The sequence below is a fragment of the Mirounga leonina genome, unplaced genomic scaffold, assembly GCF_011800145.1.
Source record: "Mirounga leonina isolate KUSES-001 unplaced genomic scaffold, KU_Mleo_1.0 Mir_177, whole genome shotgun sequence".
NCBI lineage: Eukaryota > Metazoa > Chordata > Mammalia > Carnivora > Phocidae > Mirounga > Mirounga leonina.
The window spans coordinates 4,165,646-4,228,482 of NW_023270459.1; the positions used below are offsets into that span (position 1 = coordinate 4,165,646).

General features: G+C 55.5%; 10 protein-coding genes across 17 annotated transcripts in view; 6 read left to right on the forward strand and 4 right to left on the reverse strand.

Annotated features, from left to right (window-relative positions):
- The first annotated feature begins 2,980 nt into the window (after window positions 1-2,980).
- On the forward strand, window positions 2,981-13,562 carry PRODH2 (proline dehydrogenase 2). Its single transcript, XM_035023753.1, has 10 exons — window positions 2,981-3,249; window positions 3,325-3,521; window positions 3,610-3,748; window positions 3,832-3,918; window positions 6,506-6,586; window positions 6,664-6,819; window positions 6,897-7,063; window positions 10,902-11,012; window positions 11,451-11,536; window positions 12,466-13,562. The coding sequence occupies exons 1-10, from the start codon at window positions 3,073-3,075 to the stop codon at window positions 12,633-12,635; spliced, it is 1,371 nt and encodes a 456-aa protein (XP_034879644.1). The 5' UTR covers window positions 2,981-3,072; the 3' UTR covers window positions 12,636-13,562.
- Window positions 13,563-14,876: 1,314 nt separating this feature from the next.
- On the forward strand, window positions 14,877-19,050 carry LOC118022779 (inactive serine/threonine-protein kinase TEX14-like). Its single transcript, XM_035023580.1, has 7 exons — window positions 14,877-15,026; window positions 17,372-17,486; window positions 17,884-18,049; window positions 18,129-18,283; window positions 18,365-18,425; window positions 18,502-18,626; window positions 18,762-19,050. The coding sequence occupies exons 1-7, from the start codon at window positions 14,894-14,896 to the stop codon at window positions 19,048-19,050; spliced, it is 1,044 nt and encodes a 347-aa protein (XP_034879471.1). The 5' UTR covers window positions 14,877-14,893.
- Window positions 18,774-21,642, forward strand: LOC118022841 (inactive serine/threonine-protein kinase TEX14-like). Of its 2 annotated transcripts, XR_004682577.1 has the most exons (10): window positions 18,774-18,854; window positions 19,195-19,628; window positions 19,713-19,870; window positions 19,947-20,140; window positions 20,223-20,295; window positions 20,379-20,467; window positions 20,606-20,779; window positions 20,953-21,182; window positions 21,303-21,352; window positions 21,447-21,642. XR_004682577.1 is itself a non-coding variant. In XM_035023778.1 (9 exons), the coding sequence occupies exons 2-9, from the start codon at window positions 19,324-19,326 to the stop codon at window positions 21,538-21,540; spliced, it is 1,137 nt and encodes a 378-aa protein (XP_034879669.1). In that variant the 5' UTR covers window positions 18,774-18,854; window positions 19,195-19,323; the 3' UTR covers window positions 21,541-21,642. The 2 variants fall into 2 exon arrangements, 1 of the variants encoding a protein (XP_034879669.1); XM_035023778.1 differs by lacking the exon at window positions 20,953-21,182.
- Window positions 21,643-21,731: 89 nt separating this feature from the next.
- ARHGAP33 (Rho GTPase activating protein 33) lies at window positions 21,732-34,622 on the reverse strand. The gene is made up of 23 exons (XM_035023854.1): window positions 34,550-34,622; window positions 33,716-33,821; window positions 32,623-32,720; window positions 32,459-32,543; window positions 32,032-32,112; window positions 31,790-31,927; window positions 31,047-31,139; window positions 30,374-30,496; window positions 30,208-30,285; window positions 30,058-30,124; window positions 29,914-29,973; window positions 29,666-29,818; window positions 29,480-29,582; window positions 28,202-28,346; window positions 28,040-28,122; window positions 27,848-27,955; window positions 26,364-26,509; window positions 25,571-25,724; window positions 25,341-25,486; window positions 25,183-25,257; window positions 23,454-24,128; window positions 22,970-23,361; window positions 21,732-22,871 (listed from the first exon to the last, which is right to left on the reverse strand). Exons 2-23 carry the CDS (start codon window positions 33,740-33,742, stop codon window positions 22,086-22,088), a joined length of 3,816 nt encoding a protein of 1,271 aa, XP_034879745.1. The 5' UTR covers window positions 33,743-33,821; window positions 34,550-34,622; the 3' UTR covers window positions 21,732-22,085.
- Window positions 34,623-38,418: 3,796 nt separating this feature from the next.
- Window positions 38,419-47,421, reverse strand: PROSER3 (proline and serine rich 3). Of its 3 annotated transcripts, XM_035023600.1 has the most exons (11): window positions 47,338-47,421; window positions 46,589-46,653; window positions 45,428-45,524; window positions 44,918-45,120; window positions 43,918-44,045; window positions 43,705-43,814; window positions 42,991-43,073; window positions 42,748-42,887; window positions 38,883-40,124; window positions 38,713-38,794; window positions 38,419-38,604 (listed from the first exon to the last, which is right to left on the reverse strand). In XM_035023600.1, the coding sequence occupies exons 2-11, from the start codon at window positions 46,609-46,611 to the stop codon at window positions 38,571-38,573; spliced, it is 2,142 nt and encodes a 713-aa protein (XP_034879491.1). In that variant the 5' UTR covers window positions 46,612-46,653; window positions 47,338-47,421; the 3' UTR covers window positions 38,419-38,570. The 3 variants fall into 3 exon arrangements, with proteins under 3 accessions (XP_034879491.1, XP_034879490.1, XP_034879492.1); XM_035023599.1 differs by lacking the exons at window positions 46,589-46,653; window positions 47,338-47,421 and adding an exon at window positions 46,365-46,581 and having other exon boundaries at window positions 38,419-40,124; XM_035023601.1 differs by lacking the exons at window positions 45,428-45,524; window positions 46,589-46,653; window positions 47,338-47,421 and adding an exon at window positions 46,365-46,581 and having other exon boundaries at window positions 38,419-40,124.
- Window positions 47,422-47,552: 131 nt separating this feature from the next.
- On the forward strand, window positions 47,553-50,068 carry HSPB6 (heat shock protein family B (small) member 6). Of its 2 annotated transcripts, none has more exons than XM_035023823.1 (3): window positions 47,553-47,798; window positions 48,770-48,904; window positions 49,002-50,067. In XM_035023823.1, the coding sequence occupies exons 1-3, from the start codon at window positions 47,616-47,618 to the stop codon at window positions 49,170-49,172; spliced, it is 489 nt and encodes a 162-aa protein (XP_034879714.1). In that variant the 5' UTR covers window positions 47,553-47,615; the 3' UTR covers window positions 49,173-50,067. The 2 variants fall into 2 exon arrangements, with proteins under 2 accessions (XP_034879714.1, XP_034879715.1); XM_035023824.1 differs by having other exon boundaries at window positions 47,554-47,798; window positions 48,770-48,892; window positions 49,002-50,068.
- Window positions 50,069-50,124: 56 nt separating this feature from the next.
- On the reverse strand, window positions 50,125-55,450 carry LIN37 (lin-37 DREAM MuvB core complex component). 2 transcript variants are annotated; one of them, XM_035023781.1, is made up of 9 exons: window positions 54,793-55,450; window positions 52,182-52,257; window positions 51,942-52,031; window positions 51,615-51,644; window positions 51,448-51,533; window positions 51,196-51,362; window positions 50,508-50,648; window positions 50,347-50,420; window positions 50,125-50,261 (listed from the first exon to the last, which is right to left on the reverse strand). In XM_035023781.1, exons 1-9 carry the CDS (start codon window positions 55,094-55,096, stop codon window positions 50,180-50,182), a joined length of 1,050 nt encoding a protein of 349 aa, XP_034879672.1. In that variant the 5' UTR covers window positions 55,097-55,450; the 3' UTR covers window positions 50,125-50,179. The 2 variants fall into 2 exon arrangements, with proteins under 2 accessions (XP_034879672.1, XP_034879674.1); XM_035023783.1 differs by having other exon boundaries at window positions 51,942-51,992; window positions 54,793-55,448.
- A 638-nt stretch (window positions 55,451-56,088) lies between these two features.
- Window positions 56,089-57,460, reverse strand: PSENEN (presenilin enhancer, gamma-secretase subunit). The gene is made up of 4 exons (XM_035023845.1): window positions 57,369-57,460; window positions 57,080-57,236; window positions 56,545-56,649; window positions 56,089-56,371 (listed from the first exon to the last, which is right to left on the reverse strand). The coding sequence occupies exons 2-4, from the start codon at window positions 57,138-57,140 to the stop codon at window positions 56,232-56,234; spliced, it is 306 nt and encodes a 101-aa protein (XP_034879736.1). The 5' UTR covers window positions 57,141-57,236; window positions 57,369-57,460; the 3' UTR covers window positions 56,089-56,231.
- U2AF1L4 (U2 small nuclear RNA auxiliary factor 1 like 4) lies at window positions 56,610-59,841 on the forward strand. Of its 2 annotated transcripts, XM_035023807.1 has the most exons (9): window positions 56,610-56,677; window positions 57,345-57,437; window positions 57,864-57,951; window positions 58,334-58,400; window positions 58,481-58,530; window positions 58,606-58,704; window positions 58,882-59,015; window positions 59,121-59,216; window positions 59,570-59,841. In XM_035023807.1, exons 1-9 carry the CDS (start codon window positions 56,610-56,612, stop codon window positions 59,652-59,654), a joined length of 780 nt encoding a protein of 259 aa, XP_034879698.1. In that variant the 3' UTR covers window positions 59,655-59,841. The 2 variants fall into 2 exon arrangements, with proteins under 2 accessions (XP_034879698.1, XP_034879699.1); XM_035023808.1 differs by lacking the exons at window positions 56,610-56,677; window positions 57,345-57,437 and adding an exon at window positions 57,520-57,717.
- A 109-nt stretch (window positions 59,842-59,950) lies between these two features.
- IGFLR1 (IGF like family receptor 1) overlaps window positions 59,951-62,837 on the forward strand; it is a 3,034-nt gene continuing 147 nt past the window's right edge. The window contains exons 1-4 of one of the 2 annotated variants that reach the window (XM_035023860.1): window positions 59,951-60,788; window positions 61,266-61,465; window positions 61,789-62,161; window positions 62,245-62,837. The exon at window positions 62,245-62,837 is cut by the window's right edge and continues 147 nt beyond it. In XM_035023860.1, the coding sequence (XP_034879751.1) occupies window positions 60,521-60,788; window positions 61,266-61,465; window positions 61,789-62,161; window positions 62,245-62,552 (1,149 nt within the window). In that variant the 5' untranslated portion in view covers window positions 59,951-60,520 and the 3' untranslated portion in view covers window positions 62,553-62,837. The remainder of the gene's footprint in view (window positions 60,789-61,265; window positions 61,466-61,788; window positions 62,162-62,244) is intronic. The other variant, XM_035023859.1, reaches the window with a different exon arrangement.

Below are 62,837 nucleotides of genomic sequence, written 5' to 3' on the forward strand. Positions count from 1 at the left end.
TGGGTGTGTAGGAGGATGTTCTTTTTATTAAGATTTATTTTAGAGAGGGCGCCTGGGTGGCTCAGTTGGTTAAGTGACTGCCTTCAGCTCAGGTCATGATCCCAGGGTCCTGGGATCGAGTCCCGCATCAGGCTCCCTGCTCTGCGGGGAGCCTGCTTCTCCCTCTCCCACTCCCCCTGCTTGTGTTCCCTCTCTCGCTGTGTCTCTCTCTGTCAAATAAATAAATAAAATCTTTAAAAAAAAAAAAGATTTATTTTAGAGAGAGAGAATGAGTAGGGGAAGGGACAGAGGGAGAGGGAGACAATCTCAAGGAGACTCCCTGCTGAGCAAGGAGCCCGACACGGGACTCACCTCAAAACCCCAAGATCATGACCTGAGCCGAAATCAAAAGCCAGATGCTCAACCGACTGAGCCACCCATGCACTCCTGTTCTTACTTTTTTAAAAAATTTATTTATTTATTTATTTATTTTTAAAAAGATTTTATTTATTTATTTGAGAGAGAGAGAATGAGAGACAGAGAGCACGAGAGGGAAGAGGGCAGAGGGAGAAGCAGACCCCCTGCTGAGCAGGGAGCCCGATGTGGGACTCGATCCCAGGACTCCAGGATCATGACCTGAGCCGAAGGCAGTCGCTTAACCAACTGAGCCACCCAGGCGCCCTCCTGTTCTTACTCTTAAAACATGCATGCTGAGATGCCAAAAGGTCTATAACTTACTTTCAAATGATATGGGACACTTGTTTATATTAAGAGATAAGGAAAGAGGAGAGAAAAAGCAAAGATAGCAAGTTGTTGGATCTAGGTGGAAAGTGTATAAGTGGTCTGTGGTCATTCTTTAAACTGTGTTTGCAAATTTTTATGCTAAGTGTCAGAGAAAATGAAATCATCAATGATGAGAGTCCATACAACAGAACAATCTGCAAACGTTAAAAATGAGACAGATCAGCGAACCATAGATAAAATTAACAAAGCCCAAATTGGCTGTTTGAAAAGATAAACGAGACTGATAAAATCCCTAGCTAGATGGATGAAGAGGAAAAAGAGAACAGAAATTACCAATATCAAGAGTGAAAAAGAGGTTATCTCTACAAATTCTGCAGTTAGATTTGACAATTTAGATGAAGTGACGATTCCTTGAATAACACAAGGAATGAAAGCTTGTGAAATAGAACACAGGAAGAGCCCTATATTTATTAAAGAAATTGAATTCATTATTTAAAAAAACTTCCCATAAGATAAATAAACAAAATCTTAAAAAAAAAAAAAAAAGCAAGCAAACTTCCCACAAAGACAACTGGCCCAAATGACTTTACTGGTGGATTCTATCAAAGATTAAAGAAGGGGGCACCTGGGTGGCTCAGTCATTAAGCGTCTGCCTTCGGCTTGGGTCATGATCCCAGGTTCCTGGGATCGAGCCCCGCACTGGGCTCCCTGCTCAGTGGGAAGCCTGCTCTCCCTCTCCCACTCCCCTCTGCTTGCGTTCCTGCTCTCACTCTCTCTCTCTGTCAAATAAATAAATAAAATCTTAAAAAAAAAAAAGATTAAAGGAAGAAACAACATAGAGCTTTTCAAATTTGAGACAACTATATGTGCTGAGATGGGAATGATCTTTCAAAATAGATTCAGTTAAAAAAAATCAGTGTGCAAAGGAATGAATAGTAGCCTCTCATTATGTAATAAATAAAAGAGATATATAGGTGCATTTTCTGTCTTTGCAAGGATAGCCCACTGCCTTACAGGGACCAAATTGAGGGGCTGAAATTCAGGAGTGGGAGAAAGACTGATTTTTCACTCTGCCTCCTTCTGTATTGTTTTAATTTTTAAATATGAACTGTGCATGGAATTAAAAAAAAAAAAAACAGCTTAAAACTTTAGCTCAAGCTTTGCTGGATTTACAGTCTGACTCTAGTCACATGTTCTGTGAATTGGGTACTGATAAAAGACTGCAGGGGGCGCCTGGGTGGCTCAGTCATTAAGCGTCTGCCTTCGGCTCAGGTCACAATCCCAGGGTCCTGATGGAGCCCCTGCATCAGGTTCCCTGCTCAGTGGGGAGCCTGCTTCTCCCTCTGCGCCTCCCCCACTTGTGCTCTCTCTCTCTGTCTCAAATAAATAAATAAAATCTTTAAAAAAAATACTTAGAATGTGAACAACTGTATCATCAGGTTAAGAAATAAGGACAGGGAAGCCCCAGGAGCCCCTACCCAGCTACAGCCCCTCCCATCGCCCGAGGTAACCACCTCTGACTTTTGAGATAATCATTTCCTTTTTTGTCTTTTCTGTATGGGTCAGCCACTGTGTACATATTCCTAACACTACTGTTTCATTTCCCCTGCTTTCAAGTGTATTGAATGGAATAATGCAGCGTGTCCTGTTCAGTGTCTGCTTCTTTCACTCACTACTATGCACGTGAGATTTAACCATGGGGTTGGACACATAAGTAGTCTGTTCCGTTTTCATTGCCATATAGTATTCCATATAGTATGCCATTGTAGACCACAGTATATCTCTACCCGTTCTGCGGTTGATGGAAATTTGGGTGCTTTGTGGCCGTGACAAACAGTGCAGCTGTGAATGTTCCTCCCTCTACATGTTTCCCGACGGTCACGTCCCAGTTCTCTAAGATGTATGCTCAGCCTGGAACAGCTGGGTTACAGGTTATGTGCATTTTCAAATTGATTCAGTAACACTGCCATCTTTCCCGTTTGAAAATGTAGTAATTGCAATAAGCGAGGTTAAGTAACTTTCCCAAGATCACAAAACCGAATGGCCTTGAACCTGGAGATCCTTATTCCAGAGCCCATGCTTTCCCTTAACACAACAATTGTGAGCTCTTCTGCTGGGGGTTGTTGGGGGCTATTTTTGGGGGTTTCCATTCCTGTCCCCATTATTATGAACTCTGTCCCCATCAGTTAATAATTAACTGCCCCCCAAGGAGCCTATGATCCTAAAAGATTTGCCTTGCCCTGGCTACTGCCTGGTTAATCAGTCACTGCCCCTGGCCGGGCAAGGGGCATTTGGTAGACCTCCTGCCTCCAAAGCCCCTTTACTTGCTCTAGAAGTGGCTAGGGATTCATGATGCTGCGGACCTGTCGTGTGCTCTGTTCCCAAGCTGGACCCTCCGCTGGGGGCTGGCAGCCCTTGAGCTTTGATGGTGGGGCTTTTCACCTCAAAGGCACAGGAGAACTGACACGAGCTTTGTTGGTGCTGCGGCTGTGTGCCTGGCCCCCTCTGGTCACACATGGCCTGGCGGTGAGCAGGGACCCTGGGGACTGGCCTTGGGCATCCCCGGACTGGGCTCTGAGCCCTTGCTCTCTGTCACTCCAGCTCCAGGCCTGGTCTCAGCGACTCCTGGGCTCCCGGCTCTCAGGCGCACTTCTCCGAGCATCTATCTATGGGCAGTTTGTGGCTGGTGAGACAGCAGAGGAGGTGAAGGGCTGTGTCCAACAGCTCCAGACCCTAGGCCTTCGGCCCCTGCTGGCAGTACCCACTGAGGAGGAGCCAGACTCAGCTGTCAAGACTGGGTGAGTAGGGGCCAGGCCCAGGGAGGCTGGGAGGTTGGCAGGAAGGGGACTGGTGGGCTCCAGAAGCTAATGCCCGCTGGCTGGGCAGTGAAGCCTGGTATGAGGGGAACTTCAGTGCTATGCTTCGGTGTGTGGACCTGTCACGAGGCCTGCTGGAGACCCCTGGCCCGACTGGGAACATCCTTATGCAGCTGAAGGTGACGGCGCTGACCAGTGTTCGGCTCTGTGTAAGGGATGGGCAAGATGGGGGAGGGAGGGTATGGCTGCCTACCAGGTCCCCCTCACCACTCCACCCACCACCCCATTCCAGAAGGAGCTAACCTCATGGATCAGAAAACCAGGGGCTTCCTTGGAGCTGAGCCCCGAGAGGCTGGCTGAAGCCATGGACTCTGGGCGGGTAAGGGTCTCAGGCTGGTAGAGAATGGGTGGTCGGTGAGGAAGTGGGAGGGAGCAGAGCTCTCTATACTTGGATGTAGCAGGCACCTGCCTGTAAGCAGGATGTTCGAACTATGTAACTACTGCTACTCCCCAGGCTTGGAACAACCAGAAATAAATGTGGCTCTAGCCCTGGGGTGTGGCTGGAATGGATGGAATACATGGGTCATCTGGGGGTCCTAGGCGAGGGCCTGGGGGCTGGGAGTTCTCAGAAGACGTAGTGAGACAGTAGCTCTTTCCCAACTCAAAAAGAGTAATTAGTATTTGGTCAATCAACTCAGCTCTGTTGTGCTGACTGGAAGTTATGATTAGGCCAGTGGGGTTTTGGTTTGGTCATTCATTCATTCACTCATTCATTTCTGTTTATTTCCATAAACTATTGCTACCTGCCCTGCCGTTGGCATCCCTAATACAAACACCTGGTTTTCCTTTTCCATCTCTGCCAGCTCATTCTCAATCCTTGTTAGGTTCTTCTCTGCCTGTCTCTTCAATATGGTGCTTCCCCAAGTCTAGGTCCTGGCTCCCACCTCCTCACTCCTTACTCCCCTCGATGGGGGCTTCTTATCCACCCTGCAGCCTCAGTTTCCCCACTGGGTACTCATGGGGCCCATGTTTGTCTCCATCCCCAGCCTTTCGCCTGAGCCCCTGGACATCCTCCAGACCCCTCACACCTACCAGGCTTCAGTGTCTCCCCAAACATGCCCCCCTTCCTGTCCCCATCTCAGAGACAGCCCTCCCATCCCCTGTCTCAGTCCCTACCCCACAGGGAGGTGAAGATTGAGTGAGTTAAATATTTGGTGAGGTACCCAAAATAGCACCAGGCACCAAGTAGGCCCTCTCTGAGGGTGGCCATCATACGTAGGGAGTATCACCAGCTACTAACTCCTCAGAACTCTCCCAAGACTCTGCCCCCAGCCAGAGGGAGACAATTCTCTGACTGAGGACAAGATAACTGGGCAGGTACCCCAGCTCTTCCCTCCTGCTGGAGAGTTTTATCCACTAAGCCGAGGGGGGGTTGCCACAGCCTGATCCTGGGGCGTTCCACTAGCAGACCTAGGCCTGTGTCTCCATCTGGACTCTGTTGGATCTGGTAGAACTAAGTCCCACCTGTTCCTCCTTCTTGAACCCCCCAACTTCTTTGAACCCAGCTGGACTCCTTGAGTCGCCAGGCCCTCATATTCACCTTTGGAATGTCCATAACAAGAACATAAGTTAGGGGCAATTATTATTTCCACCGTGCTTCCCCAGGGATGTACGAAATGATGACCAAGACAAACTCCCAGTCCTTGAGGCACTCACTTGCTAGTCAGGGAGGGGCAAGAGACACTCAATGACTAAAACCAAAGCCACTAAGTAACAAGTATAAATAAGCATTGTAGAGACAAATAAGGCTGACGAAGGAGAAGGGAAAGCCCCAAAAAGTGAGTTGCAAATGTGAACCAGGGAAAACCTCACTGAGAAGGTGACATTGAGAAAAACACCTGGAGAAGAGGTAAGAGTGAAGTAAGTGGACATTGAGGGGAAGAGTGTTCCAAGCAGAAGGAACAGCCAGAGCAAAGGCCCTGAGGCACAAAGGTACCAGGCATGCTGAAAGACTAGCAGGGAGGCCAGCATGGCTGGAGGACTGCAAGCTCGAGCTCGGGAGAGCTGAGGAGATGAGAGCAGAGGGGCCAGATGGGTGGAGCCTCGTGGGTTGCAATGAGGCTCTGGCCTTACATGAGGATATGGAGGTCCTAAGAGACCTAATACCAGATGACAATTCTGGCACCTCCTATGAGCTGGCTACTCTTCTATGCACTTCCTATGTATTAATTCCTAGTCTTCTCACTCACTGAGCTTCAGTCTCCTCACTGGACAAGGAAGCTTGGAGTAACTGTCTACCGTGATCATTGTGAAGATTATATAAATAAGATAGCATATGAAGTCACTTATTATTATAACAACAACATATATCAGGGCCCTGGGTGGCTCAGTCGTTAAGCGTCTGCCTTCGGCTCAGGTCATGATCCCAGGGTCCTGGGATCAAGCCCCGCATTGGGCTCCCTGCTCTGCAGAAGGCCTGCCTCTCCCTCTCCCACTCCCCCTGCTTGTGTTCCCTCTCTCGCCGCGTCTCTCTCTGTCAAATAAATAAATAAAACCTTTTAAAAAATTTTAAAAAAAATAACAACATATATCGAGTGCTTATCATGTGCTGGCTCCATCCCATTCTTATGTCCAGGCACGTCTTACAGGTCCACACAGCAACTCCATGAAGGAGATGCCATTATCCTCTAATTGTTGAAAAAACAGACAAAAATTGAGGCCCAGAGAGGTTATATGACTTGTCCAAGGCCACACAGTAAGTGGTGGAGTCTGGATTCAAACCCAAATCCTGGGCTCCTAACCATTTTATTCACCTCAATAAATAGTATCTATGTGATACAGCTACGTTTCCTATTTCTAAAAATTTCTAAACTTTTCTCCCTTCTGGGTGGTGGGGGAGAGGAGACACAGGCCCTGGAAGGATCCGGTCACCTGAGCCATTCTTGCCTCCCCTGCTGCTCCTCCAGGATCTCCAGGTCTCCCACCTCAATGCCGAGCAAAACCAGCATCTCCGGGCCTCTCTGAGCCGCTTGCACCGGGTAGTCAAGGTAACACCTGCCGTGGCCTGGCTCCACCACGCGTGCTGGGAACCCTGAGGCCTGACCGCGGCCCCTCTCACCCTCAGCATGCCCGAGCCCAGCATGTGAGGCTCCTGGTGGACGCTGAGTACACCTTCCTGAACCCGGCTCTCTCTCTGCTGGTGGATGCCCTGGCCATGCGCTGGAACGGCCCCGGGGAAGGCGGGCCCTGGGTGTGGAACACTTACCAGGCCTATCTGAAGGTGTGTGGTGAACTGTGGGGGACCGCGGGCTGGGGTCCTGGGGGCCCTGACCCGAAGCTGCCGGGGTGCCCCGCCAGGACACACACGAGCGGCTGAGGCGGGCCGCGGAGGCCGCTGACAGGGCTGGCCTGGCCTTCGGAGTCAAGTTGGTACGAGGGGCATATCTAGACAAGGAGAGAGAGGTGGCTCGGCACCATGGGACAGAAGACCCCACTCAGCCGGACTATGAGGCTACCAGTCAGAGGTAGGACTGGGCCAGACAGGCCTCGGAGATAAATAACATCTAACCTTTCATCCCGGCACACTGCCCATGATGCTAAGCATCCTGTGTATGTCCACATATCATTTCCTCTCCCTGGTCCAGGACATCGTCACTTCCTGCCTCCTCTTTGGGCTCCCTGCTCCCTCCTTTGTCCACCACCCCAATTTGTACCCCACAGGCAGCCAGAGGGAGCCTGTTAATATCTAAGTCAAATCCTGTCCCTCTTCAAAACCCTTCCTTCGCTCCCACTGCCCCTTAATAAGCCCAAAATCCTTACAGCAGCCCCCCATCTCCACATAATCTGGTCTTCCGTCCACTCTGTTCCTCCACACAGTCCTCCTTGATGATCCCCAGGGCCTTTGCACTTCCTGTTCCCACTGCTTAGAACGTTCTCCCTCCAGACAGCTGCTTGGCTCAATCCCTCACCTCCTTGTTGGTACCTCCTCAGGGGACCTTCCTTGCCCTTCCTATCAAAAACTAGAACACTCACACTACTCTTTTCCTAAATTTACTTTTCCTCTTTAGCACTTACACAGCATCTGAGGTTCTATACACTTTCGTATTCAATTGCACACTGTCTGTCTCCTGCTCTAGAGCGTGGGCCCAGGAGGGCAGGGGTTTCTGATTTGTTCATTGTTGAGCATCCAGTGCTTAGAATTGTGCCTGCTATGAGGTAGGTGCTCAGTACAGATCTGCTGAACACATAAACAACCCCCAAGCAGTAGGTACTATCATCATCACCCCCTGCCCAATTTCACAGAGGAAGGAACCCAGGCACAGAGAGGCAGAACCACTTACCCAAGGTCACATAGTTAGTAAGTGGCACGGCCAAGTTCTGAACCCAGCAGACTGACTCTAGAACCTGCATTCTTACCCACCTCAAATCACCCTGTGCTGGGAGCAAAATATGGGTGAGCTGCTTGGGCCCCCATCCCATGACCCTGGGAAGAAGGAAACTGTTCCTTTACCACATATTTTCTGATCACCTGATTTAGATCAGGACCTCGGCTGGACCCTGGTCCCACTCCCAACAGAAGGTGGTAACCAGGCCCTGTCCCCATAGAGCTTAAAAATCTACCTCCAGGGGCACCTGGGTGGCTCAGTCATTAAACATCTGCCTTCAGCTCAGGTCATGATCCCAGGCTCCTGGGATTGAGCCCCGCATCCGGCTCCCTACTCAGCGGGAAGCCTGCTTCTCCCTCTCCCACTCCCCCTGCTTGTGTTCCTGCTCTCGCTCTCTGTCAAATAAATAAATAAAATCTTAAAAAAAAAAATCTACCTCCATTTCACACTGGATCCAGGAGAGGTTTGTAGAGCCACAGGGACTGACCCAAGCTCACAGGGCAATGGGCCACACCATAGCCAGAAGCTAGGCTTGCATCCAAGGCCCATGAGGGCTCCTACATATGTTTGTGCCCCACAGGCTTAATCACTGGCACCGTTATTATTATTTTTTATTACGATATAATTCACATACCATAAAATTCACCATTTCAAAGGGTACAATTCAGTGGATTTTAGTATATTCACAAGGCTGTGCAACCATCACCACTAATTCCAGAACATTCCATCACCCCCCAAAAGAAACCATGTCCATTAGCAGTCATTCCCCATTTGCCTCCCCTCAGGCCCTATAGCAGGCTCTAATCTATTTTCTGTCCTATGGATTTGTCTCTTCTGGACATTTCATATCAACGGAGTCATATAATGTATGGCCTTTTGTGTCTGGCCTGTTTCACTTAGCATAATGTTCTCAGGGTTCAACCACGTTGTCAGATGAATCAGTACTTCAGTCCCTTACGTCTAAATAATATTCCACTGTATGGATGTACCACTCATCAGCTGATGGATATTTGGATCACTTCCACTTTTGGCTATTATGACTAGGGCTGCTATGAACATTCGTGTGCATATTCTTCTGTAAATATGCATTTTCAATTCTCTTGAAAGCTCAACTCTCTACGAGTGGAAATGCTGGGTTATACAGTAACTCCGTTTAACGTTTTGAGGAATTGTCAGATGATTTTCCAAAGCTGCTACACCATTTTGCATTCATACATTACACATTCTGAATAAATACTAAGTTTATGTGATTAAAAATCAAAATGAGGGGCATGTGGGTGGCTCAGTCAGTTGAGCATCTGACTCTTGGTTTCAGCTCAGGTCCTGACCTCAGAGTCATGGGATCGATCCCTGAGTTGGGCTCTGTGCTCAGAGCAGAGTCTGCTTGGGAGTCTCTCTCTCCCTCTGCCCCTCCCCCTGCTTGTGGGCATGCTCTCTCTCTCTTTCTAAAAATGAATAAATAAATCTTTAAAAGAAAATCAAAATGATATGCAGTACCTGGATGGCTGTTGGTTAAGTGTCCAACTCTTACTTTCAGCTCAGGTCATGAACTCAGGGTCATGAGATCGAGCTCTGAGTAGAGCTCTGTGCTGGGTGTAGAGCCTGCTTGGGATTCTCTCTCTCCCTCTGCCTCTCTCCCCCACTCGCTCGCTCTCTCTAAAAACATAAAAAATAAAAATGATATGAAATGAATACACTGACATATCTCACTTCCACCCAAATCCCCCTCTCATTTTGGAGTCTCCTTGCTCTCCACAGGTGACTACTTTTGTTAGTTTCTTACACATCTCCTAAGCTCCTTTATCCAAAAACAGGCGAACACAGAGATTTGTGTGTGTATATGTGCAAAAGGCATCGTGCCTACACACTGCTCCTTGCTTTTCCACTCAGTTGCATATTTTAAAGGCAGAATAGTCTAATGATAATAAACCCAGGCTCTGGAGCATCAGACAGCCTAGGTTCATATCCCAGCCCAGCCACTTTTAGCTGTGTGACCTGGGGACAAGCTTCAGTCTTCCCCTCTGTAAAATGGGGATAACCAGGACATCTACCTCATGGAGCTGACTTGAGTGAATGTATGTGGGTCAGGCAGAACCCTGGAAGAAAGAGAATTCCAAGCAAAGGGGTTTAACTAAAGGAAATGCAGTAAAATGCTCTCTCTATAGAGTGTGGGCAAGGTTAGGGGAACCCCTGAGAGCATGAAGCTCTTACGACCACTGTTCCAGAGCTGAGGAAGGGGGGCCACCCTAAAGAAAGTGTCACCATGCACAAGACAGTCAGCATGGGCCAGAGAGAGGGCTGGGGGCGAAATACCCCAAGCTCCCTCTCCTCCCCTCTTCTGATCTCCTGCTCATTCCTCCATGGGTGATATAGGACATAAAAGTCAGCTTCCTGAGGGGCAGAGAAGGTCAGAGAACAGATCTGGGGGGCAATGGAGAATAACCAGTGACGTCCTTAGGATGGCACTTGGCCGGCAGCAAGCTGGGAAAGCATTTGCCAGTCAGTTTACCTTTCCATATCAGTGCCCCAGAGTGTCCTCACCCTTCTTTAGTGCCTGGCACTCCACTATCCTTTGTGTGCCGTCATTCATTTGAGCCAGGCCCCACCGACAGACAACTGCATTACTGCTCCTCATGTTCCGTGGCCAATGCTGCAGTGAATGACCTTGGTAAATGTCATCTCATGCACGGAATGTGGCCCTTTGCTGTGAGACGGCCATTGAGCCAGGGGCTTTATGACACCCTCATCTCACTCCATCCTCAACAGTGCTGTTAGCTGAACTTGCATCGTTAAAAGAGAGGAAACAGGCTCAGAGAAGGGCTATCCCTTGCGCCTGGTGCAGGTGAAATGGGGGTACTGTCTGACTCCAGAGTACTCGCCCTTAAGCACCCCACCTCCCAAGGACAGGAATCCCGAGTCCCTGGGGCCTGACCTTAATCACCAGGTGCCATAAGCTGAACAGAACATCTCCCTTAAGTTACAGCCGCTGTCTGGAGCTGATGTTGACCCAGGTGTCCCACCGTGGCCCCATGTGCCATCTCATGGTGGCTTCCCACAATGAGGAATCTGTTCACCAGGCGACCAAGCGGTACGTAGAGGGATGAGAAATGGGTACCCACAAGAAGGCCCCCTCCCTTCCTCTCCCTTGCTCACATGCCAGGGATAGGCAGAGGGTGGTGGATATGGAACAGGGGGAGAGATGGTGAGGGGCCAGTAGGTTCACAGGGATTCAGGGGGGCCTATCCAAAATATTTAACCCCCGCTAAACCTGTAGGTCCTGTAGGTCCCAGCTAAACAAGACATTGCTCCCTACTTGCTGAGGCACAGGGAGGTCTGAGGGTTCCAGGGAAGGAGCTGGGACTCACTGGGGAGTTTTCAGGGACCTGAGGGCAGTGTTTATTTATTGCTGAGTTTGGAAGTACTTCAAAATTTTAAATAACTGGAACAGCCATATGAGTGCATAATGGCTGACAGTCAGCTCTGGGTCCAGCCACTGTCTGGACTGATGATGTGGCCTTTTCTATAGCATGTGGGAGCTGGGCATTCCTCTGGACGGACCTGTCTGTTTTGGACAACTTCTAGGGATGTGCGACCACGTCTCCTTGGCACTGGGTATGTGAATGGCTCATTCTCCCCATACTCCACCACCATGACCCACCCAGCCCTTGGCCTCATCCCCTCCCAGCCAAATCCCTCCTTCCACTCCCAACCAGTTCCTGCCCAGGCTCCCCTCCAGAGGGGAGCAGCTGGCCCAGCCACCAGACTCTTCCAGATAGATCTGTTGCTCCCGTATCTGAAGGCCTTGCACACCTGTCTTTGAGCCTGCTGTCTGTTGCTTTTGCTGGTTCTTGATCATGGGGTCTTGTTTCATGCTTTGTTATCTTGACCGTGTTGCTTCCCGGGGTCCGAGACCAGAAGATTTATGTTTTCTTCTTCCAGGTACTAAGGGGTACAGAATTACTTTACCCTAAATTCAGAGCCTGAGGTTTCCTGAGGCATCTCCATGATGCAAATCTGAGCTACAAATATATGAGGCTAATCCATGGCCTCGATCTCTCAGAGATGGGTTTCTGTTTTCTTCTCTGCTCCACTTATGGTCAAGGCCACCATTCCCTGTGAGTTGGGGAAGGTGGGTGGGTGGACTTCTGGTTAACTCTGACACTGAGGGTGCAGCTTAATTTGAGGAAGTGCTCCATTACAACTAACCCTGGTCAGGCTCTGGGCCTCGATTCTGCACCCCCTCAACTCTGTGAGGTCATCAAATTTTGCCTTCAGGGTGGAAGTGCTTCCTTGCATCCTTCCCTCTTTGGGTTCTCACTTTCTCTTAATGCTTGGATTACTAAATTCCTTACTCTTTTGGCCGTATTTTAATAACTTTAGGAAGATTTTTCTAAATGTTTACTGCAGGATTTTATGTTTTTTCAGTGGGAAATTTTGTCCAACTCACCTAGTCTGTCATGTCCTCAGACATGAAAGTCTCTGTTCCAGATGGGGCCTCTCCCCAAACATGAGTTCACACCATGCCAACACTCTCCCCACAGGGCAGGCTGGCTATGCTGTGTATAAGTCCATCCCTTATGGTTCCCTGGAGGAGGTGATCCCCTACCTGATCCGGAGGGCCCAGGAGAACTGGAGCGTGCTGCAGGGTGCCCGCAGGGAACAGAAGCTGCTCAGCCAAGAACTTCGACGGAGAGTGCTGGGCGGGGCCTGAGGGTACCCCATTAGCATCCCCAGGGGTCATGTGGTTAATAAAGATCCTGAGCTATGGCCCAGGCTGCTGTCCTGCACTGAAGCTCCTCCTTGGGGAAGGGCTAGTCTCCACCTCAGCGAGCCCAAGCTAGAGGCTCTGCAGCTCAAGAGAGACCACTAGCTGATCCTAGAGCATGGCAAGGGCATTGATCAAAGACTAATGATGCCTCCCCTTAACCCTGAGGCAGACTGTCCTGCAATGGGCCTGGGATCAGCTCTACTCAGCCAGTCAATGACTCATGTGGGAGCTTTCTTCACTCCAGGGGATGCCCAGATGAACAGCAGACACTGAGGCACTGAAACCAAGAGGCTGGGAGGGACAGAGGGAAGAGGCAAATCACTTTTTCATTTAATAAGCATTTACTGAGGCTCCTTCTGGGCTCCTCTGAGATGAACAATGCTGGGGACTCAACAGTGACAAAGACAACTGCAGGCCCTGCCTCACAGGGCTTAGTCCAGTAGGGGTAGACAGACCTATCTTCAGACAGTGACAGCCTGGTGGATCAAGGCGAGACACCTGGTGATCAAGAGGGCTTTCCAGGGAATTCATAAGGATAACCAAAGGAATACTGAAAAGAGCATTCAAAGGCAAGGGCGTGCGCATAGACACAAAAGTTTGCAACAGACTAGGGAGTGGGAAGACAGGGATGAAGGGTAGGCAGGCCAGACAATGCCATCTTTGATGCCAGATTTAAGGGCCTGGACTCTGTCCCAAGGGCCCTGGGGAGCCAGGAGAGTTTCAAGCAAGGGAGGAACAGAGTCAGGTTTGGCTTTAGTAAAGACTCCCCTGGCTACCATGCAGTGAGTGTACCAGAGTGGGGAGACAGGCTGGGAGCCCAAGGGAAGATGAAGTAAGAAATCCCTGCAGGTAGCTGGAGCATGGCAGGGCTATAACAAACGGAGGAGGAGGCTGGTGGGAAGGACAATCTAGAGGCTGAGTGGATGGGCCCTCGGGCTGAGAGGTTGGATGGGAGGGAGACACTGAAGGGCGAGGCCCAGGGCTCTGGCTTGAAGAGGGGGTACCCTGAGATGGTGATTGGGAGGAAATGCAGTTTTGGGGAGATACTACAAGTGTGGGACCCAGTGGCTGGGAGGGTCTCAGAGGATTTCCAGGGCGAGGTGTCCAGGACACTGTGGGGCCCCAGGTTTGGGGCAAAGAGATGAGGTTGGGGTTAGGGAAAAGAGACAGCCCGTGGTGGTGGTAAGAAGCGTGGGAAGAAGACAGCCAAGGACAGGGATCAGGAAGGGCCCACCACCTCAAACAAGTCCTGGGGCAGGCGTAACAGGGGGATAACACGTACCTCTAGGGTGGATATGGCTTGCTCTTCTTTTGCATCACCTCAGGGCTGTAAGAGCGCCTCTCAGAGGAGGGAAGCTACTGCGCAAGCGCAAGCCACTGATGCGCATGCGCCCCTGATTCCCGCTCAGACGCCGGCGTGCGTGCCTGGGTCACGTGGCAGTCACGTGGTGATCACTGTGGGAGCGCAACGGTAGGTGCAAGGACCCCCTGGGCTGGGGCCTAGGCCCCAGAATCTTCCTAGAGCTTACTGGACCCTCAGGCTAGACCCCGCCCCCAGACCGCCCCCTTCCCTCATACTCCTCCCTCCTTCCCACCCCTGGTGGCCCGCAGACCCTACCCCTTATCAGACTCCGGCTCCCAGCCCACAGACACTGCCCTCCGACCCCCTCCTTCCTCAGTCTCTTCCAGTAGCCCACAGACCCCACCCCAGCACCCAGAGGCTTCCCTCAACCTCAGTCCGTGTCCCCAACCCTCACACCCTGTCTCAGCCCCTGCCCTGACTGTCCTCCTCCCTTCCACCCCATCGCCCAACCTGGAGACTCTACCCCTTCTCAGGCCAACCCTCAGGCCCCTCTTCCACCAGACCCTTTTCCTAAACCACTAGCCTCCTTTCCTCAGCTCAGATCCTATCCCTGGAGCCCTTACACCCCCTCCCCCAGAGAGAATGCCCTGCCCTCAGACTCCCGTAGACCCCAGACCTGCCGGGCTGTAGCTCTCCCAGATCCCACCCTTTTTCTCATTCAAACACCTAACACCGGAGAGGATTCCTCCTGAGTCCCCTCCCTTTCTCACTCGGCTCTCCAGGACTCCCAGCCAGCTGTTTTTATTACCCCCAGAGGTCCTCTGTTTACTTCCTCCTCCCTCATGAGACACCCCTAGGTGATCCCTGCGCAGGATCTGAGCGAGGCCGGAGCTCACAGATGCCCTCCCTGCGCTCTCGCTTCCCCGTGGAGCTGGGCTCTGTTAGGGATCCAGAAGCCCAGGTGGGACGACTGCATCGCCTGGCTGTGGCCGGGGGCCCAGGCTGGGGCCTCACCCGGCTCCTGCGGAGAGGTGAGGGTTCAGCTCCTGCAGCTTCCTGTGGGGACCAGCTCAAGAGGCCGTGTAGAAGGTGGGACTTCTACACGCTCAACAGTTGTGTACCAGGCACCTATGGTGTGCCAGCCTCTGTCGTCTATGATGGGGATTTAGGGACGACCTTCTGGGTCATTGTGAATGAAATCTATCGTGAGAATTTAAGAGAGTGGTGAAGATGAAGTAGCTACACCAAGAAGCGTGGCTTTATAAGAGCCGGTCATGCAAACCACACCCCCACCCCAGGGTGACAGAGCCACTGCAAAGGCCTTGAAGTCAAACTGTTAAGTAGCAGCAGTGGGGGAGGGGGACTCAGGGAGAGGGCTGAAGCTTAAGAGGCACCAGCTCCGTCCAGACAGGAAAGGGCCTCTGAAGTAGTGGGTGAATTCTGTTATATTTTGTTCTGTGTGGGATGGGAAGCCATTGGAGTTGTAGGCAGGAAATTAACATCTAATATACAATTTCCATTTTTCATCGATTTTTCTAAGTCGATTGTGTTTCTGGCCACTTTCTGAATTTAATAGTTGTAGTTTTTGATTCTTTTACAGTTTTTGTTACCCACAGATGGTGACAGTTTGGTCTCAGCCCTTTCAACTCTTAATTCTTTTTTTTCTCGTGTATGGTGTTGGCCAGAACCCCCAAACCCCCAAACCCCCAAACCTTGTTGTCGATGGACATCTCTTAACTTGTTCTTGATATTAAAGGGAATTAATCTGTATTTTTGCATTAAGTATTGTGGGTGCTCTTGGGTTTTGGTATATAATTTTTATAAAGTGAGGAAGTTCCTGTTTATTCTTAGTTTTTTGAGGTATTTGCCTCCCTCAGTCATAAGTAAGTATTGAATTTTATTTTTGTTTATTTAATTTAGTCTTTCATCACTTACATATACCACCCAGTGCTCATCATAACAAGTGCCCTCCTTAATACCCATCTCCCATTTAGCCCATCCCCCACCCACCTCCCTCCATCAACCCTCTGTTCTCTGTTGTTAAGAGTCTCTTATGGAAGTTTTGAATTTTATCAGGTTCTTTTTCTGTATCTACTGAGCCAAATGTGATTTTTGTTCTTTAATCCATGAATGTGTTTTCCTACATTGATTGATTTTCTTATGTTGAATCGTCCTTGATTTCTGGGAATAAATCAATTGGATAATCCCTTTTAGTCTATTTAGGAGGTTAGCATATATGATCATTAATGGAATTGAAATATTTCATTTTTGGTTCTGGAAACTTACCAGGCTTTGGAATTAAGGTCATACTAGCCTCATAAAAGGAGCCTTGCCCTCTCTCTCTCTCTCTTTTTTTTTTTTTTTTTTTGCTTTTGGAACAACTTGTATAAGATTATTTATACATGAAATGAAGTGATCACCATTGTAATGATTATCTATATCATGCAGTGATTTGTGTTTTAAGAAGATCCTTCTGCAGGGCAAAACAAATGCAGAAAATCATTTAGGATGCCATTGCAAAAGACAGTGGGCTACTGGATAAAATAGGATGCAGTAATTGTGATATTCAGATGTTCCTAAAGGACCACATTTGGAGAGATTTTGTGACAGAGACCAAGCTGGGTTGGGCCAAGCACATGATTGATTTTAGCCATGTCTGCCTAAGACATAGGAGTGCAAGAACAAAGACACCATGCATTTGCCCTCAGTAGGGAGATAGGCCAGGGCCTAGAGGAAGAAGAATTCAGGATAATGGGTATGGAGAGGAGGGGATAGGAAGGGGATCTGAGCAGAATGAGGAGGGGGGAAGAGATTGGCATAAGTGGAGGTGCAGAGGAGATTGCTACTTGGATTCGGCTCTTAGAAGCAGTATGCAAAAATAAACCTGAGAGATTTCCTGATAAAATCCAAAGAGTTTGCTTTTCTTGAAGAATTGGATGCTGGCCACATGGGATCTGTATAGACACACTGAAGGAGAGCTGGGTGGAGGCTGCCTGCCTTGGACAGTGCACAAGGCTCCTGTCAGCTGAGGTCCCTGAGAAGGCCACTTCCCCCCGGCCCCTGGGTACCTTTGTGTGATTTTGACACTTCTGGGGTGGCAGATGGGTGGCAGCATAGCAGGTGGATGTCACCCCTTGTTGCAACTCTGTAGACTTATTAATGGTGAGCACTGTGTTGAGACAGATTCTGAGCAGAGTCCCCAGTGGTTGGAGGGTGGGGGTTCCAGGACATACAGATAGAATCTGGAGTTGAGGGTCACCCAGGCAAGGAGGGACTGCGGGGACTGGGAATTGGCTGAGGCGTTGCATAGCAGCCCCCAGGACTGCTGCCTCTGGAGTAAAGGGCAGGGATAGTCCTAAGCCTTGCTGCCCCTCAGTTGTCCAGGTGGATGGTGAGAACTCTGCTGGGCAGACGGGGCTCTTCCTCTCGGCGCTGCTGGGCCACAGCTCTGCCGTGCAGCTCTTGCTGACCTTTGGCGCCAACCCCAACCAGTGAGTGGACCGATGGTGGTGCCCCCATGTTCCCAGGGGTATGGGTCAGAACCCCAGAGAGCCTGAGAGCCAGGGCTTTCCTCCCCAGAGACCACTCCCTCATGACACCTTTCCATCCTGATGACCCTTCCGTGCCCAGTGAGCTTCCGCCTTGTTCTCTGCATTAACCCCTCCTTGTCCTCCAGGAACTATTCCCATTCTCCTGGTTACTCTCATGCTCACAATGAGACTCTCACCTCTCAAAGACCCCACTGTGTCCCCAAGTGACCCCTCCTGTCCCGATGTCCACCTCCCATGTTCACCGTGACTCTCATCCCTCAGTGCTCCCATCCTGCCACCCCTTGTCCCTGTTCCGCCCCTTTCCTAATACCTTTCTGTCCTCATTGTTCCGATGCAGCCGCTGCCTCGATGGCAGCACACCTGTGCACGCAGGCGCCTTCTCGGGCCGCAGCCTGGTGATGCTGCACCTGCTACAGGCGGGGGGTGACCTGCGTTTGCATGACCAGCAGGGTCGCACGCCTCGGGACTGGGCAGAGCAGGGTGGTGCCAAGCAGAGCTGGGAGGTGAGCGGTGGCCCAGGTGGGGTGGGGGCATATAGAGCCGGCACCCCCACCTGCCTCACTGCACACGTCCCCCGTCCAGGTGCTGGAGCTGTTAGAGCTATGCCGAGCCCACATATCAGTACTAGTGCATGGCGGTGAGTTGGCAGCCAATGCATCCCTGGGCCAGTTGCAGGCCAGCTCTAGACACAGCCCGTGTGGCTCTCTGTCCTTGCCGCGGCTGGTGCATGCGGACAGGTAACTACCCACATCCCGAAGCCCAGTCACCCACCACCCCCAGCTGCCCTAGACTTACCCCTGGCCTTCCCTTTGATCCAGGGCGCCGAGGCCGGAGCACATCAGAAGACCCTCCCAAATCCCAGCCTTGGGGTTTGGCCAGGTAAGCGGGAGAGGTTGGGGGAGCAGGGAACACCCCTGTCCGCTTTGTGCCTCATAGTCCCACTCCCCATCCCCAGCTGAGCAGCCTGTGGCCACTGGGGCTGGTAACAGGCATACCCCTCGCGGACCCCAAGGAGCTGCTGCCAGCCCAGGGCGAGCCCGACCGCACCTACGAGAACAGCTCCCACACCCTCATGGCCAAGTGAGAGAGAGCCCCTCCCACACCCCCTGCCTAGCTGTCCAGCAGAGTCTGGGAGGTGTCCAGCTCTCCTCCTTCCCTCATAGGAAGACCCCCCCCATTTCAGACCTGTGCTCTTTCCCCCTCCCCGTTCTCTAGCCTCCTGTGGAGGGGCCACCGCGTGACAGCTCGGCAGCTGAAGGCACCCGGAACTCAGCCAGATGTGCTGTTGGCTGACCTTCAGCACTGCAGGTACACCACCCCCAGCCTGGCCCCCAGGCTGGCCCAGTCCCACAGACCAGTCTCCCGCCTGCCCTCTGGACTCAAGTGTCTCATAAACAGGAGGCCAGGGAGTTTGGCAGTGGCCACGGTGACGGTCTTCACCTGTGGGCCAGCACCTGGCATGGAGCCCTCTTACTGGAGTGACCACCCCTCCCCACTGCTGTAAAGTGGGTCCCAGGGCTGTGTGCTGTGTATTACAGGCCACAGAGGGGTGGCTGGCGTAGAGAGGGGTACCCCAGGTGGGGTACGAATTGGATGCTGGCCCTGTGAGCCAGGTCTCAGTTTCTCCTCTGTCTGGTGGCTGGTGCAGATCGTCAACCCCTGGCACGTGCTGATCTGTGCCCAGGAGCAGCCCCCACCAAGCAGGTAGGGGCCTCCTTGTGAGTGGCCTGCTCTCCTCCCGCCCAGCACCCTGCACCACCCCAACCTGTTGCTGCTGATGGCACTGAGCCCCTCGGCCGACCTGTCGGGGCTGTGCCTTCTCTTCGAACCCGTGTGGCTGGGCTCCCTGCATGTGGTGCTGCACCCACGCGGGCCGAGGCCGGCAGGGCCCTGCACTGTGCCGGGCCTGCTGCCCGGCCACCTGCTGCTGCAGGTGCTGGAGGCCCTGCTGTTCCTGCAGGCCCGCTGGTGCGCTCATGGCGGCCTTAGCTCTCATGCGGTGCAGCTGGTGCGGCCAGGCCTGGCCAAGGTGGGCAGCCTGGAGCACGGCCGCCCCCTGCACCGACGCTGGCTGCAGCCCAGGTGAGTGCCCGCCTCCCCTGCTGCCCCTGCATCCCTGCCCAGTGGCCGCTGGCTCACCAGCGCCCCCTTCCCCGGCCTCCATAGGCCACAGCAGGGCTGCTCCCGGGGAGGCCCAGGCCCGGGGCTGCCCCCGCCTCCTGAACTGTACCCATGGCTGCCACTTGAGCTCATCTGCGGGGACATGCCTGCTGCCACCTCAGATCTCTACAGCTTTTGCATCCTGGCCCAGGAGGTGTTCACCGGTCAGTGAGTGATCCTACACCCTGCCCCACTGAGGTCGCCCTTCGGGTTGGGTCCGCCAATCATGCTTCCTTACAGGAGAGCTGCCCTGGGCTGGGAGAAAGGGGCCTGAGGTGAAGGCTAAATTGGAGGCAGGTGAGAGCCCGGCCCTGGATCCCCTGGTGCCTGCCCCCTACCAGGCCCTGGTTCAGGCTGGGCTGGGTCTAGGGCCCGCCGACCGCTGGGGCAGCCTGCAGAACACTCGATACCTGCTGCGGGAGGCCATGGCCCAGGTATGGGACGGGTTGGCCGGGTGGCGGTAGCCATGGAGCCTTAGGCAGGACCCATGTCACACACTCAGCCTCCTTTCCACAGGACCCAGCTCCTGAGGTGAGCTCCCCGATGCACTGGAGTGCACAGTGCCCCGTGTCTCAGGGTTTCCTACCAGGTTAGAGGGCACGGAGGGGGTTGTAGCCAGTGCTAAGTGCAGCTCTCCTCCCCCCATTCCAACCAACTGGTCTGTCCCCCCAGAGACACTGTACTGTGAGGTGGCTCCCAGAGCCAAGTCTGCACCCAGGCCTGTGCCCCCTGTGATGTCCCTAGGCCCCTCCCCATGCCAGGTAGGAGCCAGAGCAGGGACATGGAGGACCAAGGGAGCTGCGGGCCACCGGAGGGACAGGAGTGGGGATGGCAGGAGCCAGAGCAGGGATCTGGGGGACCAAGGGAGCCCATGCCACCTCCTGCCATTGTGTCTGCAGGCCCTGAAGACTCTCAGGGTCACAGGCCGCAGCAGAGTCCAGAGGGCCACAGCCTGGGACTCCGGCAGCAGCTTGACTCTAGGCAGCAGACCGAGTCCCGGCCCCAGCCTCTACCCAGGCTCCAGCCCCGCAGACCGGGTCGGCCTGCACCGCTGCCTGGAGCCCAGCTCGACAGTATGGATCCCCCCAGGGCCCTGCGCGACCGGACCGTCCGTTCGTTAAACTGTGACCCCTCACCCCAGTTGTCACCAACCCCAGTCTCCCTGGCTGCCTCTCCTTTGACCAGGGACCCCCCCCAACTGTCCTCTCACTGACCCGTGCCCCCTGGCCAACCCGACTTCCCCCAGGGCCCTGCCCTGCACAACAGGCTTCAGGACTCAGCCTCCCTGCTGGGGATCCAGGGTTCTGTGGAGCAGGTGGAGAGGAACCCCGCCAAGATGCCAGCCCTGCAGGGGCTGCAGCAGCACGCACAGGGCCGCCCTGCTGGGCCCCCCACCCTCTGAGCCCACCCCCTGCCTGCTGACCCACAGCGAGGCCTCTCACACCCTGGAGGCTGCTGGCAGGGAAGGCCACGAGGGTGGGTGAAACAGAGGACCCCGAGCCTATCTCCTGCCCCCCCCCCCCCCCCCCCCCGCTCCCAGGCCCATCCCGAGCTCCATGGCTACTGGCTGGCAGCTCCAGCCTTTTTCCCCTACAGGAGCCCAGTCCCGAGCTGATCAGAGGAGGTCTCTTCTCCAGCCTGCAGAAGTAAGAAATGGGCCCTGCTGCCCACCCCCCCACCCCCATCCCTTCCTCATCCCTGCAGTGACCCTGGCTCCACCCCTATTCCACTACTCCCCAGGATGGACCTGCTGGAGGAGATCATAGCAGAGCTGCAAGGTGGACAACTCGGAGACAAGTCCAGCCTCGACGCAGCTCCTGACACCGATCCTTAGAGTACCCGTGACTGCCTCTCTGCAGACACCGCCCCTCAGAGCCTCCCAGCAGTGACTTCCCACGCAGCACTTGCTGAAATGATAAAGTGATAAAGTATCCCATCTGTCTCTGCCTCTTTGTTCCCTGAGTCTGGCCCCAGCATGATACTAGCACCTGTGTTTTCACCGTTTTTATTCATTAATTTTGTCAGATGGTTTAGTGGGGGGTGTGGGGGGAGATGGGCACGAGCTGTTCCCCAACCCCCTGTGCACAGGTCAGGACAAGCTGGGGGCTCCTGGAGGGAGAGGGAAGACAGGGTGTCAGCCTAGCCCTCAGATTTGTGCGAGAGCCCCCGGGATGGGAGGATGGTGGGGGGATGGGTGTGCCCTTCGGCCCAGGGTAGGGAAGCCATAACAGGTTAGGGACCCACATCAGAAACAAGTTACAAAGTTAGAAACCTGGGGTAGGGATCAGGAGCTCAAGAAAATACAAAACAAGGGATTAGATGGGGCCAAGATCAGTGAGGGCAAAGGGAAGGGAGGAAGGTCTCTCTCCCAGCTGTGGCTCAGCAGTAGCTTCGGGTCTGACCCTCAGAGTGGAGGGACCAGCTGGGAGTGGGGTAGGGGGGTGGGGGACCAGCCCCCTCCCTTCCTTGCCCCCCATTCCTGTACAAGGACCCTCGGTGGTGCTCGCCCCCCCTCCCGTAGGCCGGTGGGGCTGCCCTGTACAGCAGGAGAGGCTCTGGAGGGCCCCAGGGCGTAGGCACCCTGTGAGGGGTGTGGGGGCCCCAGGGGGCCCGCTGTTTCTGGGGTAGGCGGGGGGCTGGGGGGCCAGGATCTGAACGGCTCCGGGGGTGAGCAGGAGGGGAGGAGGAGCTGGAAGAGGCAGGTGAGGGGCCCCGGGGCCCCAGAGCTAGATTAACATAGAGGGGCTCGGGCCGGGTAGGGCGCCTGGCGGGATGCTGGGGGGCTGAGTAGCCAAGGTGGTCATGGGGAAAGCAAGAAGGGGGTGGTGGGTAGCTGAGCAGGAAGTCGGGGGACCTGTGGAGTGGTGGCGATTGGCCAAGCAGGCCATATGAGGCATTGAGCCTATCTGGGGGCATAGAGCGAAAGGGACTCCAGGACCTAGTGGGGCCAGAGTAAGGGGTTCCCTCACCTGTCTCGATTTCATAGTACAGGTTCTCTCCCCTGTCAAGTGGTGCAGGGGGACCTAAGGGGCTCCTCCAGACTGGGGCTGGGGAGCTGGGCTGGAAGGATGGGGAACCCAGGGGGTACAAGCCTGGTTTGGGGACCCCAAGGAAGGGTGGCAGGCACTCCCGAGGGGCTGAAGAGAAGAAGCCGGGAGTAGGAACCTGTGGGGGGACAGAATACAGGAACTGAGCTGCCATCTCTGGCTCATCCCCACACCCCCTGAACCCCCCCCCCCACCTCTCCTGAGCTGGGCACTGACCTGGGCAGGGCCTCTGAGTCCCCTCCTTGAGGTCCCTGGGGGCCGCTGGCTCCTCACCAGGCTCCCGTCACTTTGTTGCCTTGGCAGGGAGGGTGGGGGTCCAGGAACCCAGGCACCTGGGTGGCCTAGGGAGTTGGGGGCCGGCCCAACCCCTGAGGTCCCTGGGGGCTCACCGCTCACCTCCAGCGACAGTGAGCGGTGGAAAGGGGAGTGGGGAGCAGAAGGGGTGCTCCCATGCTCCTGTTGGTTCTGTCTCTGGGCCACCTGCTGAGCCCGCTCAGCCAGGGCCAGGGCCATGAGGCGTGCTGGGTTCTTGGGGGGTGGGGGTGGGGCCCCCCCAGGGCGCAGGAGGGACAGGGGTGGGGGCAGCAGCGGTGAATCCATACCAGGACCTACAGAGAGAGGAATGGGAAGAGGAGTCAGCCAGGTCTTGGGTGCAGCTTCAGGGTCTATAAGGGCATGGGGTAGGCTGAGCAGGACTCACCAGGCTGGCCTTGGGCTCCCCGGGGAACAGGCAGCGCCAGCTTGCTGCAGATCTCCTGTTGGCAGGTGTCACTCAGCTGGACCTCGGCTCCACGCAGCAGCAAGGGGATGAGATGGGGCCGTAGGCCCGGGCTGGGGCTGAGGGCCGGCGTTGGGGTGACTGAGGCAGGCGTTCCCCCGGCCCCCAGCAGCTCCAGGACAGCAGGTGGCACTGATACAGCCAGGGGCTCTGAGATGTCCAGGGCAGTGGGCGAGGCAGGGCTGGCGGCCCCTCGGGGTGAGAGGGCCTGGGGGGTCACCCTGGGTGGGAAGGCGGAGGCAGGGGCTGGGGGTGCCGGGCTGGCGGGGGGTGCCGGGTCCCCTGGTGTGGGGCTGCTGCAGCGAAATGTAAGGGGATCGAAGTCGAGCCCCCGGAGCCCCTCCAGGCAGCGGGGTGGGCTGAAGTCCAGCTCGTCACCATCATCTAGCCAGGCTGAGGTTCGGTGTGAGGGGGAACCAGAGAGTGCCCCCAGCCCAGCTGCTGAGGATCCAGAGGACGAGGACTCCGAAGAGGAGGAGGATTCGGAGGAGGAGGAGGACGAGGACAGGCTCTCGCAGGAGCCAGCGGGTGCTGGGCCCACAGGGAAAGCGTCACTGCTGGAGTGGGGTCGCCGGAGCCTATGCAGCCTCTGGAGGCCTGGAAGGCGGGGCAGTTAGGCGTGAGGGGCCGGAACTTTACATACGCATACAGCAGTAAGGGTGGGTTAGGCTAGGCAAGGTTACACGAAGAGGCACTTCTCTGGATAGGGTCACAGTGGCTGTAAATCCAGGGATTTGCTGTTCAGACTCACAGTGAGAAAGGAAAGATGAGAATCATTCTACACCCAAAGGCAAGACTGACGTCTAACAACCACACGGCTGGTGAGCAGGAGACCAGCGGGACCTCCCAGGCTCTCACTATTGGGAGTGCAGATTAGGGCGACAGTTTTTTGGAAAGCGACCCGGCCTTGTCACGTAAGGTTGACCGTGAGCATGGCCTACAGCGCGCCCCTCGGCTCCGGGGTGCTTGGAGCGCTCTCCAGAGTGTGGGCGCGCAGGGAGTGCTCACCAGAGCCCCCAAGCCCCTCGGGGGTAGGACAGACAAGTGACTCTGGATGGGAGAGCCACACATGGATACCAGAGAGCAGCCAAGAGGAACGAGCCTGAGCTACTCTCAGCCGCGTGGGTGGCAGTGAGCGGAAAGTCAGGTTCCACATCCAGCACCACCCGCCACCCTTTCTTAGGAGACCTTTAAAGTTTCAAAATAGCTAGGACTGTGCCATATGTTATTTATGCAGAGGCCTGTAGGTGGTAAACCTTAGAGCAAGGGGATGCTGCCCGTCAACTCTAGGGGACTCCTCTGGTGGGCAGGCAGCAGACACGGAGAGGGGAGGAGCTTGCAGGAAGGGAGTGGGGTCTTTTAGTTCTGGCCAGTGGGTTCACGGATGTTCGTTTTATTATTTAGATTTCTTTTCGAAAGGAACGAATAAAAGCCTGAAAGGACCCTGCCTGGACCAATGATCACAGTACATCATGAACCAAGGGTGATGCTTTATCTAACACATCGATGGTACCTTGTGTCCAGATTAGGAACTAAAAAACAAAACAAACAACCCCAACCCCGCAAATCTGAAATACATTTAGAGGCCACCTCAGGGCCGCCAGCCCTCCCAGCCGCACCGGGGCCCAGGCAGGAGCCACCCAGCGCTCACCAGCCCCGCTGGCCTGTGATGACAGAGACTCCTCACTTTTGGCAGATCTCAGTGTGACTGTGTCAGGTCGGCCGCCTGCGGGGAGAGGCGGAATGGTCAAGGGCACTCCAAAGTGCCTCCCCCCCCAGCCCCAGCCCCCACTCCCTGCCGCCTCTGACCTGAAGGTGGCGGTGGGGCACGGGTGCCCCCCAGCCAGGGTAGAGGCTTCTTCCGGGGGATGCTGGGGCCCCGGCCCAGTGCAAAGAACGTCTTCCAACTGCTTCCCCCTGGCTTTCGCTGTTTCTCGCCTCTCTCCCCTTTCCTCCTGGGGTTTGCGTGAGACACAGGAGGCAGTCTGAGGATCTGGGGCCTCCAGGCTGGCCCTGTGCTCCCCCAGCATCCCACTCACCTTTCCACAGGGGAAGCCGGGGCCTTGGGAGTGGTGGGCTCGGTGGGAGTCCCCAGCCGGCCCTGGGTCCGAGCCTGGGCTTCCTCCAGCGTCAGCAGGCGAGTGGAGGGGCCGCTGCCCGCAAGGGACTTGGGCCTGGGGAGGAGGCAGCGGCCTAGGGAGTTGGGAAAGGGGGCAGCTGTCAGCTCGGGGGGGCCGCTCAAGGCCACAGGCAAAGCCAAGCGCTACAGCCCAAGCCCCGGCCCCGCAGCGTGCCCACCCGGGCTGGCAAGGCAGGGGGCCAGGGCGGATCAGGCGGGAATGGGTGGGCAGCAGGCAGGTGAGGAGGAGGAGTGAGGCAGAACGAGCTGATGAGGAGGCAGCTCCCGGCAGCCAGCGAGGGCAGCGGCTCTGGCTTCAGTTACCTCGGGCCAGAGGGCCCTCCGACGTGCTGAATCCTGATTGGGCTGGGGTCCGGGGTAGGGCGGGGAGTCTGGGTGGGGCCGGGGCGGGGTCAAGTCTGGGGACCTCCCACCTCCTCCCTGGTGGACCCATGGCCCCAAGAGCCCCCAGGAGCTACAAGGGGTGAAGGAAGAACGATGTCCGGGCCAAGAAGTGGGGATCCTGAGCGTAGGAGCTGAAATGAGAAGGGGGGGGAGGGGTGGGAGAGGCCGGGGCGGGGTCCTCAAGGAGCCAGGAGGGAGGTCCAGCTTCAGTGGGGTAGGGATAGGGCTGGGAGCCCACCTGCCCTCCCACTGCAGCCCTAACAATGAGGGGGCAGTAGCCAGGATATCAGGGGGTGGGATGGGCATACCTGCAGGGTCGAGGCCAGCAGAAGTGAAGGTGTCGCTAAACAGGACATCCACGTGGGTGAGCAGGAATTCCACCACCACGGACTGCACCCGTACCTCCCTGAAGGCTGCTGCCCCACCCAGCCCCACAGACTCCAGTTCCATGGACCTGGATGGGAGGAGGGGGAGGGAGGCCAGGTGCTTTGAGCCCCAGCTGGTGTGTTCCAGCTAGGCACGATGGGGAACACCTTTGACCTTACCAAAGTGATCACATCCAGAATTGGGTTCTCAACCTTTCCCCAAGCCCCCTCCCTCCCTGCCTTCCCCATCTCAGTCAATGCTCAGGCCAGACACCTCCAGGTGTTGCTCCTGACCCCTCTCTTTCCCTCACACCTAAATCCTGTCTCTCAGCAATCCCCGCCTGCTCCACCCACAAAAATCTCTCCAGATTCTAAACTCTTCTCCCCCACTGTCCCCACCGTGGCGCAGCCTCCATCCTCCCACTCAGAGACATCACAGCAGCTCCTCCCTGGGCTCCCTGTCTGTCCTGCCCCCTGCAGTCTGCTCCCGGCCACAACCAGATGGAGTCTGTGATGCCCGGTCAGGGCCCTGCTGGCTCAGAGCCCTCCCCTGGCTGCACCTCTCTCCTGGCAGAAGCGAAGTCCTCACCATGACCCACGACCTGTAAGTCACTCCTCTGGCTGGTCCCCTGTCACCTCTCTGACGTCATCATCGCCTCCCCCTCAACCGCTCACCCACTTGCTCACTCGCTCCAGCCACGCCAGCCTCCCTGCTGGTCCTCCAGCACAGCAGGCGCCTTTCCAGCCTCCAGACACTGGCACTTGGCGTTCCCTCGGCCTGGTCTGCTCCTCCCCAGATATCCACATGGGTCCCCCCCTCACCTCCTGCACATCTTGACTCAAATGTTACCTCCTCAATGGAGTCTTCCCCACCCACTTTCTTTAAAATTGTCAGCTTCTTTCTCTCTCTCTTTTTTTTTCTTTGTCCTAATAGTTCTTATATCCCCCATCTCATGGACCACCTATTTTATTTAGGACAGAGAGCTGTCCGGTCTCGGTCACCATCAAATCCTCTGGGGCTCACGCTGCTACTGGCCTTAGGAAGACTTCCTATGGAAGCCTCCCCTGCCGCTCTAAAAATTTCAAAATGCCATGACCCCGTGCATCTCCCTTCCCTGCTTTGTAGTCTTTCTCCCTAGTACTCATCACCATCAGACCGTAGTCTCTCTTTTTCTTGTCGATAGCTCATTGTCCCTCTCCCCCATGAAAATGTGAGCCTGGCAGCACAGGATCCTGCTCATTACCGGGTCCCGGTGCTGAGAACAAGAGCTGGCACCCAGGGGGTCCTTAAGAAATATGTGTTGAATGAAATGAATCAGAGAACAAAAGTTGGGTGGGTGGGCTCTGGGTGGGAGGTGTGGGGCAGACTTGAGGCCCAGCCTGAGGAAGGGAGCTGAGGGCGGCAGGCCGGCGAGCCGCCAGCTTACCGGAGCAGGTTGGGCGCCCAGACAATGGCCAGGTTGCGGGCATGCATGCTGGTGTTGGCACTGTGTCTCGCCATGCGGGCCAGGTGCCTCAGCAGGTACTCCAGGGTCCTGAGGGTGGGAGAGGAGGAGGACACCTGAGCCTCAGCTCCCTTGGGACCCCACCACAGGCCTGCCCCGCCCCTTCTGGCTTACCTGTAGTGAGGCGGGGGCAGCTGCTGGATGACGTCGTGGACTCGCACCAGGCGCTCCTCCTCCCCGGGCACCGACATGGCTTCCTGAGATGATGCACAGGTGTGACAGGGGCCGGGCCGAGGCATCCCGGCTCCCTCCGACCTTGCCAGCTCCCTTACTCACACTGAACTTCCCATAGAGCTGGTACGTGAGCAAGGGATTCGGCAGCTCCCGGAAGTAGAGCTTGCAGAGGGAGGACACGCTGTGGATGTCCTGCAGGAAGGCGGGGCCGGACAGTTCAGGGATCCTCTCGCTGTCGAACTCATGCCTGAGGCCACCAGGTCAAGGAGAAGAAAGATCAGGTCAGAGCTGACCCACCTGGCCATGTTCTTCCTCCACTTCCCAAAGCGTCCACACACGGATGCAACCCTCTTCCCGTGCTGGGCTCTTCAGAGGCAGAACCTTACGGAACCCCCCAACAACTCTGTGTGCCCCAATGAGCATGCCCCATTTTACAGGGGAGGACACTGAGGCTCAGGTGGGAGATGCTCCTGCTTGCGGCTACCCGAGGCCATCTGAATACAGAGCATGACCACACACGTTCCTTCTACGAAGGTGTCATTCTGGCCTCAAGAGGTCACTGGAAGATGTGGCCAAAATCCCAGCAGCCCCTGCTCAGAACTCTCTGATGCTGTCCCCCTGCTCTCGTGTGACCTCGTGCCTTGTCTCTCAGAGCCCCAGGCTCCACACTGTCACCTCACACCTGTTAGCCCCAGTGCTCATGCCTCACTGCTCCCCACCTTAGACTGTTCTTCATGCTGTGCCTCCTCAGCTCAGACCCTCCCGTGGTTACCCCCTTACTCTGAGTAAAAGGAAAATCCTAACAGTATCTGAAAGGCCCGTTTGCTTCTGGGACATGAACTCCTGCTGCCTTCCCCTTGCACTAACTGTCCCACCATGGTGAAAGCTCATCCCAGGATGTCCACACAGCCGGCAGCCTCACCTCCTCCAGAGCAGGCTCTCCCCCAGGCGGCCTTCCCTGCCCACCTTATTTAAAACTGCAATTCCCTCCCCAACTTATTATGATCCTCCTTACCCCATTCTATAGTTCTCCATAGCACTTGTCACCTACTGGTACTCTCTCATTTCCTTGTTTGTCTCTTCTTCCAGCATGTGAGCCCCATGAGGGCAGGAATCTCTGTGTTCCCAGTGCCTAGTGCGTGGCATGTGGCTGGTGCTCAATGAAGGTTGATCTCTTTGCTTCCAATGCTTATTCTGCTCTGGCCTTTCAGGCCTCAGCTTGGGTGTCACTTCCTCAAAAAAACCGTCCCTGCCCCCAGCCCCGCCTAACTGCCGCCCCCACCCAGATAACTCTGTCCCCCGCACATGGCACAGGGCCTGGGATAGAGATGATGCTCAGTAAGTCTTTGCGGAAGGAAGGGCTTGATGGAGGGCCCTCACCGTAGCCTCTGGATGTTGGATGACACTCCTGAGAGCCGGTAGATTCCATCCACCACCCCGTGGGCCTCAATAAACTCAGAGCAGCAGCGAAGTACCTGGGGCACTGGGAGAAAGCAGGGGCTCAGGTCTGGGCAGGCTGCAAGAGGGTGGGAGGAGTGGGCGGGGCAGGTGGACATGAGGCCTCACCATCCTGGCCTGAATTGCTGAGGTGCTCTCCAAGGTCACAGCCAAACACCCTCTGCCGTAGGATGCCCCGCTGCCGCAGCCGCTGCCGAGAAGGGCGGGAACGCATGAAGGTTCGGAGGAGGCCAGCCAGCTTCCCACGTGGCCGGGGCACAGCTGGGGGAGTAAAGGCAAGCCATAGAAGATCAGTGCAGCCACTGGTCTTATGGGGGGGTGGGGTGGGCAGGGGCCTGGTCTCTTGTTCCCATTACCTGAGGTCAGAGAGGAGACACCCTGGGGCGTTGGGACACCGCATGGGGGACCATCGGCATCTGTGGCATGAACAATGGGTGGAAAGAATGGATGACAGGCAAAGGATGCAGGGAGGCCTCCCCATTTTGCCCCCTGGCACTTACCCCCCTTTAGTCCTGGACCAGGCCGCTCTGTGAACAGTTCCACACACTCACTGGGGAAGAAACCGACCTGAGGAGGGTTTGGGGTCAGTGAGTGGGCCACCCTAGCTGGCACGATGCCCTGGCCTGCCCATCCACCCAAGCAAGGTTCACCTGGAAGCCTCGTTTGCCCCGCCACCAGCTCCGATCCTCAGTGGGTGGCATGTCGATCACGGAGACAATGTCTCCCACCTGGGAGCAGGAAGGTAATTGGAGGGAGGGTCAGAAGGGACAGGGGAAGGGGGGAGCCCCGCTGGAGTCTGCTTCCCCCCAGCCTCACCTCGAAGGACAGCTCATCTGGTGCCTGGGCTGTGTACCGTTTGATCACGTGCGCAGCGGCCACTGCGGGGATGTTAAGGGAAGCCTCCTCACTGAGGAGCAGTCGCCGGCCGTGGTTGTCCAGCTAAGATGGGGAGAGGCCAGAAGGAGGGGATAATAAAGGCAGAGAGCGTTCCTCTATGCCCAGGAGAGGCCACTGCCTGTCCCCTACCTAAGAGCCTCAGTCAGTCAGAGCTATGGGTCAAACACCGCAATTCTTGCCCAACAAAGCCCCTCCTTCCCTCTCATGTCCCAGGACACCCCTGTACCCTCACCCTCCAGAGCAGACACTGCACATTTGCTATCTGAAAACCTACTGGTTTGAGCCACTGTGGGCCAGGTATTCTAGGAGTTACGGTCAAACCCATTTCTAACTGATATATCTTGAAATCCTCACATCCCCACAGTCCGATGCCTGCTCACACACACACACACACACACACACACACACACACACGCACACACACGCACTCGTTCTCTCTCACAGGCATGTGCCCACACAGACCCTGAAATACCAGAGCCTCCTCCGCTCTGGCTTGTTTCTTCCCTGTGCCCACACACACTCTCGGACTGGTTCTCGCTCCTCAGACAGCCCTCGCTCACTCCCAACTCCAAGCCCCCCTTCCCGGGCCCACCTCCATCCAGGTGAGCACGGGCCCGCAGTTGAGGTTACTGTCCACTAGGCCTGACAGGGTCTCCAGGTATTGCAGCAGCAGTGGTACCAGCATCTAGGGGCAGGTTGTCGGGGGGGGGGCTTTTGTGAGGCGACCTTGAGAGAGTTCGCTGCCCTCTTATACTGCCCTAGCTCACCTCTGGGCAGGGCTGAAATTCAGCCTGAATGCATGGGTGCTTCTCTACTGGTAAGCACTGAAATATATCCATATCAATTAGTAAGCGGGCCATGCCGAGGTCCTGTGTGCCCCCATTGGTCTGGGCCATACTGACTCTCCCACCGAATCCCCTGGAACGCCTCATGCTCCTAAAACTGAAAGGAGCCTCCCTGCTGCAGTTTCATTCTGGGCCTCTCCATTCCGACTGGTTGGAACCTGGGCCATACCAGTGTTTAAATATTTCACTATCCTCTCTCTCTTTTTTTTTTTTTTTTTTTAAGATTTTATTTATTTATTTGACAGAGAGAGAAAGCACAAGCAGGGGGAGCTGCAGGCAGAAGGAGAGGGAGAAGCAGGCTTCCTGCTGAGCAGAGAACCCGATATGGGGCTCGATCCCAGAACCCTGGGATCATGACCTGAGTCGAAATCAGATTCTTAACAGACTGAGCCACCCAGGCGCCCCTCACTATCCTCTCTTGATGGCTTCACACATTGCTCATGAGGACACACAATATGTGAGGTGGGGGCTGAGACAATAAGCAGTTTACCTGGGCAGCCCTGGCACCCTCTGGGGGTGGGGGAAGCTCTGGGAGGCAGGAGAACCTCCTGTCAAATATGCACCGGTGTAGGTGGGCATCCAGGGATCGGAAGTCATCATAACTTCGGAGAACTGGCCAGGAACGGCCCTGTGGGATCAGGAGGGACAGAAAGGAGCAGTAGTCCCGTTACACTGAGCTGAGAACCATGAAGACCCGTCTGTCAGGCCAGATGAGGAGAGGGGTGGCCTCACCTGACAGGTCACCTGCACCCCAAACACCAGCTCATTCTCTCCAGAGAAGCTGGGGCCTTCACGCTCTGGAGACAGCAGGAGCTGTAGAGGGAAACAAAGGCCTGGGTTAAGGGCCTCACTTTTGTTCCAGTCCTGACCTTTCCAGGTTGGCACTATCTAGAGATGGATCTGTGTCCCCTGCCTGGGCCTCCCTAAGGATGTCAGTCAGAGTACAGGGTCCTGGCAGAGCAGACACCTAACAAAAAGTTAGGTGAATGAATAAAGAAAGGAAGGGATGAATGAATGAACCGTTCTCCCCTTCCACCCTGCAGCTCCTGCCACCGACCGCTCAGCTATCCCTGAGATAGGTTTCAGGGGTACAGCGGCTGATACTGCTTCAGGGTTGGGTAAGATCTCACCCTCCCACCTGGGTGCAAAGCCCTCCTACCTGAATATGGCCAAAGTCAACATTCTCGTAATGGAAATGGGCACAGTCAGCCAGCCGAGGGAAGGGACCTCGAGGAGCCGAGAGCCTGGGGGACAGATAACACATCACTGGTGGCTCCTGTGTTTGGCCCCCCTCCTAAGCTGAGCCTCACCCTCACCTCTCACCTTTTCCCAGGCTTCCCCTTCACACTGGGCCCCCCAGTGTGGGGCAAGGGCTGCACCGAGCCCTCCCCTGGGCCATCCAGGCTGTCAGTGCTGCGAGCCTGTAGAGCAGAAAGAAGAATCAGAGGCCTCCAGAGATGGGAGCCGAGAGACAACGGGAGCATTGTGATCTGTGAGCCTGGGCCCAGAGGCCCGAATTGCTCCACAGGCTGCCCTAAGCATGGAGCAGAAGGGGGGCGGGGGGGGGGGGGGGGGGGGGGGACGGCAACTAAGGGTAGGCCTGCTTCTTCGTGTGTGGTCTGGGGTAGGGGGCTGGAAGAGCAGAGACTGAAGGTGAGGCAGGGAGAGCACACGCTGGTACCACCTCTCCCTGTTTAAAGCCCTCCTTTAACCCCTGCAGAGTATAGTCATCTCCCCTATGTGCCTCTCCACACCTTTTATTGATGTCTGGACAATCAGAGCTCCCATCTTATCAATCTTCCTGCTTCCAACCTCTCCCCTCCTGCTAGCTTCTTCACAGCAAGCGCCAGTATAATTTTCATACTACACATATCTCCACGGCCTCCACTCTCAAGAGCTCTCAAACTTCTAAGAGTCCAAAAAAAGCACCATCTTCTCGTTTCCTCCTAGGCCTTTGCAAAGGTTCCCTCTGCATGGAACACTCTTCCCCCTCCTTTCAGTAGGTTCCCTCCTCCTCATCCCTCAGGTCTCATCTCTCTCATTCCCTCCTCTTGGAAGTTCTCCCTGACCTGGGCTGTGTCAGCCTCCTCTTCTAGACTCCTCTATCACCCGAGGTTCTCCCAATCCCAGCCCTGAGCACTCTGAGATATCACTGGTGACAAGTCCCTCTCCCCCAGTGGACTGTGACTGCCCCAGGATCAGGGACCCAGCACAGAGCTGGGCACAGAATTGATGCTCCTCACAGGTAAGGTTGTGCCTGATTCTTCTCTGGGTCCCAATGCCCTGTCACACAGCAGGAGCCCCGTAAAATCTGATGAATAAAATAACCAGCTGCCAGATCGGGACTTCCCAGGCTGGGCTCTAGCCTCTCCCTCCTTCGTATCCCTGCAACCTCAGGTTCATCCTTGGGTCTCACCCTCGGTTCTGTCCCTCTCCAGCCCATGAAGCTCCCCAAGGCAGGACGGGAGGTGAATCTCTTTGCGTCTGGAACATGGGGTCTGCCAGGAGGTATCAGGGAATGTCTGTTAAGTGAGCGAATGAGGGAATGAATGGATGAATGAGCAGGAGCAGCATGGTGGGAAAGGGAGATGGTGGGGAGGGAGGGTGAGGACAAGAAGATGGAGAAGGACCCAAGGATCTAGTGAGAGGTACACTGCTGGCTTGGGGTTGGGGTGGAGTAAGAAGAGGGGAGACGCTGGAGAGGCTGAGGTTCAGGCTGATGGGGGGGTGGGAAGGGTTGATTGAGAGGGAGCAGAACGGAGTGAGAATGAGAAGAAAAGGGTCAGGCTGAGGATGGAGCCGGGTGGGGGTGGGGCTCAAGAACGCGAAAGGGGCTGGTGGTAGGAGGGGGAGGGGGCTAGCCAGGGAGGGGTGGAGATTGGGAGAAGATGGGAGGACGGCTGTGGGATGGGGGCTGGCGAAGGACCCAGGAAGCTTCAGCAGGTCCCTGGGTGCGGGGGACACTTGGGGGTGCGGGTCCTTCCCGGGACTAGCCCATCCCCCCCAAGCCTGGGTCCTCGGCCACTGTCACCTCCATCCAGGGCGTGGAAGGGGATGCACACTGAGGGGGCGGGGCCGGGGTAAGGGCTCGGGCCCAAGACCCGGCCGGGGGACGAGAGGGACCTGGACGAGGGGTGAGGGGCGGCGCAGGCCGCGGGCTCGGGCGGGGCCGGGGGCGGGGCGCGCGGGGCGGGGCCGCGCGCGGACAGACTGACACGCGGACGGACTGACGGCCGCGTGGGCCCCTCACCACCATGGTAGCGTAGCCTCCTCAGGCGCCGGCAGCGCTCGATCCTTCGCTCGTCGTCCTCGTCGCCGCTGCCGCCGCCATGGCGACACAAAGGGGAGGGCGCGAGCCGCGCGCGGGCGGCTGCAGGCCCCGCCCCTAACGGCTGCCCGTGGCTCCGGCGCGCGCCCCACGGAGGCGGGGGCGGCGGGGACGCGGCGCCGCTTCTCATTGGCTCCACCCTTGGCCTTAGGACGACGCCCCGCCCACCCGGCGGGTTTTCATTGGCTCAGGCTTCGGTCCCATCCCTGGCTCGGTCTCTTCGGTCCCGCCCCGTGAAGTTTGACAGCGCCGCGCCCATGACTGCTTTTCATTGGCTGTTATTACCCTCCTGAGACACACCCCTAGGTTCTTTATGCTTTGCTTCCAACACTTCTAACACTAAGCAGTGGGCCCTCCCCTTAGTCCACTCTCAGTGACTAGTCCTCTGACACTTTTTTCCCCCTTTGACTTTCTTAGTTGGATTCTTCCATGGCCTCAGAGCTTTTCCCCATCCCCAAGCGGCTTTTCAACGTCTCAATCCTCTAGCCCCATCTTGTCAGTCCCGACCCTGACACTGCCCACAGAATACTGAGGGCATTTGCCCATGGACGGTTTTCACTGGCTCAGACACCCTGCCTGGGACGTAATCCTAGGCTCTCTGCGACTTAGCCTCGCCCTTCCCACTGGACATTGTCCTTGCCTCCTTCCTCTACTGCTTCTTACAGGCCGGCTTCCAGGCTTGACTCCTTTTTCCTAGGACTTGGCTTAGCCCAAAATGCCAGAACATGACCACGCCTCCCATAAAGCCAGTCCCAGTCGTTCCGCCTCCGACTTGAGCCAGGCCCAGAAAACACTATAACAATGCCCTTTCCAAGAGAACTTTTCCACTGGTCATGTTCCCAACAGGGCCCCTCACCTCAGAAAGTACAACTGTGAGTCATTCACTCATTCATTCAAAAACTCTAATCACTTAATTTGTGGCTACATCAGTAACCAAAGCAAGGGAAAACATACCGTGCTCACATGCAGCTCAAAAGCTGGTGGGAGAAGACAATGAACAAAATATCCAAAAATATAGAAAATTAGAAGGTGATAAATTCTATGGATAAAAAGTTAAGCTGGCATTGGGGAAAGGGAATGCTGAGGGAGGGGTCAATTTAGGGTTACTTATTTCAACTTATTGAACTTGCTGACTTCACCTCATCACAGGGATTCCCTACATGATGTTCCCATTGCCTGCAGTCTCCCCTCATCCCCGCACCCCACGCCCCACCAACCCCTGTGGTGGTTTTAAAACACGACTGCAAATTCTTTGACACTGCTTTCATGAAAAGCTGGAGTCTTTGTCCCCGCCCCCTTGAATCTGGGCAAGACTGACAACTTCAATCAACAGAGAATAGTGGAATTGACATTATGTGGTATCCAAGACTAAGTAGCAAAAAAGCAATGCATCTTCCTTTTTGTCCGCTGGAATGACTAGCTCTAGAGCTTTGAGAAGTGCAACTATGGCCAGGAAGCCATGCTTTGAGGAAGCCCAAGCCCTATGGAGAGACCCTGGGTAAGCACTACAGTCCACAGTTCCCGCTGAACCCAGCCTTGGAGTCATCTGAGCCCTAGTGCCAGACTTGTAAGTGAAGGAGCTCCAGGGATTCCGCCCCTGGCTGTTGAGTCACCTTTGAGTCTTTCCAGTTGAACCCCTAGACATCATGGAGCAGAGACAAACTGTCCCCAGCTGTGCCCTGTCCGAATTTCTGACTCATAGAATCCATGAACATAATAAAATGATTGCTTCACACCACAGTTTTGGGGCTGATTTATAATCCAGCAATAGTAATTAGGATGGTCCTTTGTCAATGAGTTAATTCCTACCTGTCTCAGCTTAAGTGTAACTTCCTCAGAAATCCTAGGCTCCAGTCACCCCCCAACTAGATCAGGTTCTGCTGCTATAAACATCTTTCATTTCTCTTTATATTTAAACAGAGATTTCCTTCTTTTTGATTTCATTTAAATGTATGGTTTGTTCAAAAAGGCTGAAAACAAACATATACCGTGTCTATGATATACAGAAGCTACTTTTTAAAAAAAGATTTTATTTATTTATTTGAGAGAGAGAGAATAAGCACTAGCAGGGGGAAGGGCAGAGGGAGAAGCAAGCTCCCTGCTGAGCAGGGAGCCTGACATGGAGCTCCTGGGGCTCCAGTGGGGCTCAAACCCAGGACTCAGGGATCATGACCTGAGCAGAAGGCAAACGCTTAACTGACTGAGCCACCCAGCTGCCCCCGAAGCTACTTTTAACAGAAACCTATTCTATCCTCCTTTTTTTATAAATACAGATACCAAAATAATTCCGATCATACATTCTCCAACATTTTAACATACAGCAAAGTTGAAGAATTTCATGGTAGACACCCATATACCCACCACTCAGATCCTACCATTGACATTTTACTTTGTCTGCTTTATGTCACAGTCACCTATTACTCTATTCATTCTATTCCATTAATCTTACTATTTTGGGGGTATATTTCAAAATAAATAACAGACATTGGTATGCTGTCCCCTAAACATTTGAGCATGCATATCTTTAACTACAGTTCAGTATTTGTTTTTATTTTGAGGTCAACTTTACCTACAATAAAATTCAGAATTTTCACTGAATTTTGACAAGTGTATACACCTGTATAACCAAAATCCCTACCCAGCAGGGCAACTGCACTTTTTATACAGTAGCCTAGGGCTCCAAAGCACACAAAAGAGAGGGGATGCAGGGGCACCAGGTGGAAATTGTATAATCTTTTCTAATCTGGTTTAGAAAGTTAAAGCAGTAACATTTCCTTTGTATTCTATTTGTTGAGGCAGTCCCCAAAGTTCTACCTAGTTTCAAGGAGAAGGGACACAGACTCTACTTTTTAATGGGAAGTGTGTTAAAGAATTTACAGACAAAACAACTGGTTTTTCAAAAGTCCAGACAGGTGATACAGCTTAGACTGGAGTGAGGGCATCGGAAGAAGGATTAAATTCTGGATAGAATTTACAGGAATTGCTAATCAACTAACTGACGGTGGGGTGAGGGAAAAAGAAGAGTCAAGAAAGGCCAGGAGGCTTTTGGCCTGAGCAGCTGCAGGGATGGAGCTCAGGAAAACCAGGGAGGGGCAAGTTTAGGGGGAAGATTGAGAGTTCAGTTTAAGACCTGTGGGGTTGGAGACATCTCTTAAGCCTTTGAATGGAAATGGTGAGCAGGTAGCAGAATACAGGAGCCTAAGTTTCAGTGGCCAGATCTAGGCTGAAGATAGAAATTTGGGGACCATTAGAATAGAGATGGGTGTTAGAGTGGTGAAGCTAGATGAGAGCACCTGGGAATGAATATAGACAGTTAAGGCCAGGGACCTGGGACATGCTCAAGTGACAGGTTGGGGCAATGACAAGGTGTGACACTGGAAGCAGGGAAAGGAAGAGTTTCAAGGAGGAAGGGATGAGCACACCATATGCTGCCGCTGGCTCAAGAAGGCTGTGGACTGAGGACTGACCATTGCCCAGCACTCTGATGACCCCATTAGCTTCATGGCCAGAACACAGCCCTTTGGTGTCCACTGAGACAGGAGGATCCACTTCTGAGCTGAGAGTCAACTAAGGGGAGTCCCAGTCTTGCCTCAAATCTGGCCTGGAACCACATCCCTGTCCTGACCTCAGAGAGGATTCCTCAGAGGGGAAACCAGAAGAGATTTTGTGCCAAACTGTCAGGAACTAGAGTGGGGGGTGGGGCAGGGGGTGGGTAGAGGAGGGAGGGAGCTATTTCTCTGAGTTAGCATGACCCTTAGCCTTTCCAGAACAACTTTCTCAGGGACAATCAGTAACATGAAAAAAATTTTATTGGGAAAAACATAAGTTGTACAATTCAGCGCCACCTGGTCTCAAGAGAAGCTCCTCCCCTCTGCGGCCGCCTTCCTGGGGACCTGGGGGGCGACCTGGTTGGAGGAGACCAAGTCCCTGAGTCTTCAGTGTGCTACAGTAAGAGGGATAGTTGGGCGTCCACTTCCCTGCAAAAAAGCCAGGGTAGTAGAGGCTGAGGTTATGTGCTCAGGATTGGGGTCTGGGATGATGGATGGCTCTGGGAACGGGGTGTTGTAGATCCCGGTGATGGTCACCTTTTCTGCCGTCTCAGCTCGGCCCTCTGAATTCTTAGCAACTGAAGTACCGGGTCGTCCTGGAACTCGCTGCCGTCGGAGTCTAGGGGGAGAAAGGCGAGCGCCAGGAGGTCGACTCGTAAGGTGCTGGACTGCCATCCAGATCCGGGCAGCCACGCACATCAGCCCACCTTCTGCCGCCTCCAGAAGTCGGGCAGCCTGGCAGAGCAGATCTCCTGAGGGGGCGTGCTCAGCAGCGGACCGGGGCGTAGCCACCTCCTCGAGAGGCCCCGCCTTGGAGGGAGGGGGCGGGGCCTCGGGGCCAGGGGACGCCTCCTCAGCTGGAGGGGGCGGGACCTTGGGCGGCGGATACCCAGCTTCAGCCAAGGGAGTGTCTTTGTCTTTCCGAGGCTCCCACACCGCTAGGGGGCGCGTGGCCTGGGCTTTCCGAGACTCGGCTTTAGACCGACCTGGCGGAGTCTGTGCTCTGGGAAATCGTGATCCAGATAGAGGGGGAGTGACCTCTGAGCGAGGTGGCGCAATCTTGGTTTGGGGGTGTGTGGCCTTGACTTTCAGAGATTCAGCCTCGGGCAGAGGTGGGCCCTCAAGGTGAGGGGGCGTGTCCTCCAGGCTGTCCGGGAAGAGCCGAGCGGATACTACTTGGCCCAGGGCGCCTCTGAGCTGCGGGCCAGGCCCCTCGTCAGCTGCCACGACTGTCCCAGCGGACTCCTGGCGCGGGCCTCCGCTACTCCGAGGCTTGGGGCCCTGCTTCTCGGGCTGCGCCCGGCAGCTTGGAGCAGGAGTGGGTGGATCCTGGGGGGCGGCTGGGGGCGGGAGGGTGGAGGCTGCGGGTGCCGAGGTGGCAGCCGGAGGCGCAGGGGTACAGGGCATGGGAGGAATGGCCCCGAGAGATACGCAGGGACCAGACTGCGGGGCCCAGAAGAACCCATGGGGGCTGGGGCCCCAAAAGATGTGTGGAGGGAACCCTGGGGGAATAGGAGGCCTCTCCATATAGAAGGCCTCCAGGGGCCCCGATCGGGCCACACTGGCCCAATGTGGGACACAGGTAGGCTGGGTTCCCAGGGAGCCAAGGGTCTCTGCAGGGGCAGGAAGGGCCTGTAGACAAACGGGGGCAGGGACCTGAGAGGGAGAGAAAGGACAGAGGGTTCTTCGGTCCCCTTCTGGCTTCCCCTTCCTCCAACTTCCCTTAGCATCCCTCCCTCCAGCCCCCTCAGCCTCCTCCCTCCCCTGTCTCACTAGAGTGGTGAGGGAAGGAGTCCGGGGTAGTACCCAGGTTCCATCACCCTGCCCTCCTCGAGCCCGTTCAAGCTTCCGCCGCTGCCGCCACTGGTACAGAATATCATCCTCTGGACGCAGGGGTGCCTGGGAGGAGACCGGGGCTGGAGCAGGGATGGGGGCAGGTGCTGGTGTTACTGTGGGGTAAGTAGAAGGAGGAAGGGTAAGGCCACAGGCTGGGGTGATGAGCAAACCAAGGACAGCCTGTGCATACACCCTTCGACTGTACCAGAAAGGTATTCAGACAGGCTCTCCAGGTAATGTCCCACCTCCTCTCCCAAGCAGGAAGTGAGAAAAGGGGCAGTCAGAGGAGAGAGCACTCATGGGCTTCTCAACCTGTCATCATTCAGTTCTTTATTCATCAGCAAATATTTATTGATTTCTTACCATATGCCAGGCACTGTTCTGGACATTGTGGTTACAGCAGTGAACAAGACAGATTCTCCAGGATCAGTCCCCTTCTTCCTCTCTTGACTGCCCTTTCCTGGGGCCAACCCCACAGCAACCTCTTCTCTGGTCTCTCTACTTCTGTCCTCCCAATCTGTCCCATTCCCCCACCCCAGCCCACCCCGCAGCCAGAGGGAGCCTGGGAACACCTGAGTCAGATCAGGGTCCTCCAGGATTGGAACCCTCCCCTGTCCTGGTAAAAAGCAAAAGCCTTTGCATTTGTGTTGTTCCCTCCTGTATGCACAGGGTTCCATCCCTCCCATGCTTCAGATCTTTGCTCAGTATCATCTTCTTAGTGGGGCCTTCCCTGGCTACTCTATTTAAAATTGCAACAACCCCCAGCCCCTATCCTCTCTCCTGTTCCAGGTTTCTCCTTAGCTCTTTTCACCTTCTAACATATTCAGTGTGGTACTGCTTTGCTTACTTCGCTCTCCCTTCACAATGGCAGCTACACAAGGAGGTTTTCGTCTGTCTGACCGTCACTATATCCTCAGTGTCAAGAACAAGGCCTGGTGCCATCAGTATTTGTGGCATAAATGCCAAATGAACTATTTATTATATGGAAGTGCAGCGTCCAGACCTGTGCTAGGGATACAGCAGTGACCAGGGGCAGGGCCACGGGCCGTCCTCAGTTCAATGGGGCAAATGGACATCATTCCCATCACCCAGAGCATAACTTCATCGGTCATGACCAGTAGGGCTCCCATGGTCTCTTTGAAGCCCCACCATCTGATGCTGCAGAGAAGGGGGTGTCATCCTGGATCTCTCTCCCCCCCCCCCCACTCCCCTCTGTATCCTGTGACTCTACTTCCAAACCTGGCCACTTCCCTCTACTCTGTTCCTCAGGCTCTGGCCCAAGAGAAACTACCAGCGTCTCTCACTGGGGGGCCGATAGCAGCCAGAGGGAGTCTGTTAATAACCCAAGAAAGATCCCATCCCTCCCTGCTCAGAACCCTCCTGTGGCTCCCCAGTACTAAGCTAATGACCAAATGCCTCCCATGGCCCAATGTAATCTGACCCCTGTCAATCTCTTCCACCTGACCCCACACTACTCTCACCCCCCACACATGCCCCCCCGCCCTTTCTAGTCTATTATCCTCACCATGCTCCCCCCACTTCAGGTCCTCCGTATATGCTAGAGGCCTCTTGTCCCCACCTTCATTGTTCAGGTCTCCACTTAGACAGCACTTCTTCCAAGGAGGCCTTCCCTGACTTCCCAGCATCACAATCCTCTCTTGCATGGCCCTCATTTCTGCTTACATTTCACATGTATTTGTGGGGTTATGTAGCTATTTCTGCCCCACATTCACTATACTGTGAGGACCATGAAGGTGGGACCACACATGGTTGGTTCACTGTAGAATCCTCAAGCCCCCACCCAGGGCCTCATCCACAATAGGTAGTCAGTGTTTTTCAGATGAAAGAATGAGTAAATTTAATCTGAAGGACAACTCATGAAGTAGGTACTAGTCTTATCCCCATTTTGCAGATGAGAAAACTGAGGCTCAGGAAGGAGAGGTGAATAAAAGGTGAGGTAAAGCCGAAAAGAAGCAAAGAATCAGACAAGCGAGAGCTCAGCCAGGATCACACACACCACGTAGGACACCTCCCTGTTTACCGTGCCTCCCTGTCCCCCATTCACTCAAGCCCCATGAGACACAGACAGCATCTGTCCTGTGCGCCACTGTGCCCCAGGACCTGGCCATGGAGTAATAGTAATCCAGGTCCTTAATCCCATATCTGAAATCTGAAGACTTCAGGTGGCAGGAATTGAGCGTTCAACAGTCGGCCTGCTTCAGCAAAGTCACATCGTATGTCCAGCGTCAATAGGGGGCTTGCTCGGTACACCAGACTCAAACACAGTATTTGGTTGAACAATATGAAATTGTCCATATTCAACCATTTTTTACCGACAAAGACAAAAGTTTCATATGGTTCAATTTAACACAGCCAAATAAAAAGTATGTCTATTCACCCTCAATGAGATATAGAGAGATGATAAACAGCCTTCTTATTCTTTAGGTCAGATTTTGCTGTCCAATCAGGTACAGGGCCAACTGAGCAAAAAGCCATCTGATTTTGGAAATTTGTGTTCAGAACTGCAAACAGGATGCGGAGAGAGCCTGTCATACTAATGATAGGTACCGTTAGGACCTGTGGCAAGAGCTCCCTGCATCCCGCAACTCATTTATTACCCCTGTTTTAAAGCTGGAGAAACAAAGAGGCCCAGAGAGGCCCCAGGTCACCCAGCTGGTAAATGTCAGAGCTGGGATTCACACCCAGTCTCTTCTTCATCCTTGCCTCAGAACTTACCATGTGCCTTGGGGTCAGAGCCCTTGCTGGAGTCAGGGGTGAAGGTCACGGAGAAGGGAGAGAGGCCATCAGAGCTGACGGGGAATGAGGAGCTGCTGGTATCGCTAGGGCTGAGTGAGGAGGAGGAGGTGGAGGCCTTGCTGTAGGACGAAAGCAGAAGCGAGGCAACAGGGGGTCTCAGAGGCGGTGCGGGGGGGCATGGAGCTGTAGGAGTGGGGAGGAGGATGGGGGCAGGGAAGGCACCTGCGTTTGAGCAGCCTGGCAGCTCTGCTCTGTAGGCTCAGTGTCTCCAGGTCCAGCAGGGATGAGTTCCATGTGTTGAGGCTCTGCGAGGAAAGAGGGATTAGAGACTAGCCCCCATCTTAAAGGGTGCTGGGAAAGGGGCTTTGGACAGAGGGCCTGGAGTACAGGTCTGCCTTCCACCTGGTATCCTCACATGCTGGTAAGCCATTCTAAGGAATCCGCTCCTCCTCCTCAGGGAAGAGGGACCCAGTTTTCCTCTGGGGTTGCACACCCCTGCTTGTAGTCATTATTGTGGGAGAAGGGTTGACCCCACCTTCCTGACCAGGCCTGGCTAATCACAACAATCTGTCCTCGGTTCCAGTGATTGGCTCAAAGATGAACGAATGAGAGTAAGCCCTGGGGCTTTGGATGGGTAAGTTAAAAGCCTAGAATCACTGGGGCCATCTTCACTACTTCAAGGGGAAAGCCTGCCTGAGATTGAGCCCAAGAAAGAGGAACAGAGAGTCAAGAGAGTCGAGTTCCTCCTAATAGTGGTCAAACACCTGGATCCAGCCATTCCTGAAAGCATATACATTTGGATTTCTTGATTGCATTAGCCAAGAAATCCTCCTTTTTTGTTTAAGCTTCCTTGAATTGGGGATTGACTCTAATTCTATCCTAGGGCTGGTGGTGTCAGTTCAGGTACATAGGGAAGAAAGTAAATGAGGATATCACCTGTTTCATTTCCTCAAGGGGAGCCACAGCCTTAGCCTGAGATGCGCTGGCCACCTTTGCAAGAGTTGGGACTGCTGTGTTGGGTCTTCCTTCTGGTTCACTGGCTCCTGCTGAGAAGCCCCAATTGATTTTGGGGGGCCATGACGAATTTCTGCTGGGGGCATTGATCAGGAAAGGTTTTAGGCCAGCAGGGGATAGGACTGAAGCAGGTACCTGCTGCAAGTTGACTGGGGGTGTCTGGAGATTCAGGCCGTAGCCACCAAAAGTCAGCTGGGGTTGGGCCTGCAGGCTGGCGTTCCTCTCGGCTTGTGGGCTGAGCCTGGCGGAACCGGTTTATGTACCTGTGAGCATCAGAGAATGGGAGGTGAGTGAATGAGGAGAGCCAAATAATAATAATAATAATGACAATAACAATCACAATAGTGATGTTTATCAATTACTTTGGCAGTACCTAGTACTTGTCCCTCAACATCTGTTCTTTCTTACAGAGTAATGCAATATTATGTAAGACTGTATAATCCTGGGCACATAGCCACTCTTCTACAGATATATTTATCAGGGGTCCCAATAGTTTAATGGCCACGTAACTAGGTTCTTGACCAGCAGGGTTATGAGATGAGGTGTGATTCTGGCAAGTGGATGTGGTTGGGAGCCACATTTCCTTTATGGTTGGTCCATAAAGGAAAGGACAACAGCCTAGTGATGGGAGGCAACAAGACAGAGGCAAACTGTGTCCCTGACACCTCAGCCGGGGGCTGCCATATCAGCCCTGGTTGCTTCTGCCTGGACTGTTTGGGTGAGGGAGAAATAAATGCTATCTTGCTCGAGCCACAATTAATTTGGGACTGTTTGTTAGAGCAGCTGAACTTGGATCCTACAAATCCAAGGGCTCACTATGTGATAGCACTTGTTATAGATGCTTTATAAACAGTAACTCATTGAAAGCTTAAAACAGCCCTAGGGCATATGAGCTGTTAATATCCCCAATTTACAGATGAAGAAACTGAGGCCCAAGTCATACAGAGGGTAAGTGACAGAGCTGGGATTTGAACCCAGGCAGCCTAGCTCCAGAGCCCTTAATAGCACATATAAAGTGTGGTCCTAAAAGTGCTGCATAAACAACTCTGGCTATGGTGATTATTATGGGATGCCTGCCCCCTCCTGATCCAAACCCTTCTTCCCCCCCCCCCCCCCCAGGGCTGCTGCTACTTACTTGGCCACCACGGACTCCCTGCTGTCAACCAGGGTGGGTGGTTGGGAGGCTCCCATCTGTCCTTCAGTGGTGCTGGGTGGGGAAGGGGTCCCTGAGCTGGATGGCCAGGACTCTTCAAACAGTTCAGAGGAGTTGGGACCTGTGGCCTGAGCTTTGGGAGCTTCTGGGGGCCTGGACCCCCGGGACCTGGATGGGCTCAGGGTCTAAGACAGGGAGGTAGGGAGAAGAAAGTGAGGGTTGAGGGGTCATCCCTGTAGGGGAATGAAGGCACACATGAAGTGTGTCTTAGTCGAGAGGGGAGGAAACATATCCCACAATGGTAACAACTCAGAGTGATTGGGGGCTACGATAGGTGATCCAGGTAACAGAGGACTGGGTGAGGGCAGAGCCATGAGGAAGGACTGTCTCTTAACCCTCACCCCCCACCCCCATCACATATCCTCCTTCCCTCTAGTTGTTACTCCCTCACCACTGGGCTAACACACAGCACTCTCTATGGAGTGTCCTCACCTTGGGGTGCCAGGTCTGGCTTTGGGACGGCCAGTAGTGGCTTTGATCCAGGGGACTATCCTCAAAGGGGCTGTCTTGGATGGAGAAAATTGGCAGACTGCAAGGGGAGAGTGAGGTTGGCAGGCAGAGCCCCCCTGTTTGGGGGTTGTGGGGTGGAGTCAGGTTTCGGGGTTGGGAAGAGGAGGGCAGAACCAGATGACAATTCCCATAGATTGCAGGAAGAGATGGACTATAATTCCCATGAAGCAGCGCTGCACATTCGAGATAATGATACTAGAGGCTCGATTCCCACCAGCTCTTGGGGGCAGTCTCAGAAAACCAAGGAACTGCCAACTGGTGGTTCTTAACCCTGAATCCAATCTAAGAGCCTTTTAAAAATACAGATACGTGGTCCTCACCCCAAGCCAAAAGAAATCATAATATCTGGAAGGTGGCTGGTTATCTGTATCTCTTTCGCACCGTCCCAAGTGATTTTGAAGTGCAGCTTCAAAGCCGTTAAGAACCACGGCTAAACCCTCTCTCTCTACATTTCCCGTAAGTCCCGGGGACACGAAGGAGGAAATGGTAAATGGACTACAATCCCCATCAGTAACTGGGCTCCGCCTAAGCAAGAAAGGTCAAAACCAACACCCATAGGAATCTGGGGGCAGTTTTTAAAATTCAGCAATTGAACTCCCAAGATGACACTGGACACCCTTAGAGGAAAAATAAAAGGCCCTGGAGCCACTTGGAAAGCGGAACGTAAGACGCTACGGGACCCCGATGGTGAAGTCCTAGGCTGGAGCGGCCAAAGGATGTGAGCATCTTGGGAGTTGTAGTTCCAGTGCTGTTGAAAAAGAGACTCCGGACCCGAGCAAACCTGGCCCGACGCTTTGTTAATCTCACCCTAGGTCCTCCCCAGGCCTCCTGTGGTCCCCGGGAGAAGGATCGGCCTCACCTGTGGTCCATCCCGCAGCTACCTGAGCGCTTCCGCCAGCTCCGCTCCCTCACCGGGCTGACCCCGCGCGCGTCTTTGTCGCTTAGCAATGCCTTGTCAGGCCCGCCCCTCCCCCGGAGTGCCCGCGCGGGAAGAGAGCGGCCTCCAAGGCGACCAATGATGAAGAGGAAAATAAAAGTAATTGGAAAGTGGCCAAAGGGAGAATGTCGCACAACTGGCTGTACCTTCGGCCTGACTGAGAGCGCATGTTTGATTGGAGAACCGTAGCGTGCAGCAGTAATTGGCAAGCCTGTGGACCAATGGAAAGGATCTGAGGGTGAGCTCGCGGTTAGGAGGGGTCATAAAGTACTCTCGCTTTCCCCCAGTGTCTTAGAGCCACTCCCCCTTTTGGTGCGGAAATCTTGTCCGGACTCCAATGTAACCACCGTTTTTCGCGTTGCAGGGCAATCGGGGAATCTGTCCCCTCTCTAACCGCCGCCCCTCCATCAGTCGGGCCAGCCAACCAGTCCCGCGGAGTCATTAACCACTTCCGTCTTGCTGCGGGAGCAGCTGGTTGCGCTAAGTGCCAGGCCTGGGCTCCTAGCCGAGGTGGTGGGATCAAAATGAGCTATTTCGGGCCCGCCGCGCGGCCCCTCGGGGGCCAGCCTGGACTGTTCGTGCCCGCGCCCTCTGGCCGCTGCTCACCTGGCAGACCCCGCTACCCTGCGCACCCGAGGCTGAGTCAGAGGCCCAGAATTAGGCCCGGCTTGTCGGGGGGCTGGGCCCAGGCCCTGCTGAGATGGGAGTAGGGTCTGTTCTGTGTCCTCCTGACAGCCTGGCCGGCTACCACATTCCCTGTACCCAAGAATCTGCTCCTAAGACCGCCATCTGCGTCATCCCCAGAGCTGCCTGCGGGGCGGGGGTGGATTAAAGGGCCTGCGAACTCTGCGCAGGGGTTTTCGGGCCCCGGGTCCCAAATGCCGCGCCGTCCTACCCACTCGGCAAGGCTCCACCTCCTCAGCCTTAGTTTCCCCTTTGGGATATCGGGGGATCACCTCTCTGGCATCCAGCAGGCGCTTAATAAATGGCCAAGTCATTGTTGGGCTTTCTAAGTAAGACTCTATTAATGGCCGGGGCTGGCCGCGGTCCCAATGTCCCCGGGCGGCCCGCCGAGGGGCGGACACAAGGCGCGTACTATAAGAGCGGCTGCGGCGCACGCAGGGGCACTGCGGAGCCTAAGGGCGGTGGCGGCGGCGGCGGCGGCGAAGCAGGATGGAGATCCCCGTGCCTGTGCAGCCGTCTTGGCTGCGCCGCGCCTCGACCCCGTTGCCCGGGCGCCTCTTCGACCAGCGCTTCGGCGAGGGGCTGCTGGAGGCCGAGCTGGCTGCGCTCTGCCCCGCCTCACTGGCCCCCTACTACCTGCGCGCACCCAGCGTGGCGCTGCCTACCGCCCAGGTGCCCAGCCTGGGGGAGGGCGGTAACTCGACCACTTGCAAGGCTCGGAGCCCCGGTCATCCCGGGGAGGGGGGAGGGTGAGGAATGTCCCCCGACTTTGAGCGGGGTGGAGAGTCCGGCCACTCAGAGGGGCTTCCAGAGTTCCCTGAGTATGGAATTTCACAGGCCGGATTACTGAAGCGGGTGGGAGGTCCCTGCCCATCTGAGGAGGGTCTCAGCTCTGAGGGGCTGGAACGGCTGAGTCACGGATAGGGTGGGGCCGTCACTCTGAGGGGAGCGTTGGTGACTCAGAAGGAGGCTGGTGACCCAGGAAATCTGGGGAAAGGGGGGCGCTCAGTTATTCTGAAGGGCATGGGGGTTCCCAGGGACTCCTGAGGGGAGGGAATGTTTTGTCATTCTCGGGGAAGAGTTTGGAGACTGTATGTATGTGGCGACCCTCTGCCTCCTGGAGAGACAGAGGGGAGGAAGGGTCCTGTGACTTGAGAAAGGGGGGCCTGGCCACTCTGAGAAGTGGGGGTGGGTACTGGTAACTGTTAAGGGCGTAAGCGGCCCCGTGACTCCAGTGGGAGGGTAGAAAGAGGACTCTGGAAGCTGGGGGAAGAGGCATCTTGGCAATTTCTGGTGGGGGGGCGGTGTGCAGTAAGTGCACCAGGGGTTCTGAGGGATGGGGGCCTGGGGATTCAGTGTCCAAAGAACACTCTGACACGGGGAGGGGGCAGGCCTGACCCTGTGAAAGCCGAGGTCCCTGACCTTGCAGGGGAAGGGGGGGGGGGCCTCATCACTCTGGATGAGAGAATCTCCGTGATCACAGGGGGAGGGGTGATCCCAGTTATTCTGGGTGAAGAGATCCTCCGGGGCTACAAGTAGGAAAGGAATGGATTGCCCAGTTCCGGAGGCCTGGGACAGGGGCAGCCCCGGAACCGACCGGGGGAGGAGCCTCGCCCCGCCGATGACGATCGGGCTGTGCTTAGGTCCCAACGGAACCCGGGCATTTCTCGGTGCTGCTGGACGTGAAGCACTTCTCCCCGGAGGAAATCGCCGTCAAGGTGGTTGGCGACCACGTGGAGGTGCATGCGCGCCACGAGGAGCGCCCGGTGAGCCCGCTGGTAGGGGTGGGGCCAGAACGCGTAGGTGGATCCGCAGGCCGGAGGGGCGGGGCATCCACAGGAAAAGGGTTGGGGCCGCTCAAGTCTCTCTCTCCAGGATGAGCACGGATACATCGCGCGCGAGTTCCACCGCCGCTACCGCTTGCCGCCTGGTGTGGACCCTGCCGCCGTGACGTCCGCGCTGTCCCCTGAGGGCGTCCTGTCCATCCAGGCCGCACCCACAACGCCCCAGGCCCCACTGCCACAGCCGCAGGCTGCTGCCAAGTAGACGTCACGTCTGAACCCCGGGAGCCGCCTCAAGCCCCCTCTTTTAAAGCCGACCTGACTCCGCCCAGCCAGATGTCCCGAGCGCGCCCAAACCACCCACCCAATCTGGGATCCTACCCTGACCCTCCCCACGTAGACTCTTCCCTGGTAACGTAGACCATTCCTCTGACACTCCCGTTCTCACACCCCCTCCAGCTTTCGGACTCCTGACACCTCCCTAGCTTCCAGGCCGTACACGGACAACCCTTCAGCCTACAGTCTCCCGGCCCCACTGGCCCCACTTTCTTGGCATATAAACCCACTCAAAACTCCCTCCTCTGCTTCCTTCTGACTCATCTATTAAAATATCTCCACATCCCATTTTAATCCTTTTCCCTCTCCAACACCACATTATGGTGTGGACAGCCCTGCCCCCACCCTAGGCCAGTTAAGCATAATCCCTCTCCACCCCTCAAATATCCCAGACCATCCAACGCCTGGTCCTCAAGATTCTGGATCCTTCCCCTCACTCCAACTGGACAATCTACTCCCCCCACCCATCTTGTGACTTGAAACCCCAGCCAGCGCCCCCATCCCAGACTTTTAAACCCTTTTTCTGACCCCCCACCCTTGGACACCTATTCCAGGCCTAGCAGGACCCTCAACCTCCGAGTGCACAGATACCCTCCCCATCTCTCCAGACTCTGCACAGATATCCTAAGCCCCATCCCCAGCTCTAACCAGAACCCCATCATTTTGCTGTAATCCCCTCATCTCCAACCACATACCTCCCCTTGTTCTCCAAGATCCAACCAAGCGGCCACTTTTGCTTTGGTGCCCCACAATCCTTCTCCCTCCTTGAATTTCCTGCCACCCCATCCCCTTATCTGTTCCCCCAATAAATGTGCTAGAGCTGTGCCAACTGCTTTATGTCTGCGCTGGGAAATATGGGCTGGAGCAAGGAGAGGCCAGTGTGGAGGTGGGAAGGAGGGGAATGTTTATTGGGGGGATGTGGTGGGCAGGGGAACATCACTGTCGCTCATACATCTCCCGCAGGATCTTCATGCTTTCTGAGTACCGAAGCTGGTTCCGATGAGATGCCTCCTTCCACCTGTGTTGGGGGTAGAGAAGCAGAGGGAGGACTCAGCAGTTGGGGAAGAAGCCATAGGGGTACAAGCAGGTTCGGGGACGCTCACCTCTGGCGGATGCGTTTCCAGCGCTGCATGTTGCGGTAGATGAGCGTGGATGGTGAGGGCTCAGGCTCGGAGGGCTGCGTGGACAGAGAGGCCAGGCGGGGTTGGCCATGCCCAAGCCCCGTACCATCTGCCCACGGCCCTGGGCCAGCCTGCGTACCCACCTCATCATCAGGGGTACCCTGGGTCTCAGGCTGCAGGGGGGATGGAATTCGGGATCTGCAAGCATCTCCAGGTGGCCCAGGGGCTGTGGGTGGAGGCAGCTTGTACACGTCACGACTCTTGCTATTGGTGACCTCTGAACTCTGGGGACACAAGGGCCCCACACCAGGCCCAAGAGAGTTAGAGAAGAGGGCCAGCAGTACACACTTCCCCCCTCCTGCCTTTCCCAGTGACAGCAGACACGAGGGTCTCACCGGGGACCTGTCTTAAGAGCCATGTCAAAGAAATGTCTGCTCCAGGGATCCCTGCCTGTATTCTGTCCAGCCCAGGGACCCCCAATCACTCCTAGTCAGCCCAGTAACCTCCATCTGCTCCCCTAGGCCAGGTGGCTACACCTGTTTGCAGTAAGGACCCCTGTCAAGCCCCCCAGCTTTTGGGAACCTCTAATCTTGGAGGGCACATCTACCTGCCCAAGGGAGCCCTGTCCCCTCTCCCTCTCAGGCCAGGTATCATGTCTGTCTGCTTCAAGGAGTTCCAGCCATACCCTCGGCCAAAGGGTTCGCATCTGTGTGCCTCACCGGATCCAGAAATCACAGAGACCTGTGCCTATCTATCCCACTAGCTTTGGGAGAGGACACCTTTCACCATCTACCCACTGGCTGTTGAGAGGGGGCCCACCACATATCCAACCTCCTCATCCTCAGGCAGTGGGGGCAGTGGTGAGCTGGGTGAGCGTTCACGCTCACGCACTGAGGGGCTGTTGCGCATCCAGGCTCGGCAGATTGGGTAGAGCGGTGTGTTCTCACTGAACTGAGCCAAGTCCACACTCCGGTCAAACAGCTTGATCACATACGTGTCTAGCGTAATGGGAGGGGAAGGTGTGTGACCGTCCTCCCACAGCTCCCCGACCCGGCCTGCCCTCTAGAACCACCGCCTACTCACTGGATCGCTGTGGGCCTCCCTCAGCCAGCCCGTCATCCATCTCCCTCCTCTTCTTCCTCCGCTGGTGGGGGAAGCGGGCAGATGGCCTGTGTGGGGCAGGAGAACATCAGGACCGGGGCGGGGGCTGGCGACCTCCCGTCAGTCAGCTGGGGTCCCTGCCACCTTACCGTTTGCCAGTGGCTGCAATGGAACAATCCCTGTGGGGAGAGACAAGGTGTCAGCAGGCTGACCCTCGAAAAAACGCCCACTCAAAACCGCCCAAAGGGCGCCCTGGGGATGCTGAGATGTTTGCATGGACCCCACCAACCCCTTAGACCTGTGTCCCGCTCACGCCTCCAGGGCGGTAGGTGGCAACCATGAGGGGACCTAAGCTTCTGCTGCCGCAGGGTCTCTGTACATGCAGGGTGGTTAGGACTACGGTGGAGGAAGCTTGGACGAGGCAGGAAGTTGTCCAGCACAAACCCTCAGATACAGATCCCATCCACAAAACTTACTTGTTGTGGGTGTCTGAGGGGGTTTTCCCAGCTTCCTCCTCCAGACGCTCCCTGGTACAGAAGAGAACTGTGGGCTCGGGGTTTCCAGGGCTGAGTGGGAAGGCACTGAGTGGCTTTTCCATGGGGCCCCTTGCTCCCTAAGCCAGCCTCTGGGGTCCTACCCACATCCCCCCAGGACCAGAGGGTCCAACTTGCCAGGACTCCCAACCCCCTATGGCCCGTGCCTGGCCAGGTCCCAACCTGTCCATGTGACTCTTCTCCAGCAGACACTGCAAAACAGCATCAAGTTGGTTCCGGGCCTTGGCCATCTCCAGCTCTGGGGAAGAAGATACCGAGCAGGAGTCAGTTCCCAGGCCCAAGGCGGGTGGGCAGCCAACTGGGCTGGGGGAGGGGCACGCATATCCAAGCCTTCAGCCAGGAGGGTGCAGTGGGCAAAGCCAACTGATGTGATGAGCAAGAGCGCTGGGTCCCACGGTTGTCCCACATGCTCATGTGTGACCAAAGGCAAGTCACCTTACCTCACTGAGCCCGTTTCCTCACCTTGAAAATAGGTCTCCCAATGATACCTATCTGCAAGGACTGTTGTGAGGTTTAAATAAACCTATGGTGTGTATGAGTCTCTTCACAACAAGCAGTAATAATAATAAGTAAGTTGTACAGAGTACTTTTATGTGCCAAGAATTGTTCCAAGCACATCACCCACATTAACCCTGTTACATTTTCACAGTAACTCTGGCAGGTAGATATGATTATCCCCATCTTATGTATGATGAAACTGAGGCACAGAGAAGTTAGGCTACTTGCTCAAAGTCACACAGCGAGGAAATTGCAGGGCTGAGGATTTGCACACAGGCCATCTGGCTCCACAGCTGAAGTTATAAGGCAGAGACTCAAACTGGGTGCAGAATCTAGCCCCCAGATGTGCTTTGTTTGGCTGAGGCAGTGGTGTTATTTTAAATCTGAACTAAATCTGAATGGACAACATTTAATAATCTGGAGACTGCACCTAAAATATCCATTTTGGGCAGGAAATGACATCTAGGCCCCCCTTCCTGCATTCCTGGCTCTGTCGGCCTATGTGTTTACTTCCCCTCATCATAGAACTTAAGGAGGTGATGATGTTATAAATATTCTCCTCTTGCTCTTGTGAGGTGTTTGCTCTCTTCTTCCAACCAGTACCTAGCATCACTCTGGCCCAATGCTCAAAGCCTGGAAGGACACTTGGGGACATGCTTTGCCAGCCCTGGGATGGGGAGACACAGGGATTCCCAACATCACTGAGGACAGACAGGGTGGGGGTGAAGGGCTAGGGGCAGCTGAGATTCTAGCAAAGAGCCCTGGGAAGGAGCCAAGGTATAGATCATACCCACATCTCTTTCCCTAGCCCCTGCTTCTCTTCTGAACCTTAGACCTTGGGATCCCATGGTCTCCTAGATACCTTTCTCTAGACATCCCCTAGGCCCCTACCATCTACTGGGTCCCACACTAGGCTTAGTGCCTCTCTATGCTTTACCCCTTTTCCTGGGCCCCCATCTCGGGGCTAGCCCCACTGTCTCCTAGTCCCTCCCTGAGCCTCATAATAGACACCTCTCACCCTCCCCCACCCAGCTCACCAAACCCATGGCCTGTCCACTTGGTCTCCTGAGTGTCTCTCCATGTACCCCCTCCCTACCCCAGTCCTCTCCCTTCCTTCTCCTGGGCTCCCAGCCTCAATTTCCTCTTCTGACCTAACCTCCACAAGGTGGCCAGAGGACTCTTTGGAAAACCAAACCAACCCTGATCCTCTCCTGCTCAGAACACTCCACAATTCTGCAGAGCCCCGGGACTGAGCTCTTCAGCCCGGTGTTCACAGGCCTCCATGACCCTGCCTACCCCTGCCCCCCAACCATCATTTGTGGCCAAGCCTTTACTCTTCCACCCACGATTTTTTTGGCGTTTGGGGGGGCATTTTTATTAACTCGCTCCTCAGCTTCAAACCCTCCCTTGGCTCCCCATTTCCCTCAAAACAAAAGCCAAAGTCCTAACTTGCGCCCACAAGATCTGTCCTCCTCCTTCTCACTCTTTGCCGTCATTCCCTCCCGCTCCCCACCTCACTCCCTCTGCTCCAGCCACACTGGCCTCCCTGCCCGTCCTTGCACAGGCCAGATGAGTCTTCCACCTCAGGGCCTCTTCGGAGCTATTTCCTTGGTCGGATTTGCTGTTTCCTCACCTATCCTCATAGCTCTCTCCCTCATCCTGTCAGATCTGACCTTCTCCTGTTTCGTTTTATTACCACTTATACCATCAAACACCCTACACATCATTTTGCTTTTTAGTCTGGATTCTGTGCCTCTCCCACCACCACCCTCAATATGCCAGTCCTGATTTCCCATCAACTCGGGCCCAACTCAAAATGACTTCCTCTCTCTCAGCTTCGGTTTCCCCCCCCACCACATTTCTCCTACTTCCTAGGACTGTTGGGATACAGTGATTGCCAGGATTAAAAGCTTCCCTGTACTTCAGGCGCTGAGCACAATGCTTGACCTTTGCTGGAAATGACCACTGCTGGAAACAGGGCAACTGAGGCAAAGCCAAGAAGACTCCTTTTCAGAGTCACACGGCTCGGGATCCCGGTGTCTTACCGCACCACACGGTCTGAGCCACCACCATTCAGTCTCAACGCTACCTTGAGCACAAACCGGGAAAGTATGAAGAGGGCAAGAATCGTTCCATGGTCTGACATAGCGATAGTCAGATGGGCGGCAGGAAGAAGTCGCGTGGTCCGTCTTATCGCGATAATCCTGTCTTTCGGGACTCCCATACCCCGATCGGTCAGTGCTCCCCTAAAAGCCCCTTACCTCGGGGTCCTCACCTGATTTCTCCACTTTCACCTTCACCGGGAACATGGTTTGGGTCTGAGGTGTGGCTAACTGGGTCAGAAGAGCCCAGAAGAGCCCAGTGTCACAAATCAAAGCTGAAGGCAGACGGGAAGAGGTCAAGGTAAGCTTTGTGCGCGCCCAGTCCTCCGCGCTGAGGAGTGTCCGGCGGCGACCGCCACTGCAGCCGCCACCTCCAGTAGTTTCCCTTCTGTGGGCGGGCCCCTTTGGCAATTCCTTATTTCCATTTGTCAGTGCAACCGTCGATCTCGTCCCTGACCAATTGACAGCTGCCGCCATCGGCTCCCAGGTCTAAGTCCCACCTTTCTGAGGCCCCGTTTCCGGAAACAAACCAACGACATCCCGGAGCGCTTCCTGGGAGGTGTAGTTCCAGCTCCCGAGACGCAGCTAGAGTAACGGCGGCTGCGCCGCGCGAGGCACGGTGGGTGATGTAGGATCAGGGCTTCGCGAGGCTTCTTGGAACTTGTAGTGTTAGAACCTTTGAGTAACACCAGTTTAGCTGTCGACCCGTTTATTTAACCGTGGGAGTCCTTCTTGTCCCTGAGGAGGAGAAGTCTGGAGTTAGGCCGGGTTCAGTCTTACTGAGCACTTGCTAGGTGCCAGCTACCTGTTAACCTCTCTTCAGGCACAACCTTTTATTTAGCAAGTATTTATTAGTGTGCCAGGCACTCTTCTAGGCACTGGGGACACTGCACTGAACAAAACGTAATAAAGCGTATATTTTAGAGGATGTTAAGATTACAAGAAACAAGTGAAACATTTCAAATGAAATGTAATGAGAAAGGATACAACCTGAAGGCATATAGGGAGTACTAAGGTAGGGACTGAAATTTTAAATAAGATAGTCAAGGAAGCCTTCTCTGATAAAGCTCTTGGCTGTGTCTGTTGCTGCGGACAACATCTTCAGAAAATGGGAAACTTCCATTTACCACATACGTTTTGGCTCAGATAAATTCTAGGAGGTAGCATTGATATCCACATTTCTGATGAGAATACTGAGACCAAGGGGAAAAGTACAGTTTTCAAATTCACACACCACCAGCACAGGATAAAAGCCCCTAGTAATGCAAGCATTATTCCTTTCTTAGTTCTGCGTCTGGAAAACAGGGTTCCTGAGCAGGAAAGTTCCTATTTCAGAGGGTGCAGAGAATGAAGGATTGCACATAATGTGTGAAGCACTAAGCCTGGCACAAAGTGGGCATTCAATACGTATTTCTGAATAGTAATAATCATTTTATGCTTCAAGCTCCAAAAGATCCAGGAAGTCAATATAGAGAATAGAGTCCTTTATTGGGGGATGTCAGCAAAGAACATAGGAAGTGAGAACAAGTCTTAGGGGTTTGAGAGTGAGCTTAGAGTAGAGAAGCCCATCCTGGGCGAATGAGCAGGTCCCAGGCCTGTGTGGAGGAAGCTATCAGGGAGTACCCAGGGGTATGGTGAAGGAGAGGTAGTCACCAAGGGCGCCCCAACGGGGCCGGTAGATCTGGAAGATGGTGATCCAGGTGGTGAGCACAATCACCCAGAAGAGGAAGCCCAAAGCTGAGCGCCAGACATCTGTAAAAGGGAACAGGAATGGGTAAGGTTGGCCTCCACCTGTCCTGCCCAGCCCCCCCCCCCCCCCGCCCCATGCTGGCCCTCTCGTCTCTTCCAGAGCCCCAGAATTTTGGAACCTCCATCATTCCCTTCCAACACCCGATGGCCTCCCTTCATCTGTGCCCTGGACTCACAGCCTTTGATTTGGCTCTGCTCCGTGTATGCTGGGACAAGGAAGGCCTCTCGGAAGAACCAGAAGATGTTGACCAACCAGAGAAAAGGCAGGAAAGCAAACCCACCTAAGAGAAAAAACAAACAAACTGGAATGTAAGGCAGTGAGGATCCTCCTCTCCCTCCCCTCCCCCTGCCCCAACTCCCACCTAGAGGACGGAAGGCCCTCCCCCATATCCAAGTTCAAATGGAGATCTCTGCTATCAGAGACTTAGAAATCCTGCCCCCCCCCCCAGGGCCCCAAAATCTGACTCCTCATTCATCTCTTTCTCAGGACCCAGAGTCCGGCCCAACTCCCCCCGTCTCTTGGGACCCAGAAGCTGAGGCTCCAGCTTCCTCTTTCCTCAGGTCCCAGGCCCTTCCCTCAGATCCAGGAGTCCGCAACCCCAGTCGCTTTATCCCTTAGACTCAAGAATCCAGGCCCCCAGGCTCTCTTCCCTCAGGCGCTCTAGTCCGGTCCCCTCTCTTCTCCTGGGATCCTAGGAACCGGCCCCTTACCCAGGTAGTACTTCCGGCACAGATTCAACTTCTCCTCGTTAGACACCCGCTCCAAGTTCATAGTTGCGCTGAGGCCGAGTCGTCCCGCGGGTCTGTAGGGCAGGAGCCTAGCCTTGACCCCAAGTGACAGATGCAGGGATCGCAAACAACCACGCCCCTATAACGACAAAACGGAGATAAACTGAAGGGTGGGTTTGCCGAAAGAAGGGTACCCCGGCCCCCACCAGCAAGCTGACTGGGTCGAACGCTCTTCATGTTTATTCAGGGGCGCGAACGGACCCCAACTCACCAGTGCAATCTACTTCCTCCGCTTGGAAGCCTTAGCCACTTGCAATTCCGGACGTTTGCGCGACATACCGCAAGTATCTCTGGAGTTTGTAGTCTTTTTGGATGCGGCAACGCTATACGCATGCGCCTTCAGGGAACTCCAGGTGGTGATTTTGCAGGGAGGGCGCAGGGCTCTAACCCGCAAGCGCAGTAGGCGGTTTCTGAGCGCGTGCTGTGTCGGGAGGCAGCGACCAACTACACTTCCCAACGCTCTTAAGCAACGGAAATGACGTAAAGAGCAGAGAGTGTTGGAGGGTTCGGGTAAAAATGGCTGAATATTTAGCTTCGATATTCGGGACTGAAAAGGACAAGTGAGAACGGGCGCAGGGAGTGGCCCCTTGCGGGGGCCGGGACCGGGACATTTGGTTCCCTGGTGGCTGGGAGGCGTTGGGCGGTGTTTCTGGGGTGTCCGGCCTCCCCGGCCCTCGGTTCACCTCTGTCTTTGCACCTCTTCCAGGGTTAACTGCTCTTTTTACTTTAAGATCGGGGCCTGCCGGCACGGGGACCGGTGCTCCCGGCTTCACAACAAACCGACTTTCAGCCAGGTGAGACCCGGCACGGAGCCTTGAGGGTTAACGCCTCCCGGCCATTCCCCTTCTGTTGGCCGTCACCACGAGGTCCCGCCTTTTCCGGATTTCTAAGCCCCACCCCACCACCGGCTTTTTTCGTGTCGGGCCTCTGCAGGTTCCTCCCCTTTCCTTCAGGCCCTTCTCCGAGGAACTTGCCACGCCCCCGTACGTACAAATTACACCGCTGGGCTGTCCCCGAGTGCTAGGTGTCTCTTCTGGTTTCCTTCGGGGCAAGCATCGCTTGATGCACTCAAGATGCTTAGGCTTCTTCTCTGTTGCCAAGTCTCACCCCCAGCCTTCATACCTCACCTCACCCCTTTGCATGCGCTCAGGCCCGCCCCCTTTAAATTCTGTTCAGACCATAGTGCTGCTCAACCTGTACCGGAATCCACAGAACACCGCCCAAACCGCAGACGGATCGCACTGTGAGTGAGGGACCGGTCTTGGGGGCAGGGCGGACAGCCCCCAACAGGCCACTCCCTGATTTCACCCTGCCCCTCCCCAGGTCACGTGAGCGACGTCGAGGTGCAAGAACACTATGATAACTTCTTCGAGGTGAGGGTTGGCAAGGGATGGGTTGAGTTTCCTGTGGAACAGGAGCTCAGCTGAGTTCCTCCTGGTCTTCCGCAGGAGGTGTTCACGGAGCTGCAGGAGAAGTACGGGGAGATTGAAGAGATGAATGTGTGCGACAACCTGGGGGACCACCTCGTGGGCAATGTCTATGTCAAGGTGCCTCCTGTCCCCACATGAGAGCCTAGAGGTGGAGGCATTTCAGTGCCTGATGGCCACCACTGAAGCCTCACAGCTTGAGGTCCATCACTAAATCCAGCCCGGCCCCAGAGCTGCTGACTAATCCCCTAAAGACTTCTGAGTTTGATTGCTGACCCTGATCGACTTTGCCCTCAGTTTCGGCGTGAAGAGGATGCAGAGCGGGCAGTGGCTGAACTCAATAACCGCTGGTTCAACGGGCAGGCTGTGCATGCTGAGCTGTCTCCTGTCACCGACTTCCGGGAGTCATGCTGCCGGCAGTATGAGATGGGGTATGGTAGTATGGGGGTGGGATGGGCACCTGGAGTCCCAGACTCCTGTGTGTTGGGGTGCAGTCATTGCCAACAGCCTCGTCCATCCATCCATCCTCTACCCAGGGAATGTACCCGCGGGGGCTTCTGCAACTTCATGCACCTGCGGCCCATCTCTCGGAACCTCCGACGTCAGCTGTATGGGCGGGGACCCAGGCGCAGGTACCTCAGGACCAGCCTGTCAAGACGTCTCATACCCTAAGGCCCTTATACCCCGAGGTGGACCTGATCCTGTGCCCCAATAACAGCGTCTGTCTTTCATATCCAAAGACTAGCTCTGAGCACTGTCCAAAGACCAGCGCCTGAGTCTCAACCCCCAAACCAGCTGGGACTCCAAAGCCCCAAACCCAAGACCAGTCTGGATCTCCAGTCCGGAGATCAGTCCCTGAGAACCTGTCCTGATACCACGCAGGAACTCTGGTTACCTGCCCCATCCCAGAGCAGAGAGGCAGACCTGGGGAACGGGGCCACACTCCTTCCAGCTCTAACCCTCATCTCTCCACTCCTGTCCCCAGGTCGCCCCCGAGGTCCCATACCGGCCACCGTCCCCGAGAAAGAAACCGACGACGTTCCCCAGACCACCGGCATGGCCGCTTCTGAGACCCTGGCTCCCTTAATCTCCACCCTTGACAGGCATAAATGTTCCTGGCCAGGACCCCTCCTGAAAGCTCCCTTAACCCCCCAGTGCCATCTTCCCCAGGCTCCGGGGCTCCGTGATGTAATCTGTTCAACACAGGGACTTTCTCTTACCACCCCTCCCCTAATAAAGTTCTGTATTGAGGGTTTAGAACCTGTTAGCTTGAGCCTAGCTGTGGGCTGGAGTTACCTTCCACCCCCACATCTCCTGACGAAAGGGGAGGCGGGCTGGGCTCTGGCCACAACTTTTGCTGTAGAACTTCCAACAGGTGGGAGAGCAGCAGGCTCAGGGCCCAAGGCTCTAGAAACCCCTCAGTGGGACTGGGTGGGGTGGGGACACCTCTGTGCTGGGAACCTCAGCACGGCTCTCTCCGGCTTCTCAAGGGGGAGGTGCCTAGTTGTGGCAGGTTGGAGGATTCCCAGTCGGGAGGAGATTGGGTTTAGGGAGCCAAGGTAAGGTTACTGGGAGTTGAGTGGGAGTCTCCAGAGGGTGAGGTCTGGGTCCTCCTTGTCAGCTGCCCTGACATGGGAGTTGGAAATAACCTACTACTTAAGCTTACCATATGCCAGGTGCTGTTCTAAGTGCTTTACTTCAAGCAATGATGTTAATTCTTCACAATAAATCTTTGAGACAGGTACTGTCATCCCGTTTTAGGGATGAGAAAAGAGGTAAGGAAGATGGCAGAGGTGGGATATGAATCTGATCATTGTGGTTCCGGACTCCTCATTCTAGGCATCTTGAGGTCTTGGTGGCCCTTCTGATAACGGGCCAGGAGCTGGACTAGGGGCTGGGGGTAGATTCCCGTCTTCCAAAGGGGTCTGGGGACGCCATGCCCCCACATCACTGCTTCCTTCTGCCCGGGTTTCCTGGAAAGTGTGACGGAAGCGCTGTGGTCGGAAGTCCTGCGGTCACGGCCCCCCAGGCTGCAGACCCCGCCCGGATGGGGCCCCTATGCCTCCTCCTGACTGCCGCGCTGCTCCTGGCCCAGGCGGCGCCTCGGGGGGCCTCCCAGCACTGCGGGCGCCTCGAGTACTGGAACCCTGATAACTGGTGCTGCGGCAGCTGCCTGCAGCGCTTTGGGCCGCCCCCCTGCCCGGGTGAGGAGCGGGGACGGGGGTATGCGTATGTTCGGGCGGAGCCAGGGGGTGATAAGAAGCCAGGGAAGGGACGGTCTGTGGGTTACTGTGAGGCTTGCTTCGGGGTGGGGGCGGCGGGCCTTACGCAGATAAGACGATGTGGGACTCAGCTTGTGATGGAAGGGATAGTACCGGTTACGTTAGGGCCACGGCGAAGGGGTATTGCCTGTTGGGCGGGATCGCGGCAGTGTTCAAAGGGTGGGGTGTGTGGGTAAATCAGGAGTGGGCGGGGCTTGGTGCTCGAGCGGGGCGGGGATAATGGGAGGGGCGGGGCCTGTGAAGAGAGGGTCGAGACTGGCAGGGCTGGTGCGGGGACGGTGGGCACGTCGGTGATAGGTTGGGTTAGTAGAGCCCAAGAGGTGGGGCCTGCTGGGATAGGACAAAGGGGAAAGGGTGTCGCTAGTGCCGGAGAGGAGGGGCTGGGCGGCCACACGTGAGACCCTGTTTCCCACCAGACTAAGTTTTCGGAAAACTGCGGGCTCAATGACTCTGGCGATCACGTGTCGCGCCCCTTCAAAGAGTGTCCTATTGGGCAGTGCAACCCCGACAATGCGGAGCTATGTAGCCCCTGTGGCGGCGGAGCCACGGCCCCTGCTCCCGCGGGGAGCCGGAGCGGAACACAGCGGCGCTGCAGAGAGGTGCTGGTCGGGCTCCCGAGGGCCTGGGCTAGGGTGCCGCTCGCTGGAGGCGGGGCGGCGGTGGAGGGCGTGGCTTGGGATTGGATGGGCGGGGTCTGGATCAAGGGAGGGGGGTGTAGCCCCACTGAAGAGAATGGGGTGGGGGCATAATAGGATCAGGGGATCTACCTGGGTTAAAGTGTGTGGGAGGGGGGCGGGGAAGCGAGGGGGGATAGCTGGATCGGGCGGGGATTTGGTCCCACGGAGGGATAGAAGGATGGGAGGTTCAGGCTGAGGGGCCAGGAGTGGGGCACACCTCCCGCTTTATTCCAACCTATTTGCAGAGGTCGGTCCCTCCCAAGGAGCCCTGCCCCCTGAAGTCTGGGAGACCAACGGTCCTTAGCTCCCAGGAGCCCAGCCTCTTGTGGACATCTGAGCGCAAGGTCGCTCAGCAGGCCTTGCCGAATTTTGCCCTGCCGGTCGTGCTGGTTCTCCTGGTACTGGTTCTGCTGGTGACCTCAGCAGTGATCCTCCTGCTCGCCCAGCGGTGCCACCGCCAGGCGAAAGTTGTCCTCCACCCGTATCCTGGCTTGGCTTGTGGCGACACCGACATCCATACTCTCTTCCCTGTGCACTCGTCCTCTTCAGGCTCCCGGGAGGCATCCGAGGCAGGGGGCCCACTGAAGGAGGCGGCTCTGGTTCCACTCGTGGGCAGAGGTTGGCCGGGGACAGGCCAGGGAGGGAGAGGGTGGACTGGGAGATTGCCCTTCCTCTCCATCACCCCTCCACTGCTCTCCCAGAACTGCCGAAGCTGGCATCACAGCCCCTGTGTTGCCTGCTGGAGGAGCTCATAGTGCTGCTGGATCCTGAGCCTGGGCCGGGTCGGGGGATGGCCTGTGGCACCACGAGACACCTGGCGGTGAGGTACAGTCTGCCTGCTGCCTGGTCCACCTTCGCCTACTCACTGCGGCCCAGTCACTCACCACTGCGGGCCTTGGTTGCGATAGTGGTGGCGAGGGAACCCTCTGCTTCTCTGGGCCAGCTCGGCACGCACCTGGCCCAGCTAGGGTGGGCAGATGCGCTGCAGGTGCTGTCCAAACTTGGCTGACCCGGGCCTCGCCCAGCCTAGTCCTCAAGAAAGTTTCCCGTGAAATAAGCGCCTGCCGTCTCTGGGCCTCACTCAGGCGTGCTTTTGAAATACAGTCTTCTGGGCCGAGACCCAATGAGAATCCTCTCCTTCCAGCATAAACGCGAGACCAGATACGGCCTGAGGCGCCACTGAGAGCTGGCCTCAGGTGCCTCTGGGCAACCAAGGTTCTCTCTGGGAAAGGGCCCTGCTACCCCTGGAAGGGCTCATCCGCAGGGACCCTGCCCGGGTTCCAAGTGGGAATCC

Excerpts from the sequence above, each read along its gene's own strand:
- LIN37 (XM_035023781.1), bottom strand. The coding sequence starts at position 55,096 with ATGGCGGCAGCTGTCAATTGGTCAGGGACGAGATCGACGGTTGCACTG. Across the intron at positions 51,645-51,941 it reads CCCTCAGACACCCACAACAA|GGATTGTTCCATTGCAGCCA; the intron begins GTAAGTTTTGTG and ends CTCTCCCCACAG. Across the intron at positions 50,421-50,507 it reads AGGGTACCCCTGATGATGAG|CCCTCCGAGCCTGAGCCCTC; the intron begins GTGGGTACGCAG and ends CTGTCCACGCAG.
- LOC118022841 (XM_035023778.1), top strand. The coding sequence starts at position 19,324 with ATGGCACTGAGCCCCTCGGCCGACCTGTCGGGGCTGTGCCTTCTCTTC. Across the intron at positions 20,141-20,222 it reads TGCGGGAGGCCATGGCCCAG|GACCCAGCTCCTGAGGTGAG; the intron begins GTATGGGACGGG and ends TCCTTTCCACAG. Across the intron at positions 21,353-21,446 it reads CTCTTCTCCAGCCTGCAGAA|GATGGACCTGCTGGAGGAGA; the intron begins GTAAGAAATGGG and ends ACTACTCCCCAG.
- ARHGAP33 (XM_035023854.1), bottom strand. The coding sequence starts at position 33,742 with ATGGGCTGGAGAGGGACAGAACCGAGG. Across the intron at positions 32,544-32,622 it reads AAGGGGAAGCCTGGGAAAAG|GCTCTCGGCTCCTCGAGGTC; the intron begins GTGAGAGGTGAG and ends TCTGTCCCCCAG. Across the intron at positions 25,487-25,570 it reads CCGGCTTCCCCTGTGGAAAG|GAGGAAAGGGGAGAGAGGCG; the intron begins GTGAGTGGGATG and ends CGCAAACCCCAG.
- LOC118022779 (XM_035023580.1), top strand. The coding sequence starts at position 14,894 with ATGCCCTCCCTGCGCTCTCGCTTCCCCGTGGAGCTGGGCTCTGTTAGG. Across the intron at positions 18,284-18,364 it reads CGGCTGGTGCATGCGGACAG|GGCGCCGAGGCCGGAGCACA; the intron begins GTAACTACCCAC and ends CCTTTGATCCAG. Across the intron at positions 18,627-18,761 it reads TCCCACACCCTCATGGCCAA|CCTCCTGTGGAGGGGCCACC; the intron begins GTGAGAGAGAGC and ends CCCGTTCTCTAG.
- U2AF1L4 (XM_035023807.1), top strand. The coding sequence starts at position 56,610 with ATGTTGACCAACCAGAGAAAAGGCAGGAAAGCAAACCCACCTAAGAGA. Across the intron at positions 57,438-57,863 it reads GGACGTTTGCGCGACATACC|GGTTAACTGCTCTTTTTACT; the intron begins GCAAGTATCTCT and ends CACCTCTTCCAG. Across the intron at positions 58,705-58,881 it reads TGGGCAATGTCTATGTCAAG|TTTCGGCGTGAAGAGGATGC; the intron begins GTGCCTCCTGTC and ends CTTTGCCCTCAG.
- PRODH2 (XM_035023753.1), top strand. The coding sequence starts at position 3,073 with ATGATGCTGCGGACCTGTCGTGTGCTCTGTTCCCAAGCTGGACCCTCC. Across the intron at positions 3,749-3,831 it reads TGACCAGTGTTCGGCTCTGT|AAGGAGCTAACCTCATGGAT; the intron begins GTAAGGGATGGG and ends ACCCCATTCCAG. Across the intron at positions 11,013-11,450 it reads GTTCACCAGGCGACCAAGCG|CATGTGGGAGCTGGGCATTC; the intron begins GTACGTAGAGGG and ends CCTTTTCTATAG.
- PROSER3 (XM_035023599.1), bottom strand. Across the intron at positions 44,046-44,917 it reads AGGGAGTCCGTGGTGGCCAA|GTACATAAACCGGTTCCGCC; the intron begins GTAAGTAGCAGC and ends TGATGCTCACAG. Across the intron at positions 42,888-42,990 it reads GCCAGGCTGCTCAAACGCAG|CAAGGCCTCCACCTCCTCCT; the intron begins GTGCCTTCCCTG and ends TTCGTCCTACAG.
- HSPB6 (XM_035023823.1), top strand. The coding sequence starts at position 47,616 with ATGGAGATCCCCGTGCCTGTGCAGCCGTCTTGGCTGCGCCGCGCCTCG. Across the intron at positions 47,799-48,769 it reads TGGCGCTGCCTACCGCCCAG|GTCCCAACGGAACCCGGGCA; the intron begins GTGCCCAGCCTG and ends GGCTGTGCTTAG. Across the intron at positions 48,905-49,001 it reads AGCGCCCGGTGAGCCCGCTG|GATGAGCACGGATACATCGC; the intron begins GTAGGGGTGGGG and ends CTCTCTCTCCAG.
- PSENEN (XM_035023845.1), bottom strand. The coding sequence starts at position 57,140 with ATGAACTTGGAGCGGGTGTCTAACGAGGAGAAGTTGAATCTGTGCCGG. Across the intron at positions 56,650-57,079 it reads GTGCCGGAAGTACTACCTGG|GTGGGTTTGCTTTCCTGCCT; the intron begins GTAAGGGGCCGG and ends TTTTTCTCTTAG. Across the intron at positions 56,372-56,544 it reads GCAGAGCCAAATCAAAGGCT|ATGTCTGGCGCTCAGCTTTG; the intron begins GTGAGTCCAGGG and ends TCCCTTTTACAG.